A 72,089-nucleotide genomic window follows, 5' to 3' on the forward strand; every position below is an offset into this window, starting at 1 on the left:
CTTATAATTTTATGCATACAGGTCTGTTGTCTCCTTTGGTAGGTTTATTCCTAGATATTTTATTCTTTTTGTTGCAATGGTAAATGGGAGGGTTTTCTAAATTTCACTTTCTGATTTTTCATTATTAGTTTATAGGAATGCAAGAGATTTCTGTGCATTAATTTTGTTTCCTGCTACTTTACCAAATTCATTGATTATTTCAAGTAGTTTTCTGGTAGCATCTTTAGGATTCTCTATTTATAGTATCATGTCATCTACAAATAGTGACAGCTTTACTTCTTCTTTTGCAATATGGATTCCTTTTATTTCCTTTTCTTCTCTGATTACTGTGGCTAAAACTTTCAAAACTGTGTTAAATAACAGTGGTGAGAGTGGGCAACCCTGTCTTGTTCCTGATTTAAGTGGAAATGGTTTCAATTTTTCACCATTGACGATGATGTTGGCTGTGGGTTTGTCATATATGGCCTTTATTATGTTGAGGAAAGTTCCCTCTATGCCTGCTTTCTGGAAGGTTTTTATCATAAATTGGTGTTGAATTTTGTCAAAAGCTTTTTCTGCATCTGTTGAGATGATCATATGGTTTTTCTCCTTCAATTTGTTAATATGGTGTATCATATTGATTGATTTGCATATATTGAAGAAGCCTTGCATCCCTGGGAAAAACCCCACTTGATCATGGTGTATGATCCTTTTAATGTCCTGTTGGATTCTGTTTGCTAGTATTTAGTTGAGGATTTTTGCATCTATGTTCATCAGTGATATTGGCCTGTAGTTTTCTTTCTTTGTGACATCTTTGTCTGGTTTGGGTATCAGGGTGATGGTGGCCTTGTAGATGAGTTTGGGAGTGTTTCTCCCTCTGCTATATTTTGGAAGAGTTTGAGAAGGATAGTGTTAGCTCTTCTCTAAATGTTTGGTAGAATTCGCCTGTGAAGCCATCTGGTCCTGGGCTTTTGTCTGTTGGAAGATTTTTAATCACAGTTTCAATTTCAGTGCTTGTGACTGGTCTCTTCATATTTTCTATTTCTTCCTGGTTCAGTCTCAGAAGGTTACGGATTTCTAAGAATTTGTCCATTTCTTCCAGGTTGTCCATTTTATTGGCATATAGTTGCTTGTAGAAATCTCTCATGATCCGTTGTTTTTCTGCAGTGTCAGTTGTTACTTCTCCTTTTTCATTTCTAATTTTATTAATTTGAGTCTTCTCCCTTTTTTTCTTGAGCAGTCTAGCTAATGGCTTATCAATTTTGTTTATCTTCTCAAAGAATCAGCTTTTAGTTTTATTGATCTTTTGTATTGTTCTCTTCATTTTTTTTTCATTTATATCTGACCTGATCCTTATGATTTCTTTCCTTCTGCTAACTTTGGGGTTTTTTTTTTTGTTCTTCTTTCGCTAATTGCTTTAGGTGTAAGTTTAGGCTGTTTATTTGAGATATTTCTTGTTTCTTAAGGTAGGATTTTATTGCTATAAACTTCCCTCTTAGAACTGCTTTTGCTGCATACCATAGGTTTTGGGTCATCATGTTTTCACTGTCATTTGTTTCTAGGTATTTTTTTATTTCCTCTTTGATTTCTTCAGTGATCTCTTGGTTATTAAGTAGTGTATTGTTTAGCCTCCATGTGTTTGTATTTTTTACAGATTTTTTTCCTGTAATTGATACCTAGTCTTATAGCCTGTGGTCAGAAAAGATACTTGATACAATTTCAATTTTCTTAAATTTACCAAGGCTTGATTTCTGACCCAAGATATGATCTATCCTGGTGAATGTTCCATGAGCACTTGAGAAGAACGTGTCTTCTGTTGTTTTTGGATGGAATGTCCTATAACTATCAATTAAGTAATTCTTGTTTAATGTATCATCTAATGCTTGTGTTTCCTTCTTTATTTTCATTTTGGATGATCTGTCCATTGGTGAAAATGGGATGTTAAATTCCCCTACTATGACTGTGTTACTGTCGATTTCCCCTTTTATGGCTGTTAGTATTTGCCTTATGTATTGAGGTGCTCCTATGTTGGGTGCATAAATATTTACAATTGTTATATCTTCTTCTTGGATTGATCCCTTTATCTTTATGTAGTGTCCTTCTTTGTCTCTTGTAATAGTCTTTGTTTTAAAGTCTATTTTGTCTGATATGAGAATTGCTACTCCAGATTTCTTTTGAGTTCCATTTGCATGCAATATATTTTTCCATCCCCTGACTTTCAGTCTGTGTGTCCCTAGGTCTGAGGTGGGTCTCTTTTAGACAGCATATATATGGATCTTGTTTTTGTATCCATTCAGCCAGTCTGTGTCTTTTGGTTGGAGCATTTAATCCATTTACATTTAAGGTAATTATTGATATGCTCCTATTACCATTTTCTTAATTGTTTTAGGTTTGTTATTGTAGGTCTTTTCCTTGTGTTTCCTACCTAGAGAAATTCCTTTAGCATTTATTGTAAAGCTGGTTTGGTGGTGCTGAATTCTCTTAGCTTTTGCTTGTCTGTAAAGCTTTTAATTTCTCCGTCAAATCTGAATGAGATACTTGCTGGGTAGAGTAATCTTGGTTGTAGGTTTTTCTCCTTCATCAGTTTAAATATGTCCTGCCAGTCCCTTCTGGCTTGCAGAGTTTCTGCTGAAATATCAGCTGTTAACCTTATGGGGATTCCCTTGTGTGTTAGTAGTTGTTTTTTCCTAGCTGCTTTTAATATTTTTTCTTTGTATTTAATATTTGATAGTTTGATTAATATGTGTCTTGGCATGTTTCTCATTGGAATTATCCTGTATGGGACTCTCTGTGCTTCCTGGACTTGATTAACTATTTCCTTTCCCATATTAGGGAAGTTTTCAACTATAATTTCTTCCAATATTTTCTCAGTCGCTTTCTTTCTCTCTTCTTCTGGGACCCCTATAATTGGAATGTTGGTGCATTTAATGTTGTCCCAGAGGTCTCTGAGACTGTCCTCAATTCTTTGCATTCTTCTTTTTTCTTTATTCTGCTCCGCAGTAGTTATTTCAGCCTCTGGCTAGAGTCAGGCAGTAAAGACAAGCCATAAACAGCTCCTCTCCTTGCCCTTTCAGGTGCTGCTTTAGCCCTCACTCATGACTGAGGACCCCACAATTTGCCAGTACCTCCACACACTCAAAAGTCTCAGGGTTCCTTCTCAAACACTATTTCAGTTTCCCAAGGCTATAATATATTATATGTATTAAGACAGTGTTAGGGGATTACGTGGAGTTAGTTAACATAGGAATATATTTCTGGTTAAATTTCTGGGAAAATTAAGCCATCACCTGTCCCTGTGAAGTATGTGAGTAAAGGAAGACATGAAATCACATAAATCAGATTATTAATTAATGCTGGGAGTAAATCAGGCAAGATTAAAATAATACTTGACCTAGGGATACAGGGATGCCATAATAGCACCTTTGATCTTTCACTTTAACCCACAGGGTCCCCAAAGCTAAGTATAGAGTATAATAAGGATTTGGTCTCAAATTCTAGTGCAGAGCCCTAGTTAGTGAAGATTGACTAAGTAGGATTGCTTTTTGTCTTTACTAGAGGCAGGGGGACCTACAAACCAGGGCGCTTTCCTTAAGGCCGGAAGCAGAGTTGGCTTCATGTTAGATCTTAGGCATTTCCAGGATTGTAACACAAGATTTTGTGCATAATTAAAAAGAATCTCAAAGAAGAAATTAATGGCTGATTTTTTACCCCCCTCTAGATTGAATTCCTCTCTTTGATTACTTTAGCCACAAGGAAAATTTGAGAGGAAGGTTGTTACAGCTATTTTCTTAGGCTTACCTGGGTACAGTGAATGCTCTGCCCACTTTTTGCTCCCAAGTATAGAATAAGGTTGGATAGCCTTGAAAGGACTTCACCTAGAACCCTAAGGTAATATTATTTGGGCTGTAAAATAATTACAACTTCAAATTTAGGTTAAAACAGGACAGGGTCTTGAAGATAAAGATGCTTTTAGAATAAGAAATCCACAGAAGCTTAACAACACATTATGGTTAGTCTGTAGAACAAGTCAGAAGAGGAATGACATTATGGCAAAATGGATGTTTAACAATAAAGGGAAAATAATAAAGCTCAAAAACATTTATCTTATGAGACACTGAAACACAATCTATGGAAATTGCATTGGTTTGGTGGCTGAAGAAAATTAAAGATGTGTATTATACTTCTGCTTTAAAAAGAAAAATGGAGGGTTAAATTAGATAATTAGGTGATATATGTGAGGTTGTATTATAATTGTAAAATTTATAATGCTTCCTATTTAGTTCCAGTTTTCTATTTGTTTACCTTTACACCAGTGTCATGCTCGTTTAATTGTTAAAGCTCTATAGCAAGCCTGGAATTCAATACATTGAGTCCCTGATTGGCTTTCTTCTTTTTCCAACTTGTTTCTGAAAAGCCTAGGAAAAAATATTTGTAAAATAGATATTTGATAAAGGGAAAAAAATGGAATATATATTTAAAAAAAACCAAAAAACCTCTTATAACACAACATTAAAAAGAAAATAACAAATGAGTAGGAAGTTTGAACAGGTTCTTCCCCCCAAATAATATAGGTCAATAAATAATGTAAAGATGTTCAACATCATTACTTAACATGGAAACAAAAATTAAAATGGTGATAAGTTACTCACTTACCACTGCATACCCACTAAAATGGCTTTAAAAAAAAAAACTCACAACACCAAGTGTTAAGAAGGATGTGGAGTGATTGGGATACTAAACATAGCAATTGGGAATACAAAATGGTAAAACTATTTTGGGGAAGGGTTTGAGAGTTTCTTAAAAAGCTAAACATATACTGGAGACCCAGAAATTCTATTCATAGATATTTATTTACTAAGAAAATGAAAACAAATATCCACAAAGAGACCTGTACTCAGTGGTTTAAGCAGTTGTATTCAAAATGGCCCCAAACTGGAGACAACTCAAATGTCTATCGACTGGGAAATGGATAAACACATTGTGGTATATTCATACAATAGAATAATAGCTATAAAAAGGAATGGACTGCTAATGAAACCAAGCAGGACCCCATGGGGCACTCCTAGGTACAAAAGCCTTCCTGTGTCCCCAGTTTCTTTTCTGTAGGAAATAAGTCTTCAGCCTCCTAGACCTTTCCTGAGTCCTAGAAGGCAGATTCAAATAGTTACAAATTAGGGAAGTGAGGGAATACAGAAACAAAGGAGGAGCAGTCAAGAAGCAATAGTATTGCAATGGGGCAGGGTTCTGGATCCTCCTCAGGGGATGTGCATAGCAATCGGATACATATCTCTGAGTTCTTCTGCAGGAGCTGGAGCTCCCACCCAGGGGGAGGATGGTAACTCCAGGTTGAGCACAGCACATGGACCCTAGACTGGTTAGAACCAGAACACTGATGAGGGAGACTCCTGGAACACCACCCTAACCACCAACCAATCAGAAGAAAGTCACACACCCTTGCTGCCCTCCCTCCAAATCTTGCCTATAAAAGCTCTTCTTTGAACCACTGGGGAGTTCTGGCTTTTTGAGCATGAGCCACCTATTCTCCTTGCTTGGCCCTGCAATAAACCTTTCTCTGCTCCAAACTCCAGTGTTTCTGTTTGGCCTCACTGTGTGTCAGGCACACGAACTTGGGCTTGATGGTATGTGCTACAACATGGATGAATTGTAAAGGCATATGTTGTCAAGCCCAACATGGATGAATTGTTAACAGTGACAGAAGATGGACAAAAGGACTGGAAATGGTATGGTTCCCTTCATATGACACTTTGAAAAGTCAATATTATGAAACCAGAGAGAGTTAATCATTTTTGCCAGGATCTAGGTATGGGCAGATAAGAGATATAAGAGAAATTTTGGGGGTGTTGGAAATAAATGTCCATATCTTGATTGTGCTATTGATTACACTACTACACACATTTGTCAAGTCTCAACAACTGTACCCTTTAAAAAATGACTATTTTATATGTAAATTATATCTCAATAAATAGATATAAATATATATTAATTATTCTTTAAAAATTTCTCCTACATTGTTTCCTAGTAAGCCACTGTATCTCTTTCACACAGGTGCACACGCATGCACGTGTGCACACATGCGCGCGCACACACACACAGAGTTTTCGTTCCTTCTCACTTCCCAGATTTGCTTTCGTATAACACTCAACAAAAATATGTGAACTGTGAATGTGTTTTCTATTTTTTCTGCACCTGAATTGTTTAAAAGCAAGTCCCAAATGAAACTTTCAATGAAATGAAAATCAGTGTCTTCTTGTGATAGCGGTCTCCTTGTTAGATCATTTCTCAGGTTCTCCAATATCAAGTAGATATGATGGAATCTAGCTTAAATTCTTGCCTAGTTAATCTAGGGTTTCTATTGGCTCTCTTAAGAGTCTGCTCACAGCCACTAAGCATTTCTCTTGGGTTTAAGCTTCTTATGGAAGGAGAAAAGGGGATAGAAGAGTGAGCAAGTAATTTTTGTTTAAAGACAGCAGGTAATATTAGCTGATTTTACAAACTGAATATCTTACCATGATAGACCCTGTCCCAGGAAAAAATGCACATATACAATTTCATTTGCATACACATTTATGAAGTTTATGGACAATGTTAAGACTACAGAAGATGGGTGAGGACACTTTCTCTGTGGGAGCAGCAAAGACCATTTAATGTCCCTGAAAATATCTTTAGTACCTGGCTCATCAGGAAATCAAATGTATTGATTAATAGTGATGCTTACCATAAGGGTAATGACAACTTCTTTTCTCAATTGAGGTAACATTTCAAAATGTAGTTTAATTTTTGCTTTCTATTTCCAAAGTAACAACATGCAGAAGGATTGAGAACATGATGCAATTTGAAAAACATGACATTAGGAATGCATGAAAACTCGAGTGGCACTTTCAAAGTTGTTGCCTTGCCTTATTTGATTTTCTACGGATGTCAGTTGTTCTCCAAAAAATGTACTGCCACCCAGCAAATAATTAATGTGCAACTCTGTGAATTTCCAGTACCAGAGACATTTTCTTCCGAGTTCTCACCGATTTTGTAGATCAACAAAATGGTATAACCAAGGGCCTATATCTTTTCCTTGACTAGCTTTCTTTTTGCTCTGGAAATCCTTTTATAAATAATGCTATGAATAAATATTAGCGATAATTAAAAGTGAAAATATACTTGAACTTGAAAGTAGCAGAATTTATATACTTTTATATAGAGAGCATAGCATCAACTTCCAATTATCCATGACAATGGTGAGCAGATAGTTGATGAACCCAAATATTGACAAGTAAGATACAAATGGCTTTACATCTAAACCAATTTCCTTCCCCACCAATTTTCTTTTTTTTTCAACACTACTGAAAATAACAACCAGTTGGAGCAAATAGTCAACAAAAGTAAGTACTTACTTACTGGATACATTGTTATCTCTGAGGAGCTTTATTGTGGAGTGGTGATTACCTAAGAGGTGGGTAAAAGGAAATCAGAGAGAGATGGGCATTGAAATTTCTACAAAGAAGAATCAGCCCTAATAGAGCAAAACAATAGTTACCTCAGCTAAGTCTTTGTTTAGTATTTCCTTTTGTCTTTGTTGAGTATTCTTTACTCAATTACTGATTTTGTGGTGGAAAATTGAAGTGACAGGACATAGCTCTCAGTAAATCTAAGAGGGCTTGCCACCTTATTGTATTCCTTAGGGTGACGATTCAAGCATCCTCTACAGTTCCTCAAAGCCTCATTCCAAACCTGTGTGTTTTGTCTTATTCTCTCAGTGCATTCTATAATTCTTGTTTTGCGGACCAAAGGCATCACCACTTATGTGCTATATGATTTTTGGTAATTTCTTAACTTCTCTATTAATCCTTTACTCTCCTCATCTTGTGGGTTTAGTTTCTTGTGGGTTTAATGAAACAATAAAGTGTTTAGCGCTATTAACCAACATTTCAGAAACAGAGACCTGATTGGAATAAAGAGGCATTTGTTTGGGGTTTGTTGGGACTGCAGCCAGGAAACAGATACAAGAAGCATTTGAATTGTGTTCTGAGGGACTACATAATGTGGAAGGCTTATAAAGGCAAAAAACCTACAAGGTTACGTAAATTGATTGCCAAGAATTAGGATTGGAGCTGACAAGAAGGGTATTTGTTATGCAAGGATTGATTGTGGTCTGAAATGATTACATAGTTGCAAAGTGGAAAGGAACTTTGAAACTACAAGTTTGCTGCTAGTAGTTGCTAGCAAACATTGTTTGGCTGTGTCCTTGAGTTTGATACAGTTTAGAGAAAATTCAAGTTCTCGGTGCTTCAAGGAATGTGTCTGAAACTAAATCCACAATGGCCAACTGGCTCCATTTTGGATGCCTGAGACGTAGTTACTTCGTTTTGATTTTTAAATGATTTTAAATATTTCATCAGAGAGATCCCTGGGATACTGTAAGGGCCAATATGTTAATTGTTGTGTTATTGATATTTTTGTATCTCTACATCCACATTTTTGGTGCTCTCAAAATTTCTTCCTCTAAATTTTCATCCATATTCATTCTATTTTGCTGTCTTGGAAAAAGAAGAAGACTCCTCCTTTCCAATCTTATATTAAACTTAATGTAAAAACATTTTTAAAAGATCTGGTGATTTGATGACCCAAAACAAATCATCCACTGGTGGTTGTTTTCCAAGTATATTTTAAATTTCTTAACCTAGCATCCACCATTTTCATCTATCTGCCCCAAATGTATAACTATCAATCTTCCCAATTCACCTGCAATGCAGGGGACACGGGTTTGAGCCCTGGTCCAGGAAGATCTCACATGCCTGATCTTGAATGATGGTGGGAAGTAAAGCTCCTACTAATTCACACTGGACATGTACGATAAACAAAAAATAATACTCTGTAATATTAAAACACTCATTCATTGAGGTTGATTTGTGACCATGGCAGACCCTAGCCTGTCCTGACTATCCTAGGTGCTAGAGATTTTAAAGAAAAGAACCATCAAATTGCTTCCCTCAAGGACTCATGAGGTAGAACTGTGCTGTCCAGTATGGCGGCACCAAATACACTTAAAAGTTAAATTAGCTAATATTAAATAAAATTCAAAGTTCAGATCCTCTATCACACTAGCCACATCCCAAGTGTTTGGTAGCCATGTGGCTAGTGGCTCTCATATTATACAGCATATATTTCCATCTTCAAAGAGTACTACTGGACAGCACTGGTCTAGAAGAATGGATAAAGTCAAGCTATTGCAATACAATTCTATAAATGATAACAGAGCTGCAGGTGAGGGATATAATGAGAAAAAAAGTGCTGGAAAATAGAGTCTCAAAAATGTTATTTTTAGGGTAACTGAAAAAAATGGAAGTGAATAACACATCACACTTTAATTTTTTTAACGTGCAAAATTATATTACACTTTTAGGATTTTATTCAACACATGTATGAGAACATTTATGCAGTGCAGTATACAGAATTGTCAAATGCAGCAAAGCCGTTTTAACACCAGGTGTCTGCAAACACTGGAGATAACTGCATGCTCATCTCTTCAGGCCTGGATATATGGATACATTATGATATATCCATGAGATAGGATATAAGGTAGTTTTCAACTTAATATGAGTTGGGGTGTCCTCTTGGTTGGGCTTCATGTGGTGAGTATCACCATCCTCACGGGGCATGTCAGGGAGAACTGGGTGCACTAAGAACGAAGCTGAGTCTGAGCCAGCCCGGAGGTTCTGGATGTTCTAGAGTTTGAATTATTCTAGAAAAGAAACTCCAAGGAGAACTGATCAGCTCATCCACTTCTAAAACTGAGGTCTGTTGCCAAGAATGAAGTATAGGGATGTCACTGTAAACATCTCTTGGCAGGAGAAGGAATGTCTGGATGCTGCTCAAGGGACTCGTCCAGAGATGTATTGTTGGAGAACTACAAAAGTTGTACTCACTGGGGACTTGAGTTCCCACTAAGATGTGATAAGGGCATGTGATCCTGACTTCCCCACTGAATACAACTGAAACTCTGGGACAATATGCGTGAAGCTATTTGCTGTGGGCTGTGCTAGCAGCAAATGCTAGCAGTTGGACGGGAAGCTCAAAGTCCCGACATACAGGTGGTGAGCCTTCTGTGTTGGTCTTGTGTTCTTTTTCCTGTTATCTCCAAGCCTGAAATCAAAGACAGTCTGAAGCCTGAAAGTGCATGCTGGTTACAGAAAGAAGTAGTTTCTAAATAAGCCCTTTCTTTCTGGTCAGAGGTGTAGGAAATGGAGGCCCTCTGAGATAGAGTGGAGGAATTTCCTGTTTTTATTTGTTTGTTTTGTTTTCAGCCCTTCTCACCTTCACCCCTAGGCAAGTATAGCTGGGTGTCTGTTTTAACTGATAGGTTATGAGTTCCAATGGCATTCTCTCTGTTGTGTGCCCATGATCTAGAACAGTGCCTGAACACAGGAAATACTCAAAAAATATTTGTACAAAGAAACTAAAATATAAAAGGAGGCAAAAGGTAGAAGAGACCACATCAAAAGGAATATAGAACAATCAGAGTGAAGAAGATTTTTAGGATATTTCAGTCCTCTGGAAAATTTACCCAAAAGGGACAAATAGGATCAATAGAGTAAGTCATTTAAGATCATTCATTTGACAGATGAAGTAGAAAATAAAAAAGACTGCATTGGTTAGAAAAAGTAAGACGCTCCAGTGAAAGTTTGTATTAGGCATAATAAGAAATTTCATCTTCTCTTCAATGTTATCTATATGTGAATAATATTGCTTTACAAAAGCAGTGGTGCTTCACGAAATTTAAACAGCCTGCATTTTCTATGCTATGGCAAGGAATCCTAAAAAGAACCAAGTACTCATCAACCCACATGTATTTATTAAGTGGCACTTTAGCCACTCATTTTAGTGAATGGAGTTTAACTTACTAAGTTAAGGGAATTATTTTAATAATATCTGGCATCAGTAGACTTTTCCAATATTCACTGTGCACTGTGCACTCTGAAATAGGAATGCTCAATGAACAAAAAGTTGCAGCCATCTCTTATGGGCAAGAACTTTGGCTTCCATGATTTTCTATCAGTGGTTTCCTTTATATTTTTCTTCCTCGTGTTTTTTTCTTTTCTCCCTCAGACATCTCTGATTTCAGGGTTTAGGCAACGCAATAAATTATTTCATATACTCTCTCCTGGCCATCTTCCAAGCACAATGCCCTCATTCTGCTTTTTTGTCTATGTAGTCTGTGTAGCACCTCATGATTTTATTGGATACATCAATTGTGCAGAGCTTTTGATTGTATATGGGCAAACACAACCATACAATTTCTCTAGTTTATCTTCTGTGTAATGTATCCTTTCAACAATCTCATAAATACACCCAGCCATTTCCCCAGCTTGTCCTCCCTTTGCAGGAGCAAGCTGAGATAAAAATGTACAAAATCCCTTTTCACAATAATTTTACTCACCCTGAGGACTAGATGGGCAATTACTTCCCCGTTTTAGATCTGTTTCGCACTGTCTTCAGTGCTGGTTGATATTTACATAATCTCTTAATTTACTTAGTCTTTAAATCCAGAAATCAAGTCCAAGCTCCTGAAAAAGTCCCACCAGCCTAGCATACCTGGTCTTACGTTGAATATCTCTGGTTTTAATTTCATGAGCTCTTGTATGACACTTCCTATATCCATCTAGGAAAATCTTGACTACTGGATACCATGTAGGAAACACATCATTCTGATCAACTGAGTTTTCTGAAAAGCTGAAGACATGCATTTATGAGCAGCAAAGCCTTAAAATTAATTTTGAATAGACATCTTTTAAAATGTGTATATGCCTGATTCTAAGATACTAAATGGAAGCACATGGGGGACATAAAAATATTACTAACACCATTATTGGAGGGATTTAACAATTTTTTTTTCAGTTTCTTTTTTCTTACAAAATTGGCAAATCTGGGCAAAATCACCTTGAGAGTAACTAAGCTTCCTGACTTTTACCGTGGACTTTTTGAATCAGACCCTCCCAGAAACCACCTGACTGTGCCTGTGGCGGGGGGAGGCAGGCTGCATGGGTGAAAGTTTGCCCTGATGCAAAATGGTGACTGCTGATCTGATTTTACAGTCCTTACAGCTGCCTTTTACCGTGTTGCTGTTTTCTCCTTGCTCTGAGGCCGGCAGGTGTCTGTCATTGCTCACTGCTGCCAGCGCACCAGCTAGTAACAACGCTTCCCCTGCTGTCTAATGTAGCTGTATTCTAAAAAAAATGATAAATATTGCAAAAATGATAAATTTATTTGCAAGAGCCGAGTACATATTCTCTAAGTGTAGGCCCAAGGGGCTCTCTTGTGCATATGTAACCAGCTTATTTAATGGGAGGGAAGAGCTTTATTTTGTCTATACAATGAGAACAGCTTTATTTTGTCTCCCCATTGCCTTAACCACACTATTTTGAAGTCTCCTTTCTGCCCTGGGATGCCTTTTCAGGATATACTATAATTTAGGAGTCACTTTCAGATACTAAAAGGTGTGATCTGATCTAAATCAAAACTTGAACCTTGCATTCAGTTTAAAGTTTTTACTGTCACCAGTTGAAGCCTAACCAATGTGCTGTAGGCCCAGCAGAGAGGAAGGGGTGAGGGTGGGGAGATGGAACCTGGTCTGTTATTTCACTCTCTTTATTCCAAATGCCTCTTCTCTCATCTCCACCCCAACAATTTCCTATCTGTAGTTCTCACTTGATTTTGGCAGGTGTCTATATTTGATTTACTTCCTGGAAGATATTAGTGGTTTCTTTGGAGAATACCAACAGGGGATTCTGGGGGATTTATTTTCTATGAGATCACACATCACCCTCATGAGCTCCTGCCCTGGCTTTACAGATAAGGGTTCCCTTGTCCTGGGAGGCAAACCTCTTCGGCAACTTCCATGGTTTCCGTTTGGGCCATTGGAAAACTCACAAATCCTTGTCCCACAAAACAGGGGAAGTTCAGGTCTGCTAACACTCCTGTCCTTCCACCCTCACTCCTTACCTTCCACTACAGGTTTGTTCAGCCAGCTTGTGATTTGCAGGTTCTTCCAGAGAAGGTCAGGTCCCTGTTCTTTCTTCCCTTCTAAACTTGTAGGAACAGATGACCATTATTTTCCCAAGAACACATGCAAGTTTCTGAAGCTTGGCTGTGTCTCTTCTGTGGCGACAACTCTAAGCTCTATGAGTAGTTTTTTGTTTATTTGTTTGTTTTTGGGATGGAGGATCCTTTACTTTTTTGATGTGTAGAGGAAGGACTCTCCTTCCTGCCTCCCTGGGAGAGGGAGGAATGAAAATGCCATAATAGTTTCTATCTCTAATGAGTCTCCAGCCTTTTTAAAAACCACCTGGAGACTAGATGGCTACTGACAAGGACCAGCTTGGCCACCACTTAATGACTACTCTGGAATGTGTGATCACCTCTCTTTAAAATGCAGACCTGGACTTTTTACTCTTTGTCCTGAACTTTGCAGCCTCAGTCAATCCCCCTAGACAATAGGAATAGTCCCATTTGATACCCAGTTACAAGTATGTTGTGTGAACTAAGGAGCAATTACTTTGTAATATCTTAGTTTCCCAGAAGCCTTTTTCATTTTGTTTTATTTTATATCCTGGTGTATTTTAGATTTTCAAACCTGCAGTACTGATATGTTTCTAGTTTTTGGTAAGTGTAATGGTGTAGGCTTCCCTGTATCATTTTTTTTTTTAACATTTTAGATTTATGTCTCAAACCCCAAGCTAATTATAAGTGACTCACTGAATTCTTAAAATTTCTTATATTGTAATCAAATAAAATATATATTAAGTTTTCAGCATTGTTTGGAAAAGACATTCAACATTATTTATTAATCATATGAGTTTTTCCTATGTAAAATTTTCTTCCTTTAACATGGTACCTTTTCAAGGACAATGCTTTGGTATACCCTATTTTTAAGAGGAAAGATATTGGAATTTGTGTTAGAACTTCAAATGCTGCTTGATCACTACTAGATATGAGATTTGGAGAAAGATTTTTTAAACTTATTTCAGCCTCACTTTCCATTATTTAAAGAACAATATCTATTTTGCCTGTTCGTAAGAATTATATGTTGCAATGAATATAAATCTTCTTCTGAAATTCAGAAGAAGATTTATATATATTAGTACCCTTTACTCACCCTTCAATTACTCGTCCCTTATGTAAGATATTCCATTCTGAGTATCTTCTCTGAATCTGTGATGGTGATTCCTTGCTCTCAGAATAATTAATCTTTCAGAATCTGTATCACAAAATCTACAATCAATATACCAGCCACCCTTCACTCATTTGTATTATATTATACTCAGAGTGCTTAGAGAGCTATAAAAAATATATGCACTTGCCAGGGGCAGTATTGTTGCTTTTTCTGATTCCTTCTGAAGTCTGTGATGTAATTAATCTGAGCTTGGTGCTCTGTCAACTTCAATAATCCTGATGACCTTATTACACTCTCCAGTGGAGAGTTAAGTATTAAGCGAGCACCTGAGGGAATTAGATTCTACTGTCATCTTTACAAACCAATGTTTTTAGAAACTGTTTCACCCCCTTGTGTATATGAGAAGTTGTATATTAAACTGAGGATGAATAGAACTGTTGTGTTTGCCAACTCATTTTCATAACTGGGGGCTGGGTGGGGGAGGAGAGCTAGTGAGGATTCTAACAAGGAAGAAGAAAATTAAACTGCATCTGTGTAGGTAAAACCAAGAGTCTATTTTCATTATTAAAGCTGTTTGTCATTGCAATAACCACTGGTTGTTGTCTCAGGGAAGTACTGTACATGCCCACAGTTTTAGAAAACAGCTTCTCCATTTCTCTTTGCTGCTTTTGACTTGGTAGCCGGGATGGCAGCGTGGAATAATAATAAATTTTGGCATGCAGATTTGAACAGTGAAGGAAAAGGATGAGGAAAATAATGGCAGTGGCGTAAGCCCATGTTAAATTTATGCAAAAATATGGTTAGCCAAATGATGAACAGATGCAGCTGAGTATTTCCATCATTTTTGTTAAATATCCTGCAAATGATTCTGGCTGGTTATACAGGAAAATTGCATCAAAATGAAGTGTGTACATGAGTAAAATATTAATGACTGATCTCCATTCAATAGGCTATAGATAATACAGCTGTTTTTAGCTGTAAGTTATGGAAACATAACTTACTTTTTCTGGGGGTAGGGGGAAGAAAACTTCCCATTTTGCTTTATTTCCATCTCATTTTCTATTATTCTTTTCTTCCCTTAGTTTTCTGACACCTCTTTCTTTTAGGAGTATCTCCAACACCCACACAATCTTCCTGAGGAATAGGAGTCAGCACATGTAAACTTTATTTAGACTTCTGGCAATGTGTGTCGTTCATGAGTGGTGACATCTTGGGGAGGAGCCTATTAGGGTCTCAGTGCCTGAAGTAGATTTTAGGATGGGAGGCTACGTGTCTTTGGCTCCTAAGTCACAGCTGCCATGAGGCCAGGAGTAGACAGGAAACTAGGGACTGGCCCCACTTCCCATAAAAGCTTGGCCAAGCGTGGGTGGTAATGATTAAATCAAGATTGTCTTTTTGAGGGATGAATAAAGGCATATAAGGAGTAAGGCAGGACGAGGGTAGGCAGAAGGCTAAAAATGAACAGAGAAAGTAGTAAGTAAAATCTGTGAAGCAGAAGTGGTTGAAAATAAACAGAAAATTCAAGTGGAGCAAAAGAGCGAGAAGTGAATTGCTAATTTATAATAATGGCATAGATATGTAGCCAGACACTGTAGGAAGATCATTTCATATACCATCTCATTCAGTTATCACCGCACTCCTACAAGTATTATAGAATCTGTCCAAATCCTATTGATGTGGAAAACGGAAGTTCAGGGACATTAAAAACAGGCAAACAAACACATCTAAGATTATATAGCTGTTTGAACCCAACACTTTGGCCCCAGAACCCATACTCTTGAGCACTGTGACCGTATTGCCTTCAGTAACACCTGTAGTAGTGAGAGAAAATCTGGGAAAGTGACTGAGTCATAATAGTACCAGAAATGGACAGTAGGTAGCAGCTACTTTCACTGAGATCTGTTCTATTTCACAGAGTTTTCTAAATCCTTAAATTATAATTCTGGCTATGAAACTCATCCTTTTCTTCTGTGAGACCTGGCTGTATGGTCCTCAGGCCTCCAGCATTCTTACTTGTTGGAGTATTCTAAAATAATATAGGGATAGGCTTGAAAGAAATGCGAAGATATGGGGACAGAGTGGTCCAGGCAGAGACAGTAAAAAGTATAAATGCCCTGAAATAGAAATAAGACTGTTCTAGTCTTAGCAAGAAGTCCAGTTTAGCTCTATTATAACAGAGATTCTATGCTATCTCAAAGTCCCTAAATCTTAGAACTGTGAAAGTGACTGACACGTAGGAAGGGTTCAATAACCACTTGTTGAATGAATAAATGAATGAAAAAGTACATGAACAAAAAATGAACAATATTTAGGCACCAGGCGTTGGTGAATGGAAGTCAAATGTTACCAAAATGGCAATAGGAGAGGAAAAATAGCTTGAGCATTTAACATGAGAAAACTTCTTTAATTCACCAATCTGTTCTTGATTAGCCCCACTTCTTTGTTTATATTTTATTGTACCCAATAGCCTCATGCTGTTTACTTGGCTTCAGAGACTTTGTATTTTTCCAAACAAACATACTGCTCATTAAAAAGGCCATTTCTAGCTTTTCATGAATGGGGAATAATGCCAGAATTTGACAACTTCATTTTATCAGGCTGCTCATCTGTGTAAATTTATTAGGATCATTTATTTCTAAATACCTTCCAGATTGATAGCTAAGTCAAAATCAAATCATTGCCAAATTGGCTACAGATACATTTTAATAACTTCAGTGTTCCTTACTACCAACTCTACAGACATGCTCTTTGACTAACTCAAGTTTTATGTTAGATAGTAATCCATCTTCAATATGAACCGTAATTATATGTAACTGTGCTCTCTAAGATATTAGAACTAACAGATTCATTGAAAATCTACAAATAAAATACTTGACATCCACTTTGTCTTCTTTTTGATGCTTCTGATTTTCTCCCTACTCTAGTCATGTGCTTGTATTTCTTCAATGTATTGCGTGTGATCCATCTGGTGTCCTGAGTTCTGCTTCTGGGTCTGCTACCGGTGTTAAAGCTGTCAAACGTTTGCACAAAATATGGTAAAAAAAAATCAATTTTTATTCACTCATTTTTCAGTGCAATCAATGAACGTTGGTCATAATGCTATGAGAACTTGGCAGTACCAATCTGAGTTATAAGCACCAGGCTGTACTGAGAATCCTCCCTCTCTTCAGATGTTGAATTTTCAACCTTAAACCAAAACTCTTGGCTTTAGTGTGTAGGGACTCCCATAACAAAAATACCACAGACTGGATGGCTTAATCAACAGAAATGTATTTTCTGCATTTCTGTGGCCTAGAATTCCAATATCAGCAGGTTTTATTTCTTCTAAGTCCTCTCTCCTTGGCTTGCAGATGGCCATCTTTGTGTTATGTCCTCATGTGGACGTCCATCTATCTTTGAGTCTGCGTTGTAATCTCCTCTTCTTATGACACCAGTCATATTGGATTAGGGCCCATCTATCCCACCCATCTGACCTCATTTTATCTTAATTACCTCTTTAAAGGCCCAGTTTCCAAATATAATCACATTCTGAGGTACTGGAGTTAGGGCTTCAACATATAAATTTTGAGCGGACAAAAGTTCAGCCTATAACAATAGTATTTCCTCATGACATATCTCCTAGAAGAATCTTGATGGCCTTGCTGTACTAAATATCTAGACGTACCCAGCGTGCCTCAAACTCAAGTAAGGGCCTCTGCTACAAGCAGATGACTTTGATGGTTTTCAGAGGCTAAAGGGAAGAAATCAATGAGTAGACAGTTTTGCTACTCTAGAGGACCGACATATGTTAAGTTTTAATAAAGCCATTATACACTAAGTGTGTTTGTTTGCATGAATGTATGTGTGTAATTTTTTATCTTTACAACCAACATAAAAAGTTGGTTTTATAAATCCCACTGTACACATAAAACTATCAAGGCTTAGAAAATTATATGATGTGAAAGATGGCAAGATGATAGGCATAGGGCTGGACTTAAAAACCAGATTTCTATTATTTCAAAATCCTTACGCTTGCCATTGCATAGGACCATGTCTCTAAAGCCTAAACTCAGTTTTGACCAAACTCATGAGAAAATTATTAAATGAGACTCTCTGAAATATTCTTTTCATCTTTCGTATTTGCAGGCAATAACCTAGTGCTTTTGTTAAACTTATGGAGGTGACTCAACTGAGAAATTCAGTTCACGTAGGCTGAGAGTCAAAAGAGGTTATAAGACTTAAAATCTCAGCAAGGGAACAGCAAATAAGACCACCTGTGCTTACTACCGATGGTAATAGCAGGGTTCTCCTGCATCTTAAAGCCACACTAATTTAGAACCATTCAACTTAAATAGGATCTCTGTTACAAATGAAGTTTTTGTCTATTTGTCTGTAAATCACATCTGGCAAAAAGAGCCAGACAGTTTTTCCCAAAATTGGAAAATACATTTGTAATGGTTCGGCATACAAAAATTTGCTTTGAGATCTATGAGAGAACTATCTCAAGGGATGAGATAGTTATCCTGTAGTGTAATAGAAATATAAATAGAGGTTGTGAGACTGCCTGTACAAAGACACATGCAACACTTACTGAGATGCCATAAATAACTAATCGTTATTTTATCTAGAACCCCCAGATCAATAGTCACCGTGACATATTCTTAGGAATACTATTTTGGTGACTCAAACTGAGAAGTTAAAATCTCCTCTTATTTGGACAGAGATATTTGTAGCATGAGAGGTAGAGTTAATAAGAATTGCCAATTCTAATTGTGCTGAGTAGGCCAGAAGTTTTAAATAAAAGGATATGCTATGTAATCCTTTCACTTTAGATTATATTTATAACCGAGTATCTTGCACCTACACAAAAGCAGTCCTGATAATTGGAAGAAAGTCTGTTAAGACTGAAAGCAGAAAGAATGACTTCTGTTATAAGTGACAAGTGATGGAACAGGAAATTACTTGCAAATTAATGAATGATTATGTAGTGAAAAATCATGATATAACAGAAAAATATCATATTTATCTCAGTGTACAATCTTAAATGAGATACTCTAACCCCATGATATTTATATCCTAAGGTTTTCCTCCATTTAAACTTTAGCATGAATGATTAAACTGAGTTCAATGACCTCCTCCCAAAAAGTATAAGACTAGGGAAATGAAACTTGTTTTTTTTTTTTTTTTCTTTCTTAGCGGTACACGGGCCTCTCACTGTTGTGGCCTCTCCCGTTGCGGAGCACAGGCTCCGGACGCGCAGGCTCAGCGGCCATGGCTCATGGGCCCAGCCGCTCCGCGGCATGTGGGATCCTCCCGGACCGGGGCACGAACCCGTGTCCCCTGCATCGGCAGGCAGACTCTCAACCACTGCGCCACCAGGGAAGCCCGAAACTTGTTTTTGAGAGATCTTTCCTCGAAGGTATGTCATAATTGCAATATTTACACTTATAAAAAATTACAGTAAATATTATGCAATATTTAAATGGATTAATTGAACTGTGCATGTAGGAAAACAGTATTTTTTTAGATTTCCAAACTATGGTTTGTACATTTACATATTTTGGTTACAAGAGACCACCTACTTTTCATATTGCTAAGTGATAATGGAATGGATTATTGATAAAAGGAATCATTACACAGCCCAAGTCCATAGAGAAAAAGAGAGGAAACACAGAAGAGGGAAACTATGCAAATTATGTAATTGTACTTTTTCCATGTTTAAAAAAAATACACGGACAAAAATTATGATGAAAGGGGTAAGTCAACTTGTTACATTTTACTGAAATTGGTATTATTTTGAGCTAGACACTTAGAATAGCACAGATATTGGCAATCTTGTGACAACAGTAGAATAGGCCTTTAGAATAAGCCGAGTACTTAATGGAGAAAATGTAAAGGGAAAGGAGAGTGAGTAAGCTCTCTTTGCCACAAGCTGTGCTCCTTCCCATGTCACACACTAAAATTTGTTTTATAATTATACTTACACATCTTACACACTTAAAAAAATATTTTAAGAGCAAAATAAATTGTCAAGTTCTCTCTGAAAGATTCTTCTGTTAGACAATCTCACTATGAAATCACTGCAGTACATGGATACATGTCTGTTACCAAATAAAGAAATAATACATGCAGAGAATTAACTTTTTTTTCCTCTAGAGAATATAATTGTTATGTAGCCTTTGAGCACAATTAAAATTCAATGAAAGATAACATCACAATAAAGGGTAATTCGTGAATGTTCCAGCAGATTTCTCCTGCTGAAGGTATGAGTGAACATCAGATATGCAGTTGCAATATTCATGTGCATTGGCTGGCCTGAGGCAAATAACAAGAATAAAGCAGGTTGAAGTCCTGTCATATCTGAGTCCGTAATTAATTCTGACATCACTGTGAGGGTGTAACGGTTGAAATCCTTATCCCTCTTTTAGAAGTGAGAAAACCTGAGTCTGAGAGACGATATGCCAAAGATCACAAGACTCCTTTGTGGCAGCGCTGTGACTACCACATGCTCCTTATGACTACTCTGGAGTTTTCACTCAATCCCAAACCTTTACTTTGAAATAATCTAATAAATTGATTTGATCCCTCTGTGTGATTGCACTTGAATTTTTTTTTTTTAGATCAGAGGCTCTTTTCATTAAATGACACTCAGAAACCATTTCACTGATTCTCAAGCTGAACTGTTCAGTAATTGGTTGACCTGTGGCAAAACCACAGAATTAAAAAGAAAGAACAAAATCGTTGGGGGAAAACGGAGAGCATTTAAAATCATAGCTTAAGTGATTTATAATCTAGTTATTATCTTCATAATAAATGAATTGTCTTTGTTCTCAAGTCTCAGAAATAATGTTGCCAATGTGTGAACACTTTTGAAAAGTAATTGTTTAAAAAATTCTATTCAAAAATGACATTTATCAGGCACATGAAATTATCTGCTGCTCTAAATAGACCTGAGATTTGGCCACTATTATTTGGTCACTGAAAGAAGTGAATCAAGATTTAAAATTTCACTCAGTTTCCCTAATGGCAAGAACAGATACACTGGAATTGTTAAAATCTTAGGAGTAATTTAATTTTAGCAAGCACAACTGTAAAAATAAACAGTAGGATATATAAGCAATGCAGATCAATGGAGAAATGTTTTAAAGCCAGTTTTTTTTCCTGTTCCAATGGTTTCATTGTAGCTCTCTAAGATTTGTTAGCTGCTTTTGTTGTGGTGTTGTATGTTTTGTTATAAGCTTTCCTTTTGTTGTATTCAGCTACCAAATCATGTTTGTTTTTCTATGTAAAATTAAAATGTACAATTTGTGACTAAATCATCATATAATAGTCTACCTTTGCAACCTAGCACTTCAGCTTTTTACAAAAGTTGTGATGATCTCATTAATGCTGTCCCCAAAAAAGAGAAAATAATCAAACTTTAATTGCCAAGATACTTTTTAGAAAATGAAAGTTATGAGATGAATAGTAAATTATCTCATTTGCTTTTTGCAACCAAACAGAAACCTTCACGTTTCACTGTTTAAATTCACAATGTATTAGGCAAAAAAGGACAAGTAGTACATTGCTATTTCTTAAAAATAACTTTAAAATGTGATTTTTAAGAGATATTGAATTTGTTTAAATGTGTGAAATCTTACATTTGTAAAAAAAAAAGTAGATTAAAAACAAAAAACCTAATTTTTAAATTCTGCAGAATAAAAGCCTGGAATATACAAATATCTAGGAAGATTTTATAATTAAAATAATGGTAAAAGAATTTTGTTCCTCCTTGACAAGAGCAAAATGAATCCATCGTTTTACTCTTGGAATTAACATAACAGAATATTATTCAATTCAATATTTACTTTTTATTCTATCATTTCTTCTATCAATATTTATTGAATATCTATTATGTGCCAGATATTGTGCTGAGCAGTATATAAGACAACGATCATCAGTTCTCATGAAATTTAAATTCCAAAGGAAAATTCTAGAGTTTGTAAGGAGTTGTGCTTAATATGCTCATCTCCATTAGTAATGGGGGAGATGAGAGTGATGTGGGTAGAACTTTTGAGACTGAGGTGGTAGGGTGGTGTGGTATTGTGGGCAGGGGAGTGATGATTCAAAAGTGCCCAAGTAAGTGCCACAAAGAGTGGTGCTGTCACAATCTGTTGTTATTCCCATCTCACATATTACTGATAAATTTTCCCTATGAATGGAAATAAAAGTCTCCAACCAAGAGTCTTAAATATCTTGCTTCGATCAAAACAAGGCTGCAGGTCCTGGGATAACACTGTTTTTCCATAAACATAAACGCTCTGGAGAACTCCACGATTTGGTAGATAGGGGCTTTTTGTGTATTATTTATATGACACCTAGTCACACTGAACTTGTACAACCCTGCTCCCTGAAGACCAGAAAAGAGAGTAAACAGGAGATGCTGTCCTTGGAAACTCCATCCTTATCCTCATAACAGCTTAGCAACCAGGGTACTAAGGGGCAAAGTGAAAGCACAGTCTGTAAACGGGTGGCTTCTAAACATGGCAGCCGCCCCCTGGTTTACACACTTTTTATAACCAACACCTTGAAGGGGTGAGACAGGGCTGTGAAAACGATGGGATATCACTCCTGCAATTAAGCTACTTGTGGACTTTGTGTTCATAAAAAGGGAGATTACCCCGCGTGGGCCTGACCTAATCATGTCAGTCCTTAAAAGAGAGTGAAGCAACAGAGATGTTCTCTTGTTGGCTGTAAGCTTTCGTGTTGTGAGAGAATGGGAAGGTGGGCTCTAGAAGCCGAGAGCCACTTTTTTTGGGAGAGGGCGAGGGGTAGAGTGACAAAAAGGCTGATCCCACCTCTCTACTTGCATGATATACCATTACCTCTGAAGTAGCCATAACTTTCTCTGCATTCTCACAGTTATGCACAGCTCTAGACACAGAGCCTTACCATCTTCGCAGAAAATTTTATTAAATAACACAATCTATAGTATTTTATGTCCATCAATAAAAGGTAACGTTCAAGGCCTGGAACATTATCCTCATCCAAGCACCATGACTAACCATAAACTGAATATAACAAGCTGTTCTGAATTACTCCTGCCCAAGCTCTGCTTAATGACACTGCCTGCCAATACCTATGAGTTGCTAAGTGTTACCTGCCGTATAGCATTGTTTATGAGTATCACCACAAATTATGTGATTTGGTCTCATATTACAAACTGCCTGTGGTTTTGCCACCTAGACACAGGTAAAGCTTGAAGTCTGAACAATTTGCTTTCACTCACAAGTGCTCATATGGGACTCCCAGAGCATATAATAATGGTTCAAGGTTAGATTGTTCCAATTCATCCCTGTCCATTCTTCACTCCTACTCACATCAAGCACGGAAGCTCCAGCTTCAGATATCTTTAACCCTTTGATTTTCCATATATTTCAAATTACTCCATTAGCTAATCCACTGTACATTTTTGACTGTATGTCCATGCAGTTCATACCTTTATTTCTAACTTCTGATTACATACTATTTTCAAAACAGAATGTTACAAGTAGACAACACTTTCTTTGTAGATTTGGTCTCACAACCTTCATCACAGTTTGGCCCTCAATCTCTTTTAAAAACATCTCTCAATTCTTCTGTGAGTTACAACTAGGGTAAACAGATAGCTTATTTTCCAAAACATAACACTTTTGAAAGGACAGGGGGACGATATCAATAATAACTGAATAACAGTTGTAAACCAAGACTCTCCCAGGAAGACCAGGATATGTGGTCATTCTTTGGGTCTTGTTAAGGCAGGAAGTCTGATAAATATTTGCACACACCCACAAGATAAAGTAGCTTAATTATCTTTTTCCACCTGAACCTAATAAATGTTCCTAATATACCACTTTCTGGGCCTGAAGTCCCCCCTTAGGCCTATCTCATAGCTTTCCCAATAGTAAAAATTATAACTGTTATAGATCAGTTAGCATTACCTTTATGGGGAGTGGATTTTGGACTATACTATGGATTATTCTTTCCCTAGCTAATAAGAAACAACCTATAATTAACACTAGACAAACCAGTTGGAGTTTTTACTTTTTTATATATTCTCTGTGAGAATATTATTCTAATAGCAATGGTTTTATTAAACTACTGTTTTTGTGGCCCACTGACATTACTCAGAAGAAAAGAGTTATTACAGATAATGTTGCTGATAAATTGATGATGACAAAAATCAAAGTCACTAAAAATTTTATGAAGAGTCATTAAATCTATTGGGGGTAATTCACTGACTGTAAATACAAAGCTCTTGAACTAAAATTTTAGCTGAATGGGAAGTGGGAAAAATGTTGATGCTGAGAAACTGGGAAATAGTATATGAGACAAGTTAAAAAATACTTTAACTGCTACACTGCAAATGCAACTGAGCAGTTCATTATAGGCAGTCATTCTGAAGTGATAAAATGATAAACTGAATTACTTCATACTTTCCACTTATCTTTTCAGACTGCCGTTTCTGTCCACACTGTAGAGCCCTCTTAAATGAACATTAAACTTTTTAACAAAAGGATGGATCCTTTACAACTGATCTAAAGATATGCAAACAGAAGACTAGTGCCATCTATTGGAATATATATTGCCTTTAAATGCTTAGGGGCAGAAGGATGATATACTTCTCTTATCATTCCAGAGGCAAAAAAATCTCAGGGTTATAATTTAAGAAATAAATAGTTCTAAAACATCAACCTTTATAAAGGCATTACAATGTGCATGATATCATGTTTTTAAATTCTCATAATTTTAAATCACATAATTTATATATAGAAGAGCTCAGCCAAAAAAAAAAAAAAATTCCAGGGTCCCAAACATTCTAGGGATATGCTATTGGAGATTAAAAAACAGGATGAATGCAGACTTATTTTCTGCTTTCTCTCTAGGGCAGTAGTTCTCGACATTTAGAATGCACTGAGGCATACGTTGAAAATGCAGCTTCTCAGACCTCACTTTGCATAAGATGAAATATGAGGTGCTTGTGGGACACACAGTTGGAAATATATAGTATTTCCTTGGACAGGCAGATCTGAAGCAGAGATGGGAGCTTGGTTTAGAATGGCACATTTCTAACCAAAAAGAGGTGTTTGAGATCTAGAGCAAAAGCCATAGAACAATTTACAAAGCAGAATTACAAAGACTCATGTGAAGGAGCCCATAACTTAACTGTGCCAAATTCTCTGCATTTAGATGGTAAAACTGATCTTGGGAATAAGATGACTTGGGTAGTTATTTTCAACATTTTATCATGGAATCAGAGAATGTCACAGGTGGAATGCAACCAAGAAATCGTTTCATTCGAGCTTATTAATTTATCAGTGAAGAAACTTGCCCAGAGAGATGAAGTGACCTAATTGGGGCCACAGAGTTTGTTGTCAAACTGATCATAATGTTTTTTCCCATCTGTTATACAACATCTAAATCAGCTTTTGAATCACTGTTGAATCCAGTACTAAGCAGACATAACACAACAAGCACATTTAATTCCAAAAGAAAATTTAGCTGTAAGGGAAGTACTTAAGAGACCAGCACTCATCTACCTTCAAACTATAGAAATGGCTGCTCTGCAAATAAGGCCTTGAACTGTAATAATTCATACAGCAGCAAGAGCGGAAGCAGCTTAGCTAGCCTTTCTCTGAACTGGGTGGATTTAAAGTTATAACTCCTGTGTGTATTTACGGGTATGTGCATGCTTGTGCGTATGTCTGAAAACAGAAGGAGCTGGGGGATAAGAATGCAGTGGGAGCAGAGTAACTTTAGGTGATAAAATCACATTAGAAGTGGAGAGGTCACCTTGTATTTAAAAATCAGCACATCATCTTGCTGATCTAAGGTTAAACTTGCAGGTGAAAGGTGTTATTATATTGATGTGAGTTTGTTTTCTTAGAGCTCTGTGGAATTATATCCCTAATTATGATTTATCTATTTACCTGATAAAATCCAAGTAAGGGGTTTATGCCAATAATAAGGGTGACCATCTAACGGAATAATCCTTTCTAAGTCTGTATCAGTTCATGACTGTATTAGTTTTCGATTGCTGCATAACTACTTATCACAAATCTAGCTGCTTAAGACAGTCCTCACTTAGGAATCTCACATTTCTCTAGGTCAGAGGTCAGGGAATGCTTGGCTGAGCCGCCTACTAAGAGTCTCCAAGGCCAAAGGCAAAGTGTCAGCTAAACTGGGCTCTTATCTGGAGGCTCTGAGGAAGAATCAGCTTCCAAGCTCATTCAGGTTGTTTGCAGAATTCAGTTTCTGTGGCTGTAGGTCTGAGGTACTGTTTCCTTGCTAGCCGGCAGCCAGTGGCTACTCTCAGCTCCAAGATGCACCCACATTCCTTCTCACTTGGCCCCCTTCATCTTCAAAGCTAGCAATGGTGCATCAAACCCCTCTCACACTTCAAATCTCTGTGATGTCTTCTCCTACCAGATGGAGAACACTGAGTTTTTTAAGTCCTCACCTGACTGGGGACAAGTCTAGCCAAATAATCTCCAAATCTTAAGGTCAACTGATTTGGGATTTAATTACATCTCCAAAATCCCTTTACAGCAATATTTAGATTACTGTTTAACTGAATAACCAGAAGACAAGAATCTCAGGGGACAGTCTTTAGAATTCTGCTTGCCACACAACATTTTATCTATGGCACAAAATACTGAGAGCATTCTTTGTACTCTCAATATTTTGAAATATCTTTGCAACATCCTTTAAGGTCAAGTATACTGGGCACTTCACTTCCTCTGAAACATCTTTATCCTTTTTATCACAACCAGTTTCCTCACTTATGTTGGTAATTCCACCTTCATTAAGTTCCTCTGGCTGCATACCTTGGGTCTCTAGGATGCTGGCAGTGTCAACCACTCCTATGATCAGCCATCTCCTAATCTCATCAAATCTCACTTTCAGTGTTATCAAAATTAGAACTCTTTTCTTGAAAGTAGAATGATTAGATGCAGAACATGATAGCGGTAAGTAAACTCTTTTGAAAAATAGATGTTTCTTTTATTGCAAATTTATATTTTGTGAGAATGCTGAGGGACCCAAACTCTATTAGGTGGCCAAGAAGTATATTATCTTGGGCACATTATATAATTTTCAGGCAGAGGTTTCTCTAACAGGGTAGGGTAACTATTTGAAAGCAAGAGTATAAGTACCATTTCCAGAGGAAATGATGATGATGATAATGTTATTATTTTAATTTATTTATTTCACCTCAGGCCAGGGCAGAGGCTTTCTTATCTGTTGTTTCTGCAGTTAGGAAGATCTCTGTTTCTCTCCTTTTACTCTGCCCATCCTTTCACTAAGGATGTAAAGATTATCTCAGGTATCCTGTATTTATGGGGAGTGTAATGAGTGGTCTCAATTTGTGATGATGGAGGCCTAATCTCCCATTCTCATGTGGAAGTTCCTGGTTTCCGTATGTCCTCCCGTGCAGCCCCATTTTCTGTTTTCACTTGTGTCTCTGCTCTGTGTTTAGTGTGTGTATGTATGTGTGTAGAAGAGAGAGCTATTTCCCATACTTTCTTGGGAGGATAGCAAAACACTTAATAGCATCTTTGTTCCAGTTTAATCAGCATCCAGGTTCTTTTTGCACTGAGAAGTCTTTTTCCAATATCTAGACCACGATACACATAGAAGTGGAAGTCTAGTTCACGTTTTTGGTATACATTTTGTTACATATGTACATATCCCTAAACAATATATAGCATTGTTCTGCATATTGTTAAGCTTCAAATGAAAGGTATCAAATTATAAGAACAAATATTTTACTAAATATTTTATTTGTGCAGCCCTGGTTATTTTCACTTCTGCATGGGACTATATATTTTTAATGGGTAGTTATACCACTTTCAATTTTTTCCTATTACAGACAGTGCTACAAGAGGTGGAAATATTGGTGTATTGGTTATGCATATCAACTGCAATAGATATTTCCAAATTGCTTTCCCAAATATTTTTATTATATTACAGTCCACCAGCAATGTACGAGACTTTTAATTGCTCCATGTACCTGTCAGAGTTGATATCATCACCCTTTCTTAACTATTCTGAGTGGTATAAATTGATATTTAATTTGCTTTTAGCTTGTACTTCTTCAAAACTAAGTGAAGTTTTCACATCTTTTCTGTCATTTGGATTTCTTAAATCTATAAATGAGCTGTTCTTTTACTTCGTCCATTTGTCAATTGTATAATTATTTTGCCAATAATCTTTTATCGGTTATAAGAACTGTAACACTTCTACTAGCATGTTATGGCATTTTGTTGTTGTGTGTTTCTAGTATGACAGTGCATAGAAAGTTTTACTTTTATTACGGCTCAACATACCAATCTTTTATGTTTGATGCTTTTATTTACTTAAGAAAATTTCCCTTGCCTACAATTATGAACATATCCTCGTATATGTCCCTCTAAATGTTTGATGTTTTACTTTACTACAGTAAGTCTTAAATCCTCATGGAAATTAATTTTTGTGTCTGGAGTACAGTTTTAGTTTATGGCTAATCTATTCCAGAACAATGTAACAGTTTATAGTCTACTGACTATACTACCAGTTTAGTCATACATCAAGATGACAAAAATGTGTTTGTTTTTCCATCTAATTCTGAACTATCTTCTATTCTCCTGTTTGTTTCTGCACTACAACCACACTAGCTGTTCATCAAAAAGATCTTGTCGATACTTGCGCCTTGCTTTTCATATAAATCTTAAAATTAGCTTATCAAGTTCCATGAAAATGTCCATTTGGATTTTAATCAAGGTTACTTACATATATTTGGAGTGATGATACTGAGCCTCCTATCCATGAACATCCCACTAGTCTCCATTTATTTGGGTTTCCTTTCTTATGACTCTTCATTTGAGTTTCCTTTAACATTCCAGATGAAATTTTTCTCATTTGCTCCACAAAATTTTACACCACTCTTGTTACATTAGTATTACATAGGACCATATGTACTTTTGTTGCATTACATTATAAATGCACCATTTAAAATTTTTTATTGTCCTGATTTTGGATCCTGATCTTATATCCAGCAACTTTAATATCCAGCAACTTTACTGCATTCTATCATTACCTGCAGTGGTATGTTCATAGATTGTACACAATTATCCATTTAGGTATCATCTGAGAATGAGAATTTTGTTTCTTCCATTCCTGCTTTTAAATGGAATGCTTCCAAGTATTTACCATTAAGCAAAGCAGTTGTAGATCTTGATACATATGTTATCAGTGTATGGAAGTTCTTTAGGCCTTGTTTCTATATGGTTAATGAGTATTTTTAAAGTTAATAGTTGGTATTGAATTTTACAAACTATTTTTCTGTATTGAAATCTTCACATAGTTTTTCTCTAATGGTGATGCAATGGTTTTTTTGATTTGAATTTTATTTATTTTTTATACAGCAGGTTCTTATTAGTTATCTGTTTTATACATACTAGTGTATATATGTCAATCCCAATATCATTCATCACAGCACCACCACCACCCCGCCCCATGATGCAATGATTTTCTGAGTCAAAATCTTTCCTAGGGTTAACCTGACTTGTTGATAAAGTTTATTTTTGATATTTTAAAGGAGTTGGTTGCCTAACATCTTCATAATACACTTAGCCTATAATGATTTTTGTTTCTTGCTATATTGTTTGTAAAACTCAGTGTCTAGAGTTTTTTTGTATATTTGGGTAGAGATGGGATTTTTTTTTAAGTTCTAGTAGTTAAATTACTACATTTATTAAATTTTAAGGTTAAAAATAAAAACTCCTTGAGTCACTTTTGATAAATTATATTGTTAAATATATTTTCCATTTTCAGTGTTTTCACTCAGTCTTAAAGTTTTCATCAGTATCACAATTTTTTCACTCTGCAATTTGTCTTTTAAAAAAATTAGTCCTTTCATTTATTAAAAATTTTCTTGCTTCAACAAAGTGCACTGGCCTTGCACTAGCATTCTACTTTTGCTTCTGTTGCTTCTGTACTTTTGTTTTTGAACTGTGGGCAAGTCTTTGCTGCCAAACATATTTTCTCATTTCTGAAATGAATTTAGTATTTCCTTTCCAGCTCACATATTTCCACTAAGGCTCAAGTAATAATGATTGAAGTTTTCAAAATGGAAAAAACAAAACCAAGGATTTACAGGTTTGTCTACAATAGCTTTCTGAACAACTGCCTCCCTTATAACAAATATTTTCTTTCAGAGCATCACGGCATCTTTGGGAACATGTGTAAGAATCAAAAAGTTTGTGCCCTCCACAGCAGGGTGAAACTTTCACATGTGATGTTATCTCTGAGAACCAGCAATTCACTAACCATGATAATTGAAGACTAATATGAAAAGATGTTTAAAGAAAGCTCTTCCAGAATCCTTAACTACTTGAGCATACTTCATTTTCTTTGTCAACATCAAGCAACCATGTATTAGGTTCCTGACCTCATGCTACCTGCCAGTTAAAACCAAGTATGTAGGGAGTTAAAAGGTATGTGATTTCTTTTTCTTTTTAAATATAATGATCATTAGTTAGAAAACACGAAAATAATCTCAAAAGTCGTACTGTCAAGTGGATTTAGTAGAGCACTGAGGTCTTGCAAATACCTCATTTCAGAAAAGTAGGTTAGCATGAAATATATCATCAATTCAAATCTAAACATGAAATAGGATCCAAAAGGATTTGCTGCAGCTGCGTATGAGTGTTAGGTGACTTAACACCATGTCACATGTCAATGAAGTCCCCTGAGATATCCTACTGCAACTGGTTTCCTCTGATCCCATTTCTATAATTTTTATTCATCTAAATATTATTTCCAATTTGGGACTGTTTCTTTAAAGAACTAGAACATTTAGCAAACTAGTGATTTGATCAACACTAAGGAGCAATATGTACAATTTCTAAGGAAGTGCTCCAACTTTGGAATAGGAACTGGAATAAATGAAAAATCTCTGAATTATCTAAAAACAAAATGACAGACCTAAATAGTTGGAGTAAAATGAAAAGTATTGGAAACAATTACCTTTAGAAAGGCTGACTCATCTTTGCTATGAATCATTTGCCTCTTGAGAGCAAGAGCAGTATTAGATCAAAATGGTGGCAAAGTGTATATATTGATAGCTTGAGTGCCATTTAAATTGAACTATCCTTCACACTGGACTCAGTGACAGGATTGCATTGTATTTATTTTACCACCTTCTTGTTATGGTAAAGGGAAGATTGTATACAGTTTGTTTCTTTCACTGGATGTTGCAGAAAGCTAAATGTGCAGTATTAGATGGAGAAACAAAGTTGGGCAAAATTCCTCTATCTGATAAAACTCATTCAGGAGAAAGTAACTAAGGTTCAACATTTATTTCACTACGTGAATACCCAAGAAACGTACAATTTTAAAAGATGAACATAGAGTCCAAATAAAGTCATTTTTTAAAATTTTGTTTATTGTAATTGTTTACCAATGGGGAGACGCAGTTTATTTACACCAGCAGCCATGGGGCAAGGGGAATACACAGTTAGTTAGCAACCTGTATAGGATGGACTACTTATGCAAAAATAAGACTCTCCAAAACAAAGGACAATGGTGAGCTTCACTACACTTCCCCCGATGATCCCAGCATGCGATAATGCCAGGCAATGGCCCCTGGGCATGCGGTGGTGTGAACTAATGTATGGAAGAAAAAGCCACAAACCACAGAAATTTGTAAAGAACCCCTTCCCCCCCCATACACACACACACTCAGATACATAATAGAATTACAGGGTGATCAATACACTTAATTGAGGAGATTAGGACAGGAATTCTGCTGTTAAGAGGAAAGATAGGGAAAGGGAGAATTCCTAACCACTGTTAACTATATGGTAGGGAGCATTCTCTCCCCCAAAAAGAAGAGTTAGTTTGTCCCCTCAGGGCACCTGTTGGACCTAGCCCACCTCATACCCAACCAGGACCGGGGGCTACTGCCCTAATAATGGGGAGCAAAAAAACAAAAACACAAACCAAGAGGGAGGTAATATGAACCAACCATTACTCAAAACTATTTCCACTTCTCCCTCCTCTAACCAGGAGAAAAGACCAAGGAAACAGTAATGTCACAATCTGAGCTCCCTCTCTGAAGGAGGAGTGGACCATGGCCTTACCTTCAGCCTGTTTCCCAGATATTATCTTTACGTAGGCCAGAGTCTCACTTAGACCCTCCTTTCCTTCTGCATCCCCTCAGAAGGAGATGTCTCTAAAAAAGGCAAGGGCAGATAACCCAAAATTATTTCAGTTCTTGCCAAGGTTTGACTTTTTAAACAGTTATTACAACTCTTGGATTGAAGACCAATCTGTAGCTAGGCCCTCACCCTGAGCGGGACAACTCTAGAGGGAGAATGCAATAATAAACAGTCTTGAGGCCCTATTACTATGCTTCCCTTAACCCTCTAGAGTATGTAACCCGAATCAGTCCATACAGTCCAAAAAGTTCCTTCTGGGATAAGGAAGGATACATGCACAGCAAGGGTTAGAGAAAATGGATCAGAACCTACTCTGTCCCTGTGTCACTCAGCCTTTACTGCTTTTCTGCTTAGGTCCTAAGGGGCAGTATCCAAGTGGAGGTGGGAAGATGTAACTCCTCAGGAAGTAAGACACAGCAGGAAGGCATACCAGCAAGACAGTCCTACAGAGGAAATGCTTAGGCATGACACTGCTTTTCATATACAAAAAATTACTTTCTCTTCCCATCCTAATCCCAATAGAGGGAGCCATAAGAAAGATTCTGCTCTCTCGCTCAAAAACAAGAAAACAAAACAAAACAAACTTAAGAGAAGCCAAGGAAAGGGAAACTGGGCAGGCTTCAGAAGTAGGAGCATCAAGAGAGAGAAATTGAAACTGGTCAGCGTGAATGTAGAGCGGCAGGCAGCACCCGGGGTGATGAGCTGTACCAGATAGGCATGGAGCAGGGGACTGGAGGAACATGGGGCCAAGCCAGAAAAAGAAGGCTGGGCCCCTTACTGGGGCACAGAATGAGGTAAGAAAACATTTCAAATAAAGCAGCACCGCTCACCTTGGGGCTCCCACCCCTATATACTTCATAAACTTCAATCAGGGAGTCAAGTGGAGGGTACTTTTGATACCCAGCTCACACTTCCTATCCTCCCCTATCCCATTGCCTAAAACCAGAGGGTTTCTGGGGGCCATTTCCTGACTTCCAACAAAAGGACAGCTCTTGTTGTCAAGAGGTCCAAAGGGAACTGAGTGGAAAGGGCTGCCCTTCGGGAGGGGCAGAGAAGGTGGTGACAGTCTAGATGTTCACTGCAACGGAGCTCTGTGACTGCCCAACCCAAGGAACAGGGGCATTCAATAGGATGCTGCACAGTCAGATGAGAGTTGACCCAGTCCTGCTCCTTGGCTCCTAGCACTAACCCATTCACATTAGTGAGTGCAGCTGAAAAAGGTCCCCTCTGGGCTCAGCTTTCAAACCACAGCCTCCTGCACAGCCATGATGCTCTTCCATAGTTCACTCCTGCCCCGAAAATGGGAGGCAGGTAGTGACCTGGCACAATAACCAAGTCAGACCCATGGACTGGCTAGGTCACGAGTAACTCAGAGTAGGAAAACGCCCCACTGAACTGTTGTCCACAGCATAATACATCCAGATATGAATCCTGCAGTCTGAAAGATCGTGCATAGTCGCAGAAGGCCCTGCTACCTCCCCAAGGGATCATAACTTAATCCTCAGCCTGCCTGGATAACCAAGTTATTCATCTGCTAAGCCTATGCCACCAGGTGCGTTGCAAGAAACAGGGCTTTGTTCAGCAAAACGCTAGCCCATGTCCCCAACTCCGCTGAAGTCACTGTTAAATGCTGGACCTTTGGGAAACTGGTGGCTTTGAGCTTTTCTTCTTGTTGGCATCAAGACACAGAGCTTCTCCTACCAGATTCAGCTGGGAATTCTTTTTCTTGCCTTTCCCAGATTGGAATGATTAATATCCAGATCTCATAACTGACTTTCATTTGTCTTGGAGAAGCCCAAATCAGAGGCTCTGAGATCAGAGGTGCAGTCCCACTGAGGCCCAACAATTAAGGCCTGACCATCAGTTATGTCCAAACGGTCAGTTATCCAGAAAGCCCTTGACATCAGGCAGACAGAAAGGCTGAGGAACCAAAGAACTTTATATGCTGAGCACACAGATGCTCACCTGTGCACTGGGGACAGTACAGGGTTCTTGTGCACTTTCTGGTGTGTTTAGAAATCAACCACTGCGTGGCTTGCAGGATGCACAGCACAGCTCCTCCTGTCCAGGATTTCAAAGCTGATCCAAAGGTAATACACTTAAACAAGGATCCGATTTCCTAAATTCTCCACTCCAAGTTTTTAAAGGCTAGGTTCTTCAATGGGAACTGGGACTTTTGTCTGATTTTTTTTTTTTTTTTTTTTTTTTTTTACTTAGCTACCTAACTTCTCAAAACCACAGGACTGGTCTATGTTATTGTCCTGGTCACCCTCAGACTCTCATGTTGCAGCTACTGGAATTCCGGAGGTGAGCGTTGCAGCTGCTGATCAGGCCCATTCCCAGATTCTCCAGGAAGGGAGCAAAGCGGCAGGCGACACGCTCCTTTATCTTCCACTGGCTGAATGCCAAAATCCTTCACGCTACCAGTCTCTGCGAATTCCAGGTAGAAGTAGCCACACTTGACTGCCCGGTGCACCTCAAAGCAGAAGCCCAAACAGGAATCCTCTATTAGGTCTACGTATATCTCCTGAGCGATGGCCTCTAGCTTGTTAGTATCCAGGTTAGCCAACGAAATTTCCTCCATTTTAATCTGTACACGACCGTGGAGAGGGCGCTCGGATTACTCACAGCTGCACGGGCGGCAACACGTCGGGCTCGGCCGGCCGCGCCTAGGCCTACAGGCCTGTCAGGGCCGCGTCTTCAGCAGGGAGGGCGGAGGCGTCGCGGTGGCAGCGGCAGGGCAGCTGCAGCAACCAGCAGCGACTGCTCCGGAACCCCAGGTATCTCCGTTTCTTTTGGCGTCTCCCCGGATCTGGGACTTTCAGCTCGGGCTGGCCCCAGACTCACCGCCGCCAAACGGTCTCGGAGCCTCTCTCCGCTACCCCGGCCTCTTCCGCTTGCTGGTCCGGGTTTAGCCCAGCCTCCCCACTTCCGCTCCTCAGCACGCCTGCGCATTGGCCCCGCGCAGACTCGCCAGGTTCCTCCCTACGCGCAGCTGCCTGGAAAGCCTTGTAGTTTTAGGAAAACGAATGGGAAGAACTAAAACGTATCAGACTGTCATTACCTTTAATTGTAAAAAGATGATAAGGAGGCTGTTTTATGTTAATTTTTTTGCAGATTTAAACACTCGCTAATGAATTCTTTGTCCATGCTTAATCGATTCCCTCTTGAAAAAGGCAAATGACAACTGTGCACATTTGTGGTAATGATCTGAAGTACAGTTTTAGGACTAGTTCTCCGGATACGTTTGACGGATACGTTTGAAAATTTGACATATAATTGACTTACAATCATTTATACTACTGCCGCAGTTGTCATTTAAATCCACTAGATGGTGCAAGGAAACAAATTACACGAGTTTATCTTTCAGTCTTCTTTTGAAAGAAAAACTAGGCACTAAAGACATAATTCATATATATTGATCACATGAACCTAAGGCATTTATTTCATTTATAAGACCATTAAGTCAGTGTGATTATAACTAGATCATCATATACTGTACATCTCTAAAATAATTCAAAGAGAAAATTATATGTATATTTTCTATTGAAGAGGAAGGAAACCTGAAATATGTTAAATACACTGGGAGGTAAAGGAATCTTTTCCTAAAATTGTGCTGCATGAATTGTGGGATCTAGAGCCAGTCTACCTGGGTTTAAATCCTAGATCCAACATTTAACAGTTCTGTTTCCTCATCTGGATAAAGCTAGTTCCTTCCCATTTAATAGTTAAAATTAAATGATATTTAAAAAAAATCTTCTTGTGACAGCTTCTTACATGTAAGTAAGCATTCAGTAACTGTCAGCTATTTTAATCATATCAGTTATGGACTTGAATATAAGAAAATTTTCCTGTATCTTGTTAGTTTCCACCCCCACCACTGTGAAATAGAGCAGCCTCTTGTACCTTTATACTTTATTAAAATATAGCTCTAGCCAAAGAAACAAAATTTAAAAAACAATACATATTTGTATCTGTCTGATTCTATAATTTCCTTTCCAGAGTAAAGGAAAATATAGACATGTATCTTTCCAGATACAAATAAAAACTTTCTAATGTATATGATCATCCGAACACTATTAGTTTTAGAGTTCATTCTTAATATCTTACTCTATATTTTTATGAGTAGAAGGTTAAGTACCAGTTTAACGTATTGGTTTAGGAGTACTTAGCTGGTACTTGTACCCATACAAATTTTCTGATTGTGTATTTTATCATCCTAAAAAACAAAAACTGGCAGATATGGAGGAATTTGAAAGCCTAAGCTATTTAAGACCCATGCATGCCAAGAATAGTTTTATCTGGGACATAACTTTTTTTCCATTGCAGCCTTTGTGTAATTTATACATTCTCCATTCAAAAATTGGTATCATGTTTTGATATAAGTTGAAATCTGCATATAGCCATGTGCTAAGCCACAAAATATAATGATCAAGTGCATAAGTTCTTGAGTCAGACTGCCTCCCTCCTACCAGGTACTCTCTATGTGAACTTGCCTTATGTACTTCTGTAAATCAGTTTTCTCATTGTAAAATGTCAATGACAATTCCCATCATAAAAGTTTGCTGTGAGATTTAAACTTGACAATGAATTTAAAAGTCTTCACAAAGTGTCTGACAAATAGTATATAATATTGTTTACCTATCTATTACATGTCTAGTTAGGTAAGAAGATACAGATGTAAATACAATCATTTCCACTCACTCCTCTCCCATGCCTTCTCCAAATTTAATTTAAAGCAATGATTCTCAAATATTAATGTGTATATAAACCACTCAGAGATCCTTTTAAAATGCAGATTATGATTCATTAGCTCTGGAGTAGGACCTGGGTTTTCGCATTTCTAACATATTTGATGCTGCTGGTTCGTGGACCGTACTTTGAGTAGCAAGGAATTAAAAGGGCTTGATAGTGGGCAACTTTTCTTCATAGTGATTGACTCCGATAAAATTTGTTCTCACCAAATTATCATGAGAGACTTTGCATGCTTAATTTTGACAGAAGAAGAATAAGTGATTGTTTTTCTACCCTTTAAATCCTCCTTATATTATGAGAGTTAGAACTCAAATCTGCAATTTATTTAATGCAGAGTGGTAGTCAATAAAGCTTACTTCAAAATATATACAAGAGGCCATAATATTAATTGAAATTCAGATAATCAGGACTATGCCTAGGTTTAGATTTCCTGTATTTTATTATATTTACTCTTAGAAAAAGAACATTCTCATGACACTGAAAATGTGTACTTATGCTCATTGTCACCTCTCTTCTACTTGTATCACTTAAGATGGCCTTACTTCTTGTTAAAACGTACTGAAACTCTTTATGTTAAATCAATGACATGTCACAAAATGAAGTTAGAAAGAACTTCGTTCCACTGCAATTAATAGAGTTGAAGGTATTTAAGCCTTTGGTATGCAAATATTTTTTAAAATAGAAACTCTCCATTATCTAAATCATTTTTCTCAATACAAAGCAAGTAACAGGGGTTGATTCTTCATAAAAGAGTGATCTTCAAAGAATATGTACATCATATATGCTTAAAACATTTAGTGTACAAATTAAGGGAAGTAAAATCGTATTGTGAAATTTAATTGTCTTTGATTATTCTCTTCCCATTCAATAACTGTAATATATGCAGTGGGAGAATCAGGTTTTGCAAAGAGGAGCATCTTTTAAATTATTTAAAGGTTTTTATTAAAGACTGAAATTCCATGTATTTTTTTTTGTATTCACATAAAATAAAACAGTGAGACAGCAGAGTGCATTCAGGAATAGACCTGGGAGCCCAAAGACCTGAGTTGCTGTCCTTTTTCTGCCACTAACTTATCAGGTGACCTTTGGCAAAAAGGCGAATTCACATTTGTGAAAACATGGACTCATGTTTTCTGAATATCCCTTTTAAAACCAAATTTCTGTGAATCAAGAAATCTGAGGAGGTACTGGCACAAAAACAGAAAGATCAATGGAACAGGATAGAAAGCCCAGAGATAAACCCATGCACATATGGACACCTTATCTTTGATAAAGGAGGCAGAAATGTACAGTGGAGAAAGGACAGCCTCTTCAATAAGTGGTGCTGGGAAAACTGGACAGCTACATTTAGAAGTATGAGATTAGAACACTCCCTAACACCATACACAAAAATAAGCTCAAAATGGATTAAAGACCTAGATGTAAGGCCAGAAACTATCAAACTCTTAGAGGAAAACATAGGCAGAACACTCTATGACATAAATCACAGCAAGATCCTTTCTGACCCACCTCCTAGAGTAATGGAAATAAAAACAAAAATAAACAAATGGGACCTAATGAAACTTCAAAGCTTTTGCACAGCAAAGGAAACCATAAACAAGACCAAAAGACAACCCTCAGAATGGGAGAAAATATTTGCAAATGAAGCAACTGACAAAGGATTAATCTCCAAAATGTACAAGCAGCTCATGCAGCTCAATAACAAGAAAACAAACAACCCAATCCAGAAATGGGCAGAAGACCTAAATAGACATTTCTCCAAAGAAGATATACAGACTGCCAACAAACACATGAAAGAATGCTCAACATCATTAATCATTAGAGAAATGCAAATCAAAACTACAATGAGATATCATCTCACACCAGTCAGAATGGCCATCATCAAAAAATCTACAAACAATAAATGCTGGAGAGGGTGTGGAGAAAAGGGAACACTCTTGCACTGCTGGTGGGAATGTGAATTGGTTCAGCCACTATGGAGAACAGTATGGAGGTTCCTTAAAAAACTACAAATAGAACTACCATATGACCCAGCAATCCCACTACTGGGCATGTACCCTGAGAAAACCAAAATTCAAAAAGAGTCATGTACCAAAATGTTCATTGCAGCTCTATTTACAATAGCCCGGAGAGGGAAACAACCTAAGTGCCCATCATCGGATGAATGGACAAAGAAGATTTGGCACATACATACAATGGAATATTACTCAGCCATAAAAAGAAACGAAATTGAGCTATTTGTAATGAGGTGGATAGACCTAGAGTCTGTCATACAGAGTGAAGTAAGTCAGAAAGAAAAAGACAAATACCGTATGCTAACACATATATATGGAATTTAAGAAAAAAAATGTCATGAAGATCCTAGGGGTAAAGCAGGAATAAAGACGCAGACCTCCTAGAGAACGAACTTGAGGTTATGGGGAGGGGGAAGGGTGAGCTGTGACAGGGCGAGAGAGAGTCATGGGCATATACACACTAACAAACGTAGTAAGGTAGATAGCTAGTGGGAAGCAGCCGCATGGCACAGGGATATTGGCTCGGTGCTTTGTGACAGCCTGGAGGGGTGGGATAGGGAGGGTGGGAGGGAGGGAGACGCAAGAGGGAAGACATATGGGAACATATGTTTATGTATGACTGATTCACTTTGTTATAAAGCAGAAACTAACACACCATTGTAAAGCAATTATACCCCAATAAAGATGTTAAAAAAAAAAAAAAGAAATCTGAGGAAATAGATTTCACCAAATGAAGGGTCAAGTCACTTCTTATGTACTGGCCAACAAAGTTCAAATGTTGGATCCTGAGGGTTTTCTTACCCCAAACTAATCTGCTGTACTACCTAGGGCATCTTGAAGCATCTCCACATGTTTGGGTTAAGGGCATTATTCATCTACTGAATACCAGGTGCGTGTTGTAATTATCTTGCCTAACATCTGAAGATGTTGCCTGTACCTGTATGTGGTCACTTTTAGTTGAAAATTTGATTTTATCTAGTGATTTTGACTCCTATGAAATCCATTTTCATCTATAAAATATTAGTTAAAACTTTACTTCCTTTTCTTTAGTTACCTAGGTTTTTAAGGTAAGTGAATAGTAAATCAGAGAGAGAGAGAACATTTGACTATATTGTCTTCTTTTATTCACAGGACCATGCTTTATGTCAGAAATAAGCTATATAGTATTATGCCTTTTTGTCTGTAATTTGCTAAAAGAAATATATGTGTGTCACAGCTCAACAGTAAACACTCACATGTTTTTCTAGGCATGACCAGCTTGAAGTTTCAAATCCATCCCCTGCTTAAATACATTATTCAGGATTTGCATTTAAAAACTGATTATCATGACTTGCATGAGATTCTGAGATGCCAAAATTTGATATTAGATAAGGGTGCCATGCTAAAATTGCAATGTCAAAAATAAATTTATGATTTTAATCTGCCCTACTCAATTGTGAAATCAAGGTGACAGTGAACTTTGGCATTTATGACAACTCTGGCTTACGCTCTACTAAAGAAGAAAACCCTGTACTCCTGAGCTAACTACAGTTAGTAAGTAGGGTAGTATGCTAATCTAAAATAACATTTTAGGACTTAGCATAACACAGTCTTTTTTAAAAAATTGATCTTTTGATAGATAATTGATCAGCATCATTTTGATCTATGGAAAGGCTCTCTGGAATTATTTCCACATATTTGCATGTACAGGAAAATGTCAAAAATATTTTTCAAGTGTTTGTGACACTGCCTTTGAAGATTATAAGCTATTTCTTAAATAAAAATATAATAATTATTGCTGGCCTCTCCCTAGGTGAGAGAGTCGGCCTGGTAGTGCAGAGAAGGATATCTGTTTACCTTATATATGAATATAAGGATGGGCCCAGAAAAATTTAAACTTAAACACTGAAAATCATTTCTTTTAAAAAAAATTATTTATTTAGACTGTGCGGCATGTGGGATCTTCCGGACCAGGGCACGAACCCATGTCCCCTGCATTGTCAGGCGGATTCTTAACCACTGGCCACCAGGGAAGTCCTTGAAAATAATTTCTGATTAGGCAATGCTGATGTGATATGGCAACAATTAACAGAGACTTAAAAAAAAAAACCAACCTTATTTAGGAGAATTTCAAGCTTACAAAAGAGTTGCAAGACTATTACAAATAATAACTTCTATATACCTACTCTTCACCCAAGTTTACTTAACATTTTGCTCCTTTTACTTTCTCCATCTCTCTCCCTCCCTCTCTCTCTTTCTCTCTATCTCCCCTCCCACACCCCACCGCTGCCCCCTCCTCGCTGAGGTTTCCTTTTCACAAACTACTCTGAACTATTATTTTTCCTAATCTATTTGGTCAGTAAATTGCACATATCTTTCCCTATTATCCCTAAATATTCAATGTGTGTGTGTGCCTTAAGAACAGGCATTCTTTTATATCACCACAATACAATGAGCGAATTTAGGATTTTGACTTGTTTAGGAATTACCTAATATCTTAAGTCTAAAATAAACTTCATATACAAATATTTCCAATTGTCCTAATAATGTCCTTTACAGTAATTTTTCCCCTGGATCTAATCCAAGATTACATATTGCCTTTACTTACTGTGTCTATTCAGTTTCCTTTAATCTGGAAGAGTTATATAGCAGAGAATTTTGAGAATAAAAGGATATTGTACACAAGTTCAAATACATTCCATTTCAATAGAATATAAGTAGAATAAAAAATATTTTTAAAGACATGCAATTTCCCTAATTAAAGCCTTGATTATGGTAAAAATATATCTTAGCAGATCAGGATGCTGTAGCAATGTTGCTTGAAAATAAAGTTGATGATGAAGAAAGTTTATCTACCAGGGTAAGTTTGCAGTGCTGACATGTCAGGGTTTTTTTTGACATAGATGCCTTCTGGAACTTCTATTACATCCATTTTTAGATATATTTAATGACAGTAATATTGATTCCTTCCCTGCTAACGCATGTACTTCAGGAGATCTTGATCTCGCTAACTCTAGTTTTGCCAAGCACAGTACTTTTCAGAAATATAACCCTCAAGGCTGACGAAGAGTTTCTATCATGATGTAAACTGTTGCTTGGGCCTGTCCTGATTAGTAAAACATGCCTTTTGGTTGCTAGTACACATCAGAGTAAACCAATGGAAAGTAACTTAGGAATCATTGAAAACTTAACTTAATCCTAAACTTAGGAATCATTGAAAATAAAATCATGGCTTTCTTCACTAAACAGTCTAATAGTAAAAGGAGGAAACTATAATAATATATTCAAGTCTGATTAAAAAAATTAAGGCCAGAGATGTTAAATGAATTGTCCAACTAGTTGGTGGAAGAATTAGAACTAGATGTTAAGGTTTCTAACTCCGAATTTTCTTTCTGTTACACAATGGTGTCTCCAGTACATACTTTAATTTCAAAAAAGTCAGTAGTGACTACTTCCTATAATGTATTTGGTAAAAACACTTTAGAGTCAGTGTTAATATGTAATACATCAAAATCTTACTGCTGGGCTTCCCTGGTGGCGCAGTGGTTGAGAGTCCGCCTGCCGATGCAGGGGACATGGGTTCGTGCCCTGATCCGGGACGGAAAGATCCAACGTGCCGCGGAGCGGCTGGGACCGTGAGCCATGGCCGCTGAGCCTGCGCATCCGGAGCCTGTGCTCCGCAATGGGAGAGGCCACAACAGTGAGAGGCCCGTGTACCGAAAAAAAAAAAAAAAAAAAAAAAATCTTACTGCTAATGTAGCATGCACCAGCGGCCAAAAGCATAAAATATTTTTTAATCATTCTTTGCTTATCCACAAGGTGCTAAAACTCATAAAGTGATGCTCTACACAATGTGCTCTTTAATTTTTTTTATGCTAGAACTTTAAAAGGAGAATTTTTCAGATTAAGAAACCATGTATTCAACAAAAGATCATAAACTTAATTTAGAAATGTATTTTGAGAGAGTTTTAAGAATCAGATGTTCACAGAAAAGTTTTTACTGCCTGAAAGTAGTGTTATTTTTAGAAGTTTTTCAACAAATTGGTTTTAAGTTGTTCAGTGCAACATTGTTTCTTTCTATGTTTTTTCCTTCTTTTTCCGTAGTTCTTTGCTTTCAAGTTATAGAGAAGTTTTCCTGTAATTAATTGATCATACTTTTTTCTAATTTGACTAATGTCCATTAGGTTTGTTTTTATCTTTTCCCATCGAGAACTGTCTCATATTTTCTTAAGTCAAGCTGTTAGACTGGTGGGTGGGATGCTTTTACTTCTTATAGTCCACAGACAGGCATCTGGCAGTGGCCACCATGTGAGAGATTAATTTTCTTCTCAAAAATCCTGGTAAATGTAGAATTAAGAGCAAATTTAGGTACTAACATGAGGGTATCTCAGAATCTCTCAAAGTTTAATTATAGATTCTTTTTTATTAAAGTAACTCTAGTTTCTCTTGTTGGACTTAAACTCATTTCATATTACCTCTTTTTCCTTCGTTTACCTGAAACCGCTCTTTGCTTTTCAATTCTCAGAGGAATTCCAGAAACTTGATTTGTCCCTATTGTCAGAGATCATTAGTTGTCTTCTAGCCTCACTTTTTTATATTTGCTAAAACATCATTCTTATGTTATCTTACCCTAACTTTACCCAGTTCTCAGTCTGTATGAACATCACTGTCTACTGTTATCTTACTACTTCTCACTCCATATGAACATCACCATTATTTATGTATTGTATGTGCCTACTTTTGCTTCAAAGGCAGAGTTGAGGAGTTGCAACTCAGACCATATGGCTTGTAAGCCTAAAATATTTACTATATAGTCCTTTAAGAAAAAGTTTACTGCTATGGTTCTGTTAGAAGGACAAAATAATAGAGAAAGAATTATTATTATCCTTCACTTTTATTATTTTGTTGCCCGACTACTGCATTATCTTTCTGGAGGATATAAGAGGAAGCTGGAGATACCACCTCTATAATCTGCTTTTAGCTTTTATTGAACACAATTGAGAATTCAGAAATCTTCATTTTCTACCCTTAATAGCATAGGGAAGAAAATTGACAGAGGAGGATGCTTCACAATTATTAGATCAATTGGAAGATAAATTCAAAGAGACAGATAACAGTACTCTAATGATAATGGTGAAATGGATTATGGATGTGAAATGGATCGTGTAAGTGGAGTCTTAGACAATTAGACAATGAGTCTTCAGATGACAATATCTAGATGAATTTTTCTAGAATATATACGTGAACAATATATTTCCAAGAACAAAGGGAGTAGGTGATTTAATCCAGTTCTTGTTAAATAGGAAATACTTCATCAGGCAATGTTTTACAGTAAGGACCTAGACTATCCTATTTTGCTGAAAGTAGGTGTTTTCATCTTTATTCATCTTTTATGATGTTCGTGTGCCAAAATTTACATATTACAAAGAAGTTTGTAATGTTTAAATTTATTTAAAAATTTTGAATATAGCTGTTTTCGACTATCTTTTTATTCTTACCTCTGTGAATTATTTATTAAATGACAAAATTATTTTTAGGAGTTCATTGGGTCCACATAAAAAATGATGGTGATAATTTTCTTGATATACTGAGGGCTAAATATTAATGACAAGAAAGAAAGAAGAAACAAATAAAAAGGAATGAACTTAGGCAAGTTAGATTTAGCGGTTTTAAGTCATAGTTGTTAAAAATTAATGTAACATTTCTGTATTTATGTTAAGCGTTTTTCTCTGAGAGAGAGCCTGTCTGCATCCCACGCACAATCTCAAGGATTCCAATGTAAATAAATTTATTGGCTTTTATAAAAAAGCTTTCTTTTAAAACATACAAGTGGCATGTGCCCTTGAAATAAGTCTGTGCAGTGAAATTCTCTTCTGGTCAAAAATAGATGCTCTTACCAACTTTTATTTTACGCGGGCTTCTCACTGTTGTGGCCTCTCCCGTTGCGGAGCACAGGCTCCGGACGCGCAGGCTCAGCGACCATGGCTCACGGGCCCAGCCGCTCCGCGGCATGTGGGTTCTTTTCGGACCGGGGTACGAACCCATGTCGCCTGCATTGGCAGGCGGACTCTCAACCACTGTGCCACCAGGGAAGCCCACCAATCTTCTTTAGATCAGATGTCAGGTTCCTGGAGTTACTTTGTTTTGTAGTTTTCCTTTGTGGGCCTGCCTTTTCACTTTATTTTTAATTCAAGCAGATGTTTCTCTAGATATATTTTCATGTGTTTACCTCTGGTTTGATAAGTTTTCCTCAGGAATTTTAATGAAATAACAAGGCAGCTTTTTTTCTTAGCCCCCAGATACTTGCTCCCATAAATCCTACATATATAAACAAAGTACGGCGTAGAATACAAGAAAAAGTATATATATATATATATACCCTTAAATCAAGATGAGCTAAGAGAAAAAGAAACTTAAACTTCTCTTCTTACACCTGAAATAATCAAGCCAATCTTTGGTACTGTACATATTGACACTTGCTGATGCAGGGGAGACAGGTCAAGTTAATAGTTTCAGGCTTAAAGTAGGCAGTTTGCAAGCTGACAAAGATTTACTCATTTTTTACCACTCTTCCCTACACAGAATACATTATAATTCTATACAGATCTCACTGTATAATGTTGGTTTTTTAAAGGAACAACAACATGGAAGAAGAAAAGAAATGGGAGAAAGGTGGGAGAGATCTTATTGGTTTCTGATTTGATGCCAATAACTGCTTGCATTAAGGTCTCAATACAGTAAACTCATTACATCTACTCTCTAGTCTCTTTCAGCAGTAAGTTTTTCTATATTCATTTTTGTTATAAAGGCATAAATGGCAGTTAAATCCAGGGACACTGAAGTTTTAACCTGGGCCACTTACTATTTGTATGACCCTAGGCGATTCTAGTAACAGCTCAGATTTAGTTAGTTCATCTGTAAAATGGACATTGAAATAGTGCTTTCCTTATAAGGAATTGTGAAAGCAAAATAAAATGTAAATTACTTAAAAGAATGTTGGGCATTAAGTATTCAGTAAACACAACGTATTTTTATAGTGATGTAGGAGAAATACTGATCTTTGAACTCAAATGACTCTGGTTTTCAATCACTTATTCCTATATTCAGTAAATATTGAGGGTTTTTTTTTCTTTGTGTTTGGAAGTTAAGGTACAGTGATAAAGGGGTCCAATTCTTCTTTCAAGGAGCTACTTAGTGGAGATCGAGTGATAAAGATAAACTCATATAATTAAGGGTTATGAGAACTCATAAAAATGTGCATAGAATTCAGTAGGCATACTCAAAATGAAGCTGTCAGTTCTGTGTGCAGAGAAGGGAAAATTTTGTGGGAATGTGACCCTTTGTTTAGGACTTAGAAGAGGAATACATATTGCTTGTCAGTAGTTACAGGTGGAGTGAGGGATATTTTAGGTGGAGAGAGGAGCATGATAGAATAGAGGTATGAAATAACATTGTATTCGTTATCTGTTGTGTTACTCATTATAGCTAGAGTGGAAGAAAACGTGTCTACAATCTGAGGATGGGATGGAGGAGAGGCTGGAAAAAATTTTGTGGTCATTGAAGGGTTTTTAGAGATTTTTATATTGGAAAGGTTATCTAGAATCAATGTGGAGGAATGGAATGTGAAATGAAATGTTATAAAACCATGGGCAGGAAGGGTAACACGAAGACTGTTTTAGTCCGGTGAGAAATCATAGATTCATGAACTAATACAATAGCACTGAAGATGGAGGAAAGGAAAAATTGTGGTAAATACATAAGGCATCAAATTGATAGGATTTGTTTGGGTTGCAATAAGAAAAACCTCACAAAATGACAGAACAAATGAAATGAGATATTTAAATCAAAGTGCTTTGTAAAATATAAAGCTGTGTATGATTTTCAGTTGTTATCCACATTCAAGATTATATAATCAATGACTTTAAAGACACAATATTTGTCCGACAAAATATAACTGTTGTCTACTCTTAAAAATTTTAAGGCTTTAAATTGTATTTTAAAATACAATCTTTCAATCTTTGTCTAGAGACTGTCCTAATAATCCTAGTATATTTGTGGGAACATATGCCACCTCGATAACTGTTTCCACGTAATTCAAGCTTCTTGTATACTTACAACATCTGATCAGATTTACCAAGCCTTAAGATTTTACCAGAAGATACAACGTGTTTACACACACACACACACACACACACACACACACACAATCGGGTTAAACTAAAGGAATTATTGAAGTAGTAGAGTTACAGACAAATTTTCATAGTGCTTTAGCTATAAGAATAAAATTTATAAGAATAAAATTGGAGGCATAATTCAAAATGGATTCACATCGTACCCATTTTTAAAGTGAGGCTTGACTTGTCTTCATTTGCGTAGGTAACTAGGAAGCAGCAAGTTAATTTTTAAGTGATAATCATTTTTTTTTTTCACAGCACTAGCTAAAACCTTTGGTGGCCAAAATCCTATAAACCTTGACAGACAACTACCCTACATGAACTCTAGGTCTTTGACTCATTTATTGTTAGAGGAATCCAGCCGTGCCTGGCATGAGTTTAAAAACATTCAGAGATCTCGTTCTCATATTCCACATTTTGGGGCCATTTATCCATTGACATTAGGTCTGCCACATCTGTTCATGCATTTAAATGAAAGTTAAAGACTTTCCTTTTTGATCAAGTTTTAGTGTTTTCATAATTTATATGCACCACACTAATCTAGAAAAGTTTGTTCAGAGCAATTTTGTCTGTTTTATCTGTCAATGGTATTTTTACGCCTTTTATCCTGCAGCCTTTAAGATGTGATGTGAATAAAAACAGCTTTCTAAATAAAGATTGATTGTCTGGTAACAGTTACACAGTAAACAACAGTCTTCAGATGAGACTTTTAAAATACATATTTTAAAATGATGTAATGATATATATCATTGTTGGTTTAAATGATAGAATGGCACATATCTTTTTTTTTTTTTTTTTTGCGGTACGCGGGCCTCTCACTGCCGCGGCCTCTCCCCTTGCGGAGCACAGGCTCCGGACGCGCAGGCTCAGCGGCCATGGCTCACGGGCCCAGCCACTCCGCGGTATGTGGGATCTTCCCGGACCGGGGCACGAACCCATGTCCCCTGCATCGGCAGGCGGACTCGCAACCACCGCGCCACCAGGGAAGCCCATGGCACATATCTTAATTTATTGGAATGTACACAAAACTATCCTCAAATGACATTAAAGTTAAATTGGGAATTTTTTAAGAAAAATTTTGACAAATGCTTTGTTCAAATGGCTGAAAACATCTGTGTACAATGCTTTCTTAATATGGACGCTGGAACAACCTTTTTTTTTTCCCCCATGGAGTTTGATTCTGTCCTACTGAGAGGAATATCTTTTGTTGGGATTGAATGAAATTCCCAATCGAGTCCACAGGTCAAAAAATCTGGTCTTAATTAAATTTCCTTCCCTTAATCTTCAACAATCTTTCTAACAACTTTTCAGTCTACTGAAAGAAAAGCGAGTGTTTGGAAGAAAAGCTTCTAGCTTTTCCTATACAAAGAAGTTTGTTGGATTTATATTTACGTTACTTCATTAAAAAATATGATGTGCATCAAATGAGTTAGATTATTTTTATTGATCCTCAGTGAAAAGTGAACTTATGCCTATAAAAGAAAAATGTAAAATACCTTTTAAAACTTGTGGTAAAATGTAACACTACTTGGAATAAATATAAGGAATCACAATAACAAAATAATAACAATAATAAAATAATATATATTATAAATGGAATTGCATCAATCACCATCAGAAGGAATAGAATATGTCCAGAGATACTTTGGTAAAACAGCTCCCCCGGACTCAGTAAACACATGAACACGTACACATTTACTCTGACACACCGCTCTGGAATTTAACCAAACCTTTTTTTTTTTTTAAACTCAAGAAAGTTCCAAATAGGGTTTGTATTTTTCCTCTCTAATAATCTCAATTTATATATTTAAGCATATATTCTACTCTCATATGTGTGTTTTAAAGACTTAGAGTAAGAATCTGATTTCTCTTTTGTTCAAACAATTCCTAAATTAGATCCTGAGTTCCGATCACTTTACTGAGTTCCAGAGTAGCACGTCTACCTGCCTGGATGATATCCTCATTTGGTTATCTATTGGGTATCTCAAACATCTTTACATGTCTTAAACACAAATTTTGATTTTCCCTCCATCCTTGTCATAAAAATGCTTCTCTCTGTTTTTCCTGTTCCAGCTCATAACACTGTTCAACCAGATAGCCAATCCAAAAGTCTAGGACTCAGTCTTGAGTTCTCTCTGTTAATTATGTCTGTATCCATCTTTTAGCATCCTGTGCACTTGACATCAAAATGCATCCCATTTTGGGGATGTATTACCCAAATGCATTACCATTTTTCACTCCTTGAATTACCACTACCTCATGACCATGCCACCATCATGTCCCACCTCAGTTGTGGCAATAGTCCCCTACCTGGTATCTCTACTTCCACACTTTCTTCTCTATAGTTCATTTGACCTAGAACAGACAGAGTGATACACACATACATACACACACACAACACACACACATTTAAAGTTCTAATATATTTCCTTGACATTTAGTGCAAAATCTCAACTCTTAGGCCACAGTGTTCCGTATAATATGACAATTGGCTCCCTTTCCAACTCCATCTTGACCTTTATCCACTCTGCTCCATCCACAATGTCCTTTTTGCTGTTCCTTGACAAGTTAGCTCTCATCTCAGACAATTTAAACTAGTTATTCAGTTAGTGTGAAATACAATTCTCCCACATCTTTACAGGGTTCTTTCTCTCTGAAAATTCAGGTTCTTCTCACCTATCTCATTAGAGAGGTTTTCTCCAATGAACTTACCTAAAATAGCCTCCTCTTTGTTTTCTCTACTCTCACTTTATCTTGCTTAATTTATTTGTATACCCAGTTTCTATCTGCAACAATTCATTTGTTTATGTATTATCCTTTATCCCCCTCATTAGAATTTAAGTAAAAGTAGGTCAGACACTTCTTCTTGGTAATTGTTATATCTTACTCAAAATATAAGTGATGAATGCATGAATTAATGGATAATTCAAACTTTATCTGGAATTAATTTTTCAGCTTTCGTTTCTTACTTTTATACTCTAACATAGGAATCAGACATGCAGGATGTGTGAAGCATGTATAGGTGCTTTGGGATTATTGCCTTTATATTGCTCTGTGACCTTAAGTACATCAATTCGATCAATTTGCCTTATTTTCTTCATTTTGAATAGTGTACATATAATTGCTTGAGAGATGAAAAATTGACTTTTGTTTCAAAGTTACAGTGAAAGTAGTATATCTGAAAAAGTTGAATACATATGGGGAAAGCCAATTAGTAATATCATGAGTAAGGGTGTATTAAAATGCATGTATTTCTTTCAAAGCAGACTAAAGTCCAAAAAGATTACCATTCAACTTTATAAGAAATGGAGAAACTGAGATACTAAAATTTTTTTAAGAATAAAATACCTCATCAAATAAATTATATGTTAAACCATGCAGTCCCTTGGCTGTTTATTGAGAATGTTAACAACTCTGTAGGCTCTTGCTTCTCCTCCTTGCACAAAGATTTGTTCCAATTATGATTTTTTTAAAGTATTTTATTAACCAACTCCTACTCCCAATTTTAGTGTTTTACTTCTGTTTTGAAAACTGCTATCTTTGAGAATTGTTTTCCATGGAAGTAATTTGTGAAAATGGGATCCTGATCTTAGGCATCATTGCCTTAATTGTCGTGACTCACAATTTAAAGAAGTTATTTTCTCTGTGGGTTAAAAATCAATCCACAAGGAAATATACATATCCACCTTTTGAAACCTAGACTTAACATGTATAAACTTTCAAGAGAAGGTTCATCTAGCTCTGTATCTCCTTATCATTGCTTCCCATATCAGGTTACCAATGTTCAGCCTTAAGGTTCAAGCAAGGAACAACACAACTTGAAAAGTGCCAGTGTAGGATTTAAAGAATCTTTCATTCAATTAAAAAAAAAGAAAGAAAAAAAAGTGCTATTCTCTTCGGAGAAATTATCAAGGAAGGAATTTCAGGGAGATGCTCTAGTAAAGCGTTAGGTTGGGGCTTGTTATTATGGTGGCAACTTGAAATATTGAGCTAAACTTGTTAAATTTATTATCTCTAAATATAGCTGGAAACGTTAACACAGAGAGATGGAAATACATTTAATTTCAGGGCGGAAATGATAGCTGTAACATTATCATGTAAGGGACAATTCGAGATAAATCTCTTCACAGAGTTGCAATAACTTTATTTAAATTTGATTTAGTTATGCCTTATTCATAGTGTTGTGGTAAATGTTAAATGCAGAATACAGAACAAAATTTGTACATTTTAATGTACTGTGTAAATGTTTTTATTATTAGAATACATTTCATCGTTTCATTGTGTCCCTTAATAGATCTTTTCTCTCATAGCTATGTCTCGAATTTGAATTTCAATGGATCCTTCAGTTTTCTCCATAGTAGGCAATTTTACCTTGGGCTAGTTTGGAAGAAAGCAAAATCAAAGCTAATGGCTTGTTGCTCATATAATTTTGGGTTATATTTTTTTCTCCCTCTCTTTAATTTTCTTGACATACAGAAATATGTGAGAAGGGAGAAACCCATGGCTGCTTATTGGGAATAGCTCATTCTTCAATGGCCTGCTTATTGCTGTACCAGGCAGTCTTACATGTGTGGTAGTGCAAGTTCTCAGCCTCTGGCCATCAAGAAAGAAAATGAGAGCTCTCTGTGGGACTTCAACATGATACAGTCCATAGAGATGCTCTGCCTTGGGTTGTCTTGTCTGAAGATTTCATCAATTCAATTGGGAATAGATTTGACAAGGTAGGTAGGAGCTAGAACCGAAAGTTAGACTTCTAGTTCAAAATGGGTGGTTGTATATTCCCTATTTGCCTAAATACGCATCTGCATTTTTGTTAGAGGATTTTTATTTATTTTTACTGATTTCATGTGGGCACAATCTCAACCCCTGATATATGCTTTATATTTTTCACCAACTTTCTTCAATGTAATCCTCATATGTGGTGGTGTAACTAAACACACTCTAAAGAACTTAATTTTTACTGGTGTTACTTGCAATTATGATATGCAAATACTTATTAAATGAATGGGGAATTATCATCAGAGTTAGACAAGGTCAAAGATAGGGAAAGCAATGTAATATCCATAGAAGCAATTGTTCCCCTTATTTCCTGGAAATGTGTCTCCTTGCGTGGAAATTATATATTATACATTTCAGGATGCATATGGTTAAATATATCCATGCTTATATTAGGTGTACTCTAAAATAATCCCTCCTAGCTGTTTCTTTGTTTTCCACATATATTTTCTTAAACCAACCCAAATCATTTCTAGGATAAATGAGTATGTTAAAATGTTAAATCATGTCACTCCTCTAGAGAAATCTTTCCAGTGGCTTTCTATCTAGGAATAAAGTTAAAATTCTTTGTCCTTCAAGACCCTACAGTATCTACCCCCATCATTTCTCTGAAATCATCACTTACTTCTTTCTCTCACTAGCTCTTAAGTCACACTGTTCTGGTTGCAGTTCTTTAAACATACCACACTCACTTTTGACTTATCATCTTTTCATCGGCTATTCCTTCTACCAAGAAAACCTACCCCAGATATCCATATTATTAACTTTTAAATCTCATTCAAGTTTTTGTTCCAGTGTGTTTCCATGAGTTCTTCATTGACTGCTCCATTTAAAATTACAAGCTGCTTCCCCCTACCATGGACTTGGATTCCTGATGCTACACAACACCCCAAATTATATTACTAGGTGTGTGTGTGTGTGTGTGTGTGTGTATATATATATATATATATTTTTTTTTTTTTTTTTCCGGTACGCAGGCCTCTCACTACCGTGGCCTCCCCCTCTGCGGAGCACAGGCTCCGGACGCGCAGGCTCAGCGGCCATGGCTCACGGGCCCAGCCACTCCGCGGCATGCGGGATCCTCCCAGACCGGGGCACGAACCTGTGTCTCCTGCATCGGCAGGCGGACTCTCAACCACTGCGCCACCAGGGAAGCCCACCAGGTATATTTAATCCTGCTTTTCTGAGGCATTACAATATACTTATTTCACTTATGCTGTCTCACCATAGTTCATTTATTGCTAAACCCAAGTCCTTCCATCGAACAAATAGGAGCGATCTTTACTGAATCAGCAGAGCGGGTTAACCCCCAGTGTTCTGACTCTATATAGTACACTCAACCTTCCCTTTTTGTACTCTTCATCAATTTTTCCTTTGATTTCTGGGTAGAAGGTATATACTTTCAAATTTATGACTGCCACAAAATCCAAAATGAGCATTATTGTATCACCCATAAGTGAATTAAACAGTAATTTTCCTTTAGCACTAGAAATAATCTTGCCAATCAAAGTATATTAGCTTCTTCCAGTTTAAAATGGAGAGTTTTAGGACTAATATGATTCTCTCCTATTCCTCTTTCTTTAATCTCCAAAGGCCACCTAAATCCAGGATGGAGGTAGGGAGGTGACCTTAAGGAAGGGGCATTTGCTTTTTGGGCTATTCTCTGTTCTCACTGAGTTCAGCCATGATGTGAATTATTTTGTCTATACTATGGCCAATCACTGCTATTGCTGCATATTTATTTTTGCTTAATATTTTAGAAAAGTTTTAATTTTGAATAGTTTTAGACTGATAGAAAAGTTGCAATGATAGTGCAAGGAGTATACCCCACACCCAGTTTCCCTTATTATTAACATCTTACATTAGCATGCTACATTTGTCAGAACTAATGAACCAATACTGATATATTATTATCAACTACTCTCTATGCTTTTTTTCAGATTTCATTAGTTTTCCCCTAATATCCTTTTTTTAATACAGGATCTTATCTAGGATACCACTTTGCATTTAATCATTATGTCTCCTTAGGCTTCTCTGGGCTGTGGTAGTTTTGCAGACTCTCCTTGTTTTTGATAACCTTGACACTTTTGAGGAGTACTGGTCAGGTATTTTCTAGACTTTCCCTCAAATGGGATTTGTCTGATGATTTCCTTATGGTTAAACAAGGCTTAGTGGTTTTGTGGAAGAAGACCATAGCACATCATATAAAGGGTACAAGCTATCAACATGATTTACCATTGGTTATGTTAATGTTGATCACCCATCTAAGGTGGTGTTTGCCAGGTTTCTGTACTGTAAACTACACACACACACAAACACCTTTCATAGTTTACTCTTTGAAAGTCATTTATTGGGTGGGAATTATATTCCACCTCCTTGAGAGGGGAAAATCTACATAAATTATTTGTCTTTATCTTTAGATTTGTCTTTACTCCCAAATTTATTGATTTACTAAATAATTTATATCAATATTGACTCATGGATATTTATTTTATGTTTTAAGTTATAATACAATACTATGATATTTATTTTGTTGTGCACACTGTTCCATCTTTGGCTGTTGGGGGAACTTTCAGGGTCCCTTGACTTAACCCCAACATTTTGGATTTTAAGCACTTACTTTCTGGCACTACAAAATGCTCCAGGCTCATTTCGTATGTTATCTGCCACAGTTCCAGACTCAGCTCGTCTTCAGGGAGCCTTGGTTCCTTTTATTGAAGAATGGTATTAAAACTTAACATCTGGCTTCTAGGTCTACTCATTGCTGTTGAGTCATTGGTTCTAGGCCCTCCTTGTGGACATAACTAGGACATATATGTATGTATACTAACCGATGTATAAACCTGTATCCATAATTATTTCTATACACACACACACACACACACACACACACACATATACGGTGGTTTCAAAATTCTTAACCTGTACCATCATGAGAAAATAACTGTAGAGCTGGAGTAAAGATTATGTACATTTTCTTTTGTCTTCAGTCTTATGATCTAGTCATTTCCAAAGTTATTAGGTCAGCACCTCTCTTCTTCCACCTCCTATAGTTAGGTTATATCATACATTTTTAACACAGAGTTGTTTGTCACAAATCCATTGGGCACTCCATTCTAGACCCCCACCCTCTACTTGATCTTTTCTTTTTTCAATTTGTACACATTACGGTTCACTCTTTCTATCTACCACTAGAGAACTATACAGAATAGAATCATGGCTCTAAAAAATCCTCTGTACTTTACCTATTTGGTAGGCAGTTAAATTACTTGTGGATTCTTACTGATTCTGTTAGTGTGGTTTTAGACTTTGTCAAGATAGGTCTATTTGATTTTGTCCTTAATTAGAGGGTGTTACCTTTATTCCAAAAGAATGTCCTTTCTGAGCTCTCAGTTGAGTACCTGAAATCCTCAGCAATGTGTCTTGTCTCTAAATGGGCCATAACTGCAGTATTTTCGATCCTTGTGTGACCACTGTTTTCTCCATTCAGTCTTAGTCCAGCACTATCTACTTTCTGCCGAGGCAAGTAGGGTCTTTCTGTCAGCATGCATAGCATAGCCTTCAGCCAAAAACTCAGGGTGAACCCTCACAGAAAATTCTCTGGCTCCTTTGTTCAACTTCTTCCTTTCCAGGAACCTGCCCTGAAAATTCCATCCACTTCAGCACTATAGATTTCTGATCTCTGCTTCTATAGCTCAGCAATGCCACTACGTCACTTGGGCTCCATTCCCCTGATACAAGTAAAGGAAGTATCTGTACTTAGAGTACTGCTGTGTCCCTTCTCTTAAAACTGACAGTACTGCTTTGCCTATAGTTCAGTACATTAAAAAATCCTCATATATTTTGCCTGATTTTATAGTTATTTATAGTTGGAGATCACATAAGATACCAGTTACATTTTTGATGGTTGGAAATTTAATTGTCCCATAAATAGACTTTTATTATTATTTCAATGCTGGAAATTTTTGAATGGTTGAAAATTAAATTTGTTGTATAACTATTAACTTATCACTCTAAAACTTCTACAGCCAGTAATATTTCCTGGCACATTTATGACCCATTCTTGGAATATAACTGTACTCTTGCTAAAGTTTTGGGAATCTGTGGTTTATAGTGTAAACTTTATGCTATAATTTGTTGAAGATTTGCTTTTGATATTCTAAGCCAAACTTTAGGAATACCAAACAGTTATTATATTTTTCAAGTACTGATCCTGGAGATAAAATGGTCACCTATTACTGAACAAAAGTCTAGAAGGTGAGTATGTTTTCAAGACTGTTTTGGACCTTATGACCAAGAAATTAACACTGTTTTTGTTATAGTTTTGGATGACGGAGTATTACCTCAAAATCTAGTTTAAATTCAAAAAAGGGACACATAGCTAAAGGTATTACTGGGAAAAAAATACACAAGAGAATAAATCAAAATATTATCCACTAAACCAGTCTTTTCTCTAGGCTTAATATACCATGGGCATTTTATGCATACGACATACCATCTGAGAGTAACATTAATTCTTTTTAGAGTCCTGGAATACACCTGCAGGAATATACTTTTCTGTGTATTATCTGCTTTTAACAGGAAAAAATGAGCTTGGGAAAGTAAAACTAATTTAATGTCTGTCATGCAAACTTCTACCTATATCTCACTACATATATATCCATACTTAGGGGAATTTTATATAAGAAGGAAGAATCCTAAGGATTCGGTTCACATAGTAACAATGAAAAAGTACCTCAGAAGAAAACAAGCAAAAGTTCTTAAACTATTAAATCATTAGAAGGTTAAAGCTTTATCCTGTAGTAAGGATTGTGCTGGTTACACTGTAAAACAGAGCACCTTAGTGACATGGTGATGTATTTCCCCTCCTCAATTTCAGTTTGTATCGTGTGATTATTTCCAAAGACATACTAGGTTCTGACATGGCTTTTTTTTCCCTGGTAAATACATTTCAAAAAAATGAGCTTTGTGTTGACTTCCTTTTCTGATATGTTTTTCTAATGTCAATTTAAGAAATTAACCAGTATAACATAACACACCAAAAGGAGATAAAATTCCTAATGTTGACACACTGTACATCTGACCTAAATCATCATAGGTTGTGGTGTGAATGTGGTGTTACATTTACGTGTTTTGATGATGACTTATTTTTAAACTAGAGGTGAAAGGGAGGCCTGACTTCCCAATATGATAATGACCCTCTCCTTGTTATAATTCAAATTACTATGATTTTGAGAAGGTAGACATACAAATGTTATCAGAATCTTATAACAAACTAGGCTTTGAGTTATTGTTGCTTTTATTACAAGCCTACTTTGAGAAATAACTAACACAATATGTTAACCAATGCAGACAGTGTTATGAGGTTCTGTAGGTCATTGCAGTTTGTTGCATTTGAAATGACATGAAATTAATCATTATGTAATTATCACATGTGACCTTACATTATTAGTGCATTTATTAATACTTGCATATGCTAACAATCAGCAATAATCAGATAACCAAGCAAATTAGTGTAATAAGATTGCTACTTTAGAACTATGAGGAGAAAATCAATTAAATGAAATAAGATGTGCAGATGGAATATTCAGTGTAACTATGAAGTAAAAGAAACTAGGAGCTTCTTTATAAATATTGCACCTGACATCATGATTATCACATATTTTATGGAAACCTACTGCATCTGTTAAGACTAACATGGATTTGTGCTGGAAGTACTTGTGCTTCTCCTTCATTAAGAAGTCAGGGCGACAGCAATCCCACTACTGGGCATAAACCCTGAGAAAACCATAATTCAAAAAGAGTCATGTACCACAATGTTCACTGCAGCGCTATTTACAATAGCCAGGACATGGAAACAACCTAAGTGTCCATCGACAGATGAATGGATAAAGAAGATGTGGCACATATATACAATGGAATATTACTCAGCCATAAAAAGAAACGAAATTGAGTTATTTGTAGTGAGGTGGATGGACCTAGAGTCTGTCATACAGAGTGAAGTAAGTCAGAAAGAGAAAAATACCATATGCTAACGCATATAAATGGAATCTAAAAAAAAAAATGGTTCTGACAAACCTAGGGGCAGGACAGGAATAAAGACGCAGAGGTAGAGAATGGACTTGAGGACACAGGGAGGGGGAAGGGTAAGCTGGGACAAAGTGAGAGAGTGGCATGGACATATATACACTACCAAATGTAAAACCGATAGCTAGTGGGAAGCAGCCGCATAGCACAGGGAGATCAGCTCAGTGCTTTGTGACCACCTAGAGGGGTGGGATAGGGAGGGTGGGAGGGAGACGCAAGAGGGAGGGGATATGGGGATATATGTATATGTATAGCTGATTCACTTTGTTATACAGCAGAAACTAACACACCATTGTAAAGCAATTATACTCTAATAAAGATATAAAAAAAAAAAAAGTCAGGGCGAGATAGTTCTGGGATTGTATGGCAGCTCAGCAACGACATCTAGGACTCAATATCCTCCTGCCATCCTGGCTTGCCATTTTTTGTGTGTGGACTTTCATCTTTGTAGAATCAGTGTTGATGCAGTCTTCCAGATATTGCTTTTGCTTTTCAAGCAGGAAGACGTGTAAAGAAGGAAAGAGCTGATGGCTGATGTGCCATTTCAACTGCCTAACAAGCTTTCCAGGATGAAGCTCTACCCACGTACTGATTTTTTTACCTCATAGTGAACACTGGGTCATATGGTCACCCCTAACTGCATGAGGATCTGGGAAGGTTAGTATTTACGTTTCCACCTACTTAAGGAAGGCAAGAGAGAAAGCAATGTGTCTAATGTCAGAGCTGCAAGTTCACACGATCTGCAATCACTAGTATAAGCAAACCACAGGATGAGGATTTATTGATTTGGGGTCACCTGTTGCCAGAAATAAAAAGTTGAAAATATTTGATAAATGCTGCATCTGGTAGAAAATTGCTTTTATGTTGAAACCCATTTCTGGGGAGGGGAATTTTTTTTCTAGCAGTAGGTGTGTCTGTTTGTGGAATGGATGATAAATTTGCTCCCAGATGACAAGGGAAAAAAAACCAAAACTACTCTGTGTGAGAGGAAGTTTTTAACTCTCTAGACAAGAGGTGAGAGTCAGAGATATATCAGAGTACAAACCCTGAAAAAGGTGACCTCTTTGTATAAATCTTCAAGTCTTGAGTAAAGTTACTAAATTCACAAAATGCTTGTTGCAATTTAATTTTTCTTAAAACTGTAAAGAGGCTATATTTTACATTCTGTCTGACACTAGAGAAAAGTAGGAGGAGCATGTGAAATGCAGGCACTATAGAAAGGGCACAAGAACATATCAGCCTGCAAGACTTTATATGTATCATAGAAATCTGGACTGTCTCTAAGGCATGGGGAGTTTCCTGTGAGTCAAGTACTTTTTTAAGAACTGTCAGGGCAGGGAAAACCCAGCTGACCTATAGGCTACACATAGAAAACTTGAGCTAGCAAATAACTAGCAAGTCAGAAGCTTTGCAGAAATTCATGCATATGTAACTATGTAGTAGATGAATAAGAGAGAGAGAGAGAGAGAGAGCGCGAGAGACAGAAAGAGGGAGTGTGTGTGTGTGTGTGTGTGTGTGTGTGTGAGTGTGAGGTTTAAATACCTTTGATATTGGATTTTCTTTTCAAGTTATCATCTCTGTTGTTGGAAGTTAAAAGGAGAACTTTTCCAGAGGGAACTTTTTTTGTAGCCATTTCTTTATTGCATTGTATCAGATAACAAAGTGAAAGCCAGTTTTTTATTAATTCCTTTAAAAAAATTTTCTTGATTTTGTCTTCTAATGAGATTATGAATTCCATTTAAAATGGTTACATAGTATCTAATGTATCTTTATATTATAATTTATATAATCAATTATTTGTTCATGTGCATTAGGCTTTTTTCCAACTTTTTATGAGAAACTGTACTGTATGATGCATATCTTTTTGTACTAATGTAATTATTCTCCTTATGAGTATACTCCTAGGGTGAGTTCACAAGATCAAAAAGTATATGTAGTTTATATTTTTAGATAAGCTGAAAAAACACCTACCAGTAAGGCTATAATAATTTGCCTTTCTACTATCAAATTTTATTTGCTTTTATTTGAATGTTAGCAACAATAAATATCTTTTCATGTTTGTTAGCTAATTCATTTAATTTAGGAGTTGTCTGTCTCTTCCTTTGCCCATTTTTGTCATGTTTCTAAATTAAATTCATAATTTATTCGTAAAAACTGTACATGAGAATTTTAATGTTTTCTTTGATATTTTTATGTATTTTGCAATCGTTTTACTATTTTGTTATTAGTATTTTACTTATATTTATTTTATTTATTGTGACAAAGTCACATTTAGATTGTCAAATATATTGGCTTTCAACTATATCGTTTCTGGTTTTATTTTGGAGTTTTTACTATCCACTGACACAAACATGTTCAACATTTTCTTATGGTGTTCTCATATTATTATTGTCATTTTTATGAATGTGAAATTTATTTTGAACTGAACAGTAAACTGGGAATCCAGGTTTCATTTTCAAAATAGCTAGCTCATTGTCTTAACACTCATTTTTGAATAATTAATCAGATCCTTAAAGATTTTGAATATACCTCCATTATATACAAAATGTCCTTGAAATCTTTTGTTGATTTCTGAGCTTTCTATTCTGTTTATTTAATATGCATCATGGATGGTCCAAGTAGTATTTCACTAGTAGCAGAAGAAGTGGTTCCCTGGCTGTGAGGAACAATTAAAATATATTATACAGTGTACACTTAATTATACAATTAAAGTTTATTATACTGCAAGAGGGTTATAATAGTTCAAAGAGAGGACACTCATACCATCATCATCTGATTTTAGTCCTGGACTTCATACTAGGATTTTTTGTTTAGGAGTTTAACAGTGGAGACCTGGTTGAACTATGTCTCCAACATGGGACTTTATGGGGAAGGTCAGAGAGTAAAAACATGTGTTTTATGCATCTCACCTGCAGCCTTGAAACTGCAGCCTTGAAACAAATCCGTTACTTGAACTTAACGTTTCCCATGCCAATTTCAAATAGCAGGGCTCTGTTTTGCCCCCAAGACAGTTATATCATAACTGGGAATGTTTCTTATTGCACAATATTTTTAAAGTTTCTCTTGTTACTTCAAAATATAACAAAGTTTAAGACTTGTAGTGTTTGGGTTAACCAATAATCATAATTTCTTCTACTTGTACATACACATATTTGACACTTGCTTTTTTAGTGCAGGATTCTTCCGCAAAGAACTTTTCAAGGTCTTGTTCATATATTCTTACTATGTATTTCTATTTAGACCCATACAATTTAATTACAGTAGTGTTACTCCTGTTTCTGAGGACTTTTGTATCATTGATTGTTTATTCTTTCTACAGAATTTGAAAATACATTCTTCCAAGAAAAAGAAAAGTCCTGTCAGTACTTTAGATACATTGATTTGATTTTATTGTTTCATTTTGGAGGAACTTACATCTTTACAAGATTGAGTCTTCCTCTCCAGGAAAAAGCCATATCTTTCTATTAAAATAAATGTTTATGTCCTTCAGCAAAGTTTTACAGTTTTCACCCTATATAAGCCATATACATTAAATTTGTAACTAAGAATTTATTTTTTTGAGCTTTTCTTTTTAATGTGCATTGTCTCATTTATGTCTGTTTCTATTAACAGATGATTGTTTACATGGAAATTTTATTATATTTCTGTATTTTTTAAGGGTGATTGATATTTTAACCAATGTTTTTATTTTTAATAATTTTTCAGTTGATTCTCTGATATTTTAAAGTAAACATATTTCTGAAAATAATGATGATTTCTTCTTCAAATTGTCTATAATAAGCCAAGGAGAGATTGTAGTTATCCAATCATGCCACTGTATCAAGTGATTTTGCTCATTGTCAAATGGCCAAACTGCTATGTCACAACTGCTCACTGACTACCACTGATATTAAGATGTCACTGATTAAAAAATATATACATAGATTTCTTAGTTATTAGAATATTAAATAAATGGGCATCTTAGAATCAATGGTTAGATTAAATGAATATGTGCAAATCTTTTTATACCACAAATCAAACATTCTTTATCTTTGAGGAATCATTTTGTTACATATAGAATTTTTGGTTTACACTTTTCATATTTCATTTCATTGCTTTCTGATCTCCACTGTTTCTGATGAGAAGTTACCTATTTGTCATTTTTCCTATGTATATGAGGAGTAATTTTTTTCTTGCTAGTTTCATGTGTTTCTCTGTCTTTGGATTTCAACAGTTTGGTTATGACTTCATTGCTTTTATCCTACTTAGGGCATTCTGAACTTGGATTTGTAGATTCATGTTTCTTTGAATTTGGGAGTTTTCAGCCATTATTTTTATCATAAATTTTAAAGACTTTTCTCTCTCTCTCCTCTCTAAGACTGACATTGCATGTATGTCGGCACACTGGGTATATGTCCCAAAGGTGTCTGATAATATGAAAAACTGGAATTCTCACACATTGCTTGTGGGAAGGTATAAATGAGCTGCTATTTTGTGAAAGCTTTTTTTCAGTTTAATTTAAAATGCTAAACCATTAGCCAGACTCATCAAGAAAAAGAGGGAGAGGACTCAAACCAGTAAAATTAGAAATGAAAAAGGAGAAGTTACAACAGACACAGCAGAAATACAAAGCATCCTAAGAGACTACTACAAGCAATTCTGTGCCAATAAAATGGACCACCTGGAAGAAATGGACAAATTCTTAGAAAGGTATAACCTTCCAAGACTGAACCAGGAAGAAATAGAAAATATGAACAGACCAATCACAAGTAATGAAATGGAAACTGTGATTAAAAATCTTCCAACAAAGAGAAGTCCAGGATCAGATGGCTTCACAGGTGAATTCTATCAAACATTTAGAGAAGAGCTAACATCCAAACTTCTCAAACTCTTCCAAAAAATTGCAGAGGAAGGAACACTCCCAAACTCATTCTACGAGGGCACCATCACCCTGATACCCAAACCAGACAAAGATACATTACAGGCCATTATCACTGATGAATATAGATGCAAAAATGCTCAACAAAATACTAGCAAACAGAATCCAACAACACATTAAAAGGATCATACACCATGATCAAGTGGGTTATCCCAGGGATGCAAGGATTCTTCAATATATGCCAATCAATCAATGTGATACACCATATTAACAAACTGAAGAATAAAAACCATATGATCATCTCAATGGATGCAGAAAAAGCTTTTGACAAAATTCAACACCCATTTATGATAAAAACTCTCCAGAAAGTGGGCACAGAGGGAACCTACCTCAACATAATAAAGACCATATATGACAAATGCACAGCAAACATCCTTCTCAGTGGTGAAGAACTGAAAGCATTTTCTCTAAGATCAGGAAAAAGACAAGGATGTCCACTCTCGTCACTATTATTCAACATAGTTTTGGAAGTCCTAGCCATGGCAATCACAGAAGAAAAAGAAATAAAAGGAATCCAGGGCTTCCCTGGTGGCACAGTGGTTGAGACTCTGCCTGCCGATGCAGGGGACACGGGTTCGTGCCCCAGACCAGTAAGATCCCACATGCTGCGGAGCGGCTGGGCCTGTGATCCATGGCTGCTGAGCCTGCACGTCCAGAGCCTGTGCTCCGCAACGGGAGAGGCCACAACAGTGAGAGGCCCATGTACCATAAAGGAATCCAAATTGGAAAAGAAGAAGTAAAACTGTGACTGTTTGCAGATGACATGATACTATACATAGAGAATCCTAAAGAGGCCACCAGAAAACTACTAGGGCTAATCAATGAATTTGGTAAAGTTGTAGGATACAAAATTAATGCACAGAAATCTCTTGCATTCCTATACACCAGTGATGAAAAATCTGAAAGAGAAATTAAGGAAACACTCCTATTTACCACAGCAACAAAAAGAATAAAATACCTAGGAATAAACCTACCTAAGGAGACAAAAGACCTGTATGCAGAAAACTATAAGACAGTGATGAAAGAAATTACAGATGATACCAACAGATGGAGAGATATACCATGTTTTTGGATTGGAAGAATCAATATTGTGAAAATGACTATACTACCCAAAGCAATCTACAGGTTCAATGCAATCCCTATCAAACTACCACTGGCATTTTTCACAGAACTAGAACAAAAAATTTCACAATTTGTATAGAAACATAAAAGACCCTGGATATGCAAAGCAATCTTGAGAAAGAAAAACAGAGATGGAGGAATCAGGCTCCCAGATTTCAGACTATATACTACAAAGCTATAGTAATGAAGACAGTATGGTACCGGCACAAAAACAGAAATATAGATCAATGGAACAGGTGAGAAAGGCCAGAGATAAACCCATGCACCTATGGTCAACTAATCTATGACAAAGGAGGTAAGGATATACAATGCAGAAAAGACAGTCTCTTCAATAAGTGGTGCTGGGAAAAGTGGAGAGCTACATGTAAAAGACTGAAATTAGAACACTCTCTAACACCATACACAAAAATAAACTCAAAATGGATTACAGACCTAAATGTAAGGCTGGACACTATAAAACTCTTAGTGGAAAACATAGGCAGAACGCTCTATGACATAAATCACAGCAAGGTCTTTTTTGATCCACCTCCTAGAGTAATGGAAATAAAACCAAAAATAAACAAATGGGACCTAATGAAACTTAAAAGCTTTTGCAAAGCAAAGGAAACTACAAACAAGACAAAAAGACAACCCTCAGAATGGGAGAAAATATTTGCAAACAAAGCCACGGACAAAGGATTAATCTCCAAGATATATAAACCACTCATGCAGCTCAATATTAAAAAAACAAACAACCCAATCCAAAAATGGGCAGAAGACCTAAATAGACATTTCTCCAAAGAAGACATACAGATGGCCAAGAAACACATGAAAAGCTGCTCAACATCACTAATTATTAGAGAAAGGCAAATCAAAACCACAATGAGGTATCACCTCACACCAGTTAGAATGGGCATCATCAGAAAATCTACAAACAAATGCTGGAGAGGGTGTGGAGAAAAGGGAACCCTCTTGCACTGTTGGTGGAAATGTAAATTGATACAGCCACTATGGAGAACAGTATGGAGGTTCCTTATAAAACTAAAAATAGAATTACCATATGACCCAGCAATCCCACTACTGGGCATATACCCAGAGAAAACCATAATTCAAAAAGACATATGCACCCCAATGTTCACTGCAGCACTATTTACAATAGCCAGGACATGGAAGCAACCTAAATGCCCATCGACAGATGAATGGATAAAGAAGATGTGGCACATATATACAATGTAATATTACTCAGCCATAAAAAGGAACGAAATTGGGTCATTTGCAGAGACATGGATGGATCTAGAGACTGTCATACAGAGTGAAGTAAGTCAGAAAGAGAAAAAAAATCATATATTAACGCATATATGTGGAACCTAGAAATATGGTACAGATGAACCCGTTTGCAGTGCAGAAATAGAGACACAGAGGTAGAGAACAAGTGTATGGACACCAAGGTGGGGAAAGTGGCAGGGTAGGTGATGGTGTGATGAATTGGGAGATTGGGATTGACATATGTACACTAACATGTATAAAATGGATAACTAATAAGAACCTGCTGTATAAAAAAATAAATTAAAAAATGCTAAAGGTAAACTTAACTTACATCTAAGTGATTGAATTTCTAGAGCTCTATCCAAAATAAATGAAAGTATATATTTTCACAAACTTGAATGTTAATGTCCATAGAAACATGATTCTCTGATAATAAGAGTTGCAAACAATCCAAATGTTTTTCAACTGGGGAATGGATAAGAAAAAGATATATATTCATACAGTGCAATATTATTTAGAAATAAAAACAACAAAATGCTGTTCTTGTTACAACATAGAAGAATCTCAAAAACAGTATGCCAAGTGAAAGTAGTCACATGCAAAGGACTGTATATTGTATGATTCCAGTTATATAAAATATTCAGCATTTATTATTTGTAGACTTTTTATGATGGCCACCCTGACCTGTGTGAGGTGATACCTCATTGTAGTTTTGATTTGCATTTCTCTAATTAGCGATGTTGAGCATTTTTTCATGTGCCTGTTGGCCATCTGTATGTCTTCTTTGGAGAAATGCCTGTTTGGGTCTTCTACTCTTTTTTGTTTAGGCTGTTTGTTTTTTTATATTGAGTTGTATGAGCTGTTTTTATGTTTTGGAAATTAAGCCATTGTCAGATGCATCGCTGCAAATATTTTCTCCTGTTCCATAGGTTAGCTTTTCATTTTGTTTATGCTTTCCTTTGCTGTGCAAAAGCTTATAAGTTTGATTAGGTCCCATTTATTTATTTTTGTTTTTGCCTCTTTTGCCTTGGGAGACTGACCTAAGAAAACATTGCTATGATTTGTTTCACAGAATGTTTTGTGTATATTCTATTCTAGGAGTTTTATGGTGTCACGTCTTACATTTAGGTCTTTAACCCATTTTGAGTTTATTTTTGTGTATGGTGTGAGGGAGTGTTCTCACTTCATCTCACTACCTGTGTCTGTCCAGCTTTCCCAACACCACTTGCTGAAGAGACTGTCTTTTCTCCATCACCAAGAAGTCTCATCATCAAAAAGTCTACAAATAGTAAATGCTGGAGAGGGTGTGGAAGAAAGGGAACCTTCCTACACTGTTCATGGAAATGTAAATTGGTGCAGCCACTATGGAGGACAGTATGGAGGTTGCTTAAAAACTAAAAATAGTTGGTATACCATATCTTCTTTATCCATTCATCGACAGATGAATGGATCTATCTATCTATTTATCTATATCTATCTATCTATCTCCATACACACACACACACACACACACACACACACACACACACACACACAATGGAATAATACTCAGCCATAGAAAGAATGAAGTATTTGCAGCAACATGGATGGACCTAGAGATTATTACACCAAGTGAAGTAAGTCAGACAGTGAAAGACAAATATCATATGAGTTCACTTATTTGTGGAATCTAAAAAAAATGATACAAATGAACTTATTTACAAAACAGAAATAGACTCACAGACATAGAAAGCAATCTTATAGTACCAAAGGGGAAGCAGGGGAAGGGATAGATTAGGAGTTTGGGATTAACAGATATACACTACTACATATAAAATAGAGAAACAAGGACCTACTGTATAGCAAAGGGAACTAAACTCAATATTTTGTAATAACCTATAATGGAAAAGAATCTGAAATGTATAATTGAATCACTTTGCTGTACAACTGAAACTAACACAACATTGTAAATCAACTATACTTCAAGAAAAAATTTTAAAAATATATATATTCCTCAAGAATAATAAACAAGTGAGATAAGATATATATATATATATATTTAAGGCAATATATATGGTTGAATGAGTAAATCATTTCTAAGTTTTTGTATCTGAACATGTATTTTCAGCATTTGTTTATACTTTGTGAGCCTGAATATTATGTAGTGTCAGGTGTATCTGATTATTTAGAAGATTACCAATCTTTCTTAATTTACGTCTTGTGTTCTTCATTATAGGCAATCAAAAGGAAAAGCTCCCTGTACCAACAAAAGGAAATCCCCATAAAACAGTCTTGTAAATTTGGTATAAGATTTGCAAAATCACTAGAACATCATTTTTATTGATTCTGACTACATATTTCAAATAATGAAACTATTTTATATGCATTATCAATCATAATAAATTGAGTTTTTCATGCAAAAAAAATTAAAAAATAAAGTGTCTGTAAAATGCAGGTTTACAGAGACAGAAAACAGACCAATGTTTGCATGGGGTCGGGGTAGGAATGGAAATTGACCACAAACAAGCTCAAGGGAATTTCTGGGGGGAATGAAAATGTTAACAAATTGCATTTTCTTGGGCGTGCACAACTCTGTAAATTTGGTAAAAAGCATTAAATTGTATGTTCACTTACAATGGGTAAAATTTATGGTATGTAAGTTGTATCTTAAAAAGTTGTATATAAAAACGAAGGGAAAAAAGAAGAAAAGTTAGGGAAAGAAAACAATGCCATAGTGAATTACTGGAAGCACATTTCATTCTACATATTTTACAGTATATTTCAAGTATTATTTTGTACAAGTAGAATTATAAGGTAAAAATTATAAGCATTTTTAATTTTTATAGATAGTGCCAAATTGCTTTCTGTAGGAAATTCCACTCTCACCAGTAAAATCTACGGATGACTGATTCCCCAAGCTTTTCCATGTTTTATATTATCAGACTTAGATTTTTTAACACTTAGATTTTTTAACATTCTAGCAGTCTGTATGTACTTTATGTTTTCATTTGCCGTACTATAAGTGAGAATCTTTTCACGTATTTAAAAACTATTTGTAATTCTTCTGTGCACATTCTGTTGATATCTCTTATTTTCATGTTGTATTTTTGTCTCTTATTCATTTCTAAGAACGCTTTAAACACAAGAAATTTTAGCCCTTTGCCTGCTCTTCAGTTGCAAATATTTTTCCTACTTCGATGTATATCTTTGACTTTGGACTAAATGTCTTTCATTAGAAGTTCCAGCTTTCTTTTTCATCTTACTCGTTCAACTGTGTAATCCAGTCTCCTCCAGTTTTTTGCAAATGGAAAACAATTACTGTACAAATCCGTCATCTGTTTTGGAGCATACAAAATATTTTAATCTATTTTCACTGTCCTATTAATTTTTTTCCGTAGAATTTTTGATAACAATTTATGCTATGATTTTGTTTATGAATTCTTTTCTGGGGGCACATATCTGGCAGTGTTTTTGCTTCTACATAGTATAGATAGAGCCCCTTAATCCCCTCCCCCCTAGTTTCTATTTATTTAATTTATTTTAGTCATTGACTTTTAAAAAAAGATTAGTTTTGATGGCATGAAAATTTGTCTTTATCATGCTATAATCTGAGTTTCCCTTCTCAATTTCTTTCTGATTTTCTTGAATTTCCATTATTTGTACTTACTTTGGGGCTTGTTCTCTTCCATAGAAAAATATTCCTTTGCTACTAATTAATCCCAAATTAGGAGGAGAAGGATCCCCCTTTGAGAAGCTGATTTAATGATTTACCAATAGGCTTATTGGATTTAATGGGTCATTTTATATTTCCCACCTTCTTATTGACTACAGCTGAAAAGTAGGGTTGCTTCTAAACCTTACCTTCCTTTAAGGAATCCTGTCTATGGGAGAAAAATGATGCTGCTTGGCCCAAGTCTTATATCATTATTGTTGCCCCTTACCATCTGTGAGAGTATAGCTTTTTACAAACTATAAGGAGTTCCCCTGACTCTTCCCAGTCACCACTTCAAGTTATGCTACTCACAACTGTGACTGTGCTCGAGAGAGAAAATATTTAATGTGGATTCCTGATGGCCCCTTTTAATTTGATCAACAGTGTGTCACTTTTGGCTGATATTTCTGCACTGTATATATATTTGAGATTCTCTCTCTCTCTCTCATTCTTTCTCTCCTCTCCTCTGGTTTCTGCTCTCACTTTGGTAGAACAACCCACTTATTCCCATAAGAAACTGCATCACTTTACTAGAAAAGGCCTGACTTCCCAGTAGGCTTCAAGAATGACAAACCCGCCAAGAAATTAACTGTCTGGGTATCAGTGTATTTCATTACATTAAAACATTTTTGACTGCAACTGCAGAACTGGGACCAAAGGGACATTACAATACGGCAAAGACTGTTAATTATCAATGGATCAAGAGCGCTCTGTAGAAATGGAAGAAACGCTCTTTGTACTTTTAACCTATTACTTTCCACTAAATGTGTATTATAAGAGCAGCTATAAGATGTGTTGAAAGAGGGAAGAAAAATATGAATGGGAGAAACATGATGAATTATAATGAAGAAATATCTAAACTGATAGGAAATTTTTTTTTTAAAAAGTAGACATAGTGTCTAAAAAATTACCTACAACAACTTTCTATGTTATAATTTTATGATCAGTATATATTTAATATCAATCACAATTCTATGCTATATGGAGACTGAGCCTACTACTCCCTATAAAGACATGCCTGAATTCAAATTTATGAAAGTGATAGAAAAGAGATATGTTTACATTTTGAATATCACTTACCTTGCTCCATTGATTATGTCACCTGGGCAGGACTGCAATTTCAGGTGAAGCTGGAAGGGAAGAAGTTTTGTGAAATTAGAAGGTCACATTCTCCACTGGCTTCTTACCTCAAATACAGACAATCATTAGGAAATAACATTAAATTGAAGAAAGTTAATTTCTATTAACTACCTATTACCCAGAGAACATTTCCCTAAAAAGAACCTCTATTAGCAGTTTTCTTATCACTCATATCCTCTGTAATAACACTGTAAAAACTTCCTTTGGAGCACTGATTAGACCCTTCAACTACTGATTTATGCAATGATATATTGTTGTCATCATTGCAAGTTAGACTTCAAGGTCCTGAGATCACTGAGATTTTGTTTCCTTTTGTATCTGAAGTTGCTCATCTGTCTCACCATAAGCATGCCGTAAACATTTCTTCAATGAAGGAAAGAACACAGAATTTGCTCTTCCACTCATAAATCCAGAAATAAGTACCCGAGTTATAGCTGAACAAACATGAGGGTAAATACTGTGCAGTGGATATTTGTTGTCTGCATGACCCCCTGGCATGCATTGCTCTCCTTCCGGATGATACCCTGATTTCCCTCACGTGGATTTCTTCCCTATGTGTTTGACCTGAGAGGCTCTCAGTGAAGATCCTCTGCTCTCACACAAAAGAAGGTAGACACAAGAATGGAGAAAAACAAAGTATGTGCACATAAAAGAGTCAGCTCCAACTACCTGGAACACTGAGGCTGGTTCCCTTTTGTGAACCTAGTTCTTAAGCCACCTCTTTGATTGCATGAGCGAGGCCCCTATCCTTCCCATAACTTTCTTTTTCTCTAAGTTAGATACAGTTGATTTCTATTGCTTGTGACAAAAGTATCTCAATTTATATACATGGAGATGTAGTTAGTCTAAATGAAACACACAAGAAAGTTATGCCATTTATTAACAGCCTGACTAAAAAACTAGAGAGGAATTAAAAAGGGAAGCGAGGAGAATAAAGAGTGTGAATAATTTTTCAGTGTCACTTGAGTCAGTTATTCACAATACGAGTTAAATTTTTCCTTGCAGGGAAGTTCCAAATATCAAATCATACTCATATTCAACTGTAAATATTAAGATGTAGTTTCTTCTAAGGCTCAATTACTTTTAATTAAATTGCAAACAGTAATATTACCTCCTTTGCAGATTTATTGTGAGGATTACAGGGGATTGGAAACACATAAATCAGACAACACATAAATCAGACAAATTTTTAAAAACTGTTAGCCTTAGTATGAACAGTTATTATAAGGGGATGTGATTTTTCGGGCCCTAGCCCTTGTACTACCATTTTGTTTCCTCCATCCTTTACCCTTACTATCGCCTCCCTCTAAGGAGAGGATTGTTGCTCCTTGACTGATCAGACTCTATTGCATTAATTAGGCCTAGTTTCTCTGGTGAGACGGATCACTGCATTGAAACATGAGGTGAATCTGAGACTCTCCCTGTCTACTTCCTCTTCCTTTATCTATTGCCAGAAGAATAAGTGGCCAGGAGGGTGAGCCAACTTTATCATATTAGAGAAAGGGTAAATGCAGGAAGCAAGAAGACTCCATTAAACCTGATAGTCTCAGCCAATGTTCTCAAATTTTAGCATTCATCAGAATCACTTGGAGGGTTTGTTAAAATACAGATGGCTGGATGCCACTCCAGTTTATCAGATTCAATAGATCTGAGATAGAGGCTAGGAATTTGCATTTCTAATAAGTTACTATGTGATGGTGATCATTGCTAGTCCAAGGATGCTTTTGAGATCTCTGGACCTTTGAGAAACACTGATGCCATTTTTCAAAAATCTGATCTGCGTTGGAACTTATCAGGTAAATTTTTTCATTTTTTCTATATTTGCCTCT

General features: G+C 36.3%; 1 protein-coding gene across 1 annotated transcript; it reads right to left on the reverse strand.

The window, feature by feature from the left end:
* Positions 1-34,532: 34,532 nt before the first annotated feature.
* ATXN7L3B (ataxin 7 like 3B) lies at positions 34,533-35,290 on the reverse strand. The gene has a single exon (XM_060306253.1). It carries the CDS (start codon positions 34,940-34,942, stop codon positions 34,649-34,651), a length of 294 nt encoding a protein of 97 aa, XP_060162236.1. The 5' UTR covers positions 34,943-35,290; the 3' UTR covers positions 34,533-34,648.
* Positions 35,291-72,089: the final 36,799 nt, after the last annotated feature.

This window comes from Globicephala melas, chromosome 10 (assembly GCF_963455315.2).
Source record: "Globicephala melas chromosome 10, mGloMel1.2, whole genome shotgun sequence".
Taxonomy (NCBI): Eukaryota; Metazoa; Chordata; class Mammalia; order Artiodactyla; family Delphinidae; genus Globicephala; species Globicephala melas.

What these genes read in the sequence shown, in the direction of transcription:
- ATXN7L3B (XM_060306253.1), bottom strand. Translation starts at nt 34,942, where the DNA reads ATGGAGGAAATTTCGTTGGCTAACCTGGATACTAACAAGCTAGAGGCC.